This window comes from Lygodium microphyllum, chromosome 2 (genome assembly GCF_053477565.2).
Source record: "Lygodium microphyllum isolate KBCC chromosome 2, Lygodium_microphyllum_v1.1.10, whole genome shotgun sequence".
In the NCBI taxonomy this organism is placed as follows: Eukaryota; Viridiplantae; Streptophyta; class Polypodiopsida; order Schizaeales; family Lygodiaceae; genus Lygodium; species Lygodium microphyllum.
The window spans coordinates 171,391,018-171,463,106 of NC_141136.1; the positions used below are offsets into that span (position 1 = coordinate 171,391,018).

At 40.9% G+C, this 72,089-nt stretch overlaps 1 protein-coding gene and 3 pseudogenes across 1 annotated transcript; 2 read left to right on the top strand and 2 right to left on the bottom strand.

The window, feature by feature from the left end:
- Positions 1–15,767: 15,767 nt before the first annotated feature.
- LOC148040610 (autophagy-related protein 8C-like pseudogene) lies at positions 15,768–16,127 on the bottom strand (annotated as a pseudogene).
- An 8,443-nt stretch (positions 16,128–24,570) lies between these two features.
- Positions 24,571–24,957, bottom strand: LOC148040611 (autophagy-related protein 8C-like pseudogene; annotated as a pseudogene).
- Positions 24,958–32,403: 7,446 nt separating this feature from the next.
- Positions 32,404–33,194, top strand: LOC148040612 (ADP/ATP translocase, mitochondrial pseudogene; annotated as a pseudogene).
- A 14,907-nt stretch (positions 33,195–48,101) lies between these two features.
- On the top strand, positions 48,102–49,557 carry LOC148040613 (uncharacterized). Its single transcript, XM_087664375.1, has 2 exons — positions 48,102–48,721; positions 48,977–49,557. The coding sequence occupies exons 1-2, from the start codon at positions 48,319–48,321 to the stop codon at positions 49,555–49,557; spliced, it is 984 nt and encodes a 327-aa protein (XP_087520501.1). The 5' UTR covers positions 48,102–48,318.
- Positions 49,558–72,089: the final 22,532 nt, after the last annotated feature.

Genomic DNA, 72,089 nt, shown 5'->3' on the forward strand with positions numbered 1-72,089 from the left:
AGAGGAAGCGGGATCTGAATTTTGACGTAGTACGTGCTATCGACCAATTCGATATCTCGAGGGCATGGAGGAGATGTCATGGTTTATGTCAACGCGATGATTGCATGGAGTTTTGACCACAGCGTCTCGCGAAGGGACGGAGGTCTCAATCGAGTAGTGAGAATTCTCGAGGGGATATAGTCCAAAGGTGATGACGTGTTTAGGATCTGTCATATATATATATTATATGCGACAACTAATTGAGCATTTCAATGTACAATATAAAATATATAGTGCAGCGTGGTCGCGTGGATGGCATTTCTACGTGGAGCATATTGACAAAATGCGCTCCACAACAGATCGTGGTATCATGGCAAGGTTCAAGCACGAGAGCCGATGACGAGCAACAAATCCAAACACGGTTATAGATGAGATGGAGTATTTTGAAAACTTGCAAAGTATTGTCACAATGGATTACTGTAGCTTCTCCATGATCCTATTCGATGTACAGTGATTCAAAGTGGTACTTGAAGAAGATGGAGCAACAGTTTGATGAGGTCCATATGGATTTCTCAAAATAGATTCTGAAAAAAATGAACGGATTTGCGCAACACATTTGTATTGCCAGTCCATTGTGAACATGTGCATGAACTCATGTGTTTTTTAATTGTATTACGATATGGTACATATCACAACAGTTAAAACTCTCTTGTACGTGATTGTGAACATGTAATTTTTTATCCAAACCCCCGACAACCTCGATGGTGGTATGTTATACCTTCAACTCTCCGAAGTGCGAGAGTATATGATCAAAGTGATGTTCGGGAGCATAGATGAGGAAAATATGCAAATAGAGGGATCGATATTGCAAAGGGTGGAGGCCACCAAAAACTTGGAGCATGTAGAGGAGCCAACATCGGGTAACAATGATGGAAATACAAGAGTTGAAGAATTCTTTGAGAACGAGGTGGACTCATCTTTTTGTGATGACATGTCTATCAGCCTTTTAGTGTATACGGAGTTGTGTCAGGAGATTGACATGGGACCATATGATACTTCATACTTGGAGCATCCACCTACTCAATTCGTTGACACTTATAAGGATACATAAGATATGCATTTTAAGTAAGATCATTTTTTAAAGATTTATATTACCGTGCTTTGTATGATTTATATTGATTATGCTAACATCATTATTTGTTTGTGCAGGTGACCTTTGTGGATATTTAAATCATCAGGATGAGTTGAGGGATGACCGATGAGGAGCTGCAGGAGATCTTCACGCATATGTCTCCAGATCGGATGGCCAGATTCAAAGACATGGTAGACCAAGAGCTGTCTCGAACATCATCAGGCTGCCCTATTATATCTACTTCGGCGTGATCTGATGCTTCAGTTTCTAGCAGACGAGGTCAATGCTCTAGACTTGGGCCAGACGGAGGAAGTGGTTCAGGGGGATGCTTCAGAGATTTAGATGCAGTGAGCCCGTGGTCGGCTCGTGATACAGGTGCTACTCCTCACTCTCGTGGCAGTTGGAGAGAGCATGGCTCAGATGGTTGTTGTGGAGGCACGGATGTGGTTTCTTTGTCTCATCGTGCTTCTGGAGTTGCGTCACCTCTGGGATTTGTCACACCTTTGGGGATGTCTACTCCACTCACTCTGGCTTTTTCTCAATCGTCCGCAGGTGACACCCCTATGGGTGCTACTCCGATAGTTACTACCCCGGTATATACACCAGATGTAGAGGGGTCTCCTGGATATGCCTAGGAGAGTGGTTGCAGGTGGGAGAGGATCCATCTTACGCATATCCCAGAGGGGTATGCTTACCTTGCAGATGATAGGTCAGGAGCCATCATCATGAATGATGAGGGGAGGAGGGTGATGGCTTGCATGAGAGAGTTGTGCCAATAAGTTTTGCGGCACAACATCTTGGATCATTGGAAGAACATATCGGATAATCGGAGGGGAGAAAAGACTATATAGTAGCATGCTTGTATGAGGAGTTTTCGGTATACCAGCCGCAATAGATATGTTTTCTACGGGCTGGATGATAGAGTGCATGGGTGCATATATGTCACACAGACAATCAAACACACACAAGGCACTCAAGAGTGGGGCTTCAAAGCCCAAGTGGCTAGATGCAAACGACTGGTGCCGAGTCAAGGAGGAGGCTACAGATTCTCCAGGGCATTGGAGATAGTAGCGCAAGGTGGCAAGGGCACGACTAGAGGCCAGAGTGGTCCATCATCTTGGGAGTGGCGGCCATAGGACATATTTGGAGGACTTTGTAAGTTTTTCTTTTGTTTTGCTTGTTATTTTTTTGCAATATCCTTTGTACTAACGATCGTGTTTCTAACAGTTGTATTTTGTTCGCTTTGCAGCACTCCATTACAAATCGCGATCCCACCGGCCTTGAGACTCGATATGTAGAGAGGCACGGTCTCACTGCATTGATCGACCGATTGTATGGATGCGGCGGCCCTATAAGTCACTCATCTATCTTGTCCATAGTTACCATGTTTAATTAAAATGCATTATTGTATGGTGGACTGATGTGTAGTTGTTTCTTTTTTTGCAGAGTCCGTTCGATGCTCCTTTGCGGCGAGACAAGGTTTCAAATGGTGATCTATAGCTCGCCCTTGGATCCCTGGAGCTCACACACCTTTCTTTTTTGGTCATGTGATCTGTGTAGACATTTCACTACAACAAAAAGGCTCCATAGACGCGCTTGCAGACGCAATATTTGAATTGTGAAAAAAAATACCGGACACGTTTATTAACGCATCTATTTCCGCGTCTACAAAATCGCATCTAAAAGCGCGCTTATGATCAGAGTTACACATACACTTAGATGCGCCTATAGACGCGCGTATAAATGCGCTACGTAAATATATAATCATATTTATAAAAAAGTGGACATATTCATATTGTGCGTCTATACAAGCATGTATCTACGCGTCTAAAACCACGTTTACTCTGAAAGTTTTTGACGAGAATAGACGCGCATTTATCCTGCAATTTAGACGCGCTGATAGATGCGCAAAATAGAGGTATGAGAAAAAAACCAGAGAGCATGTGGCTTTGCAAGCCACATGCTCTCTGGTTTTTTCCCCCCCATCAACATCAAATTATATGTTTAGAAAAAACAGAGAAAGATTATTTTATAAATACCCTTACAAACAATAAATTAGAGTTATCTATCATTTTCATGTAAAAAATAAAACATACCTCTTTTGGTGGTGGAATCCTCATGGCGCGATTATATTGCTCCTTCGTGATGAATCCCTCCTCGTAGAAATGCTGCCAAGTGGACGCCCGGTTATGACCTCGATGGTAGCCTACCTCTCTAGGAGTAGGCATCCTACCAACGATATGATACTACAAAACAATTTGAACATACAACGTATTAAAATACACTACATAATGAAGTGAAACAAATTACAAATTTAATTTACAAAAAGAAATCAAATAATACTTATAAACTCAGCCTCCCATGACTCCCGGCCACCCGATCCATAATGCGACGATCCCATGGTTGCCATCTGGATACGTCGCGCCTCTGCATGCTAGCGACTTGTCATTTTCTCCGATGCTCTCTTCTTGGCCTCCTTCCACTCCTTGCAGTGGCAATTGGGTGGTTGGCCATATCTAGGGCGCCCCTGCTCTTGTCTCCCCAATGACTCCTTGGCGCACGTCAGAAGGTGAGACCTCTTGTTATAAAGCGCGTCTCTCACCTTTGACCATCCCCAATCTTCTGCGAATCGTGAATTCTCGGGATTAGGGTACCTTTTATGTACTTCCCATAGCAGCTCTTGCCACAAACCATTTTTTTGGTGCTTGAAGGGAATCATACAATTCTTGTATGTGGCATACACGACACTCCTCAAGTATGCTCTCACTTCCCTCCCCTCAAAGTCATGCAAGATACCACCAACATCAGTGATAGAGTAGTACATTTGTGGAGGCTCATCTCTCTCATTTTCCGGTGAGGGTGATCGACAGCCACCACCTAGGCAACTCCCACAAAGCCCTTGACCTCCTTGTCCTCCCGCATCACTCTCCCTCCTCCCTCGACGTGCACTACCCTCTACCTCACTTGATACACGTGCTTCTGCAGATACACGTGCTTCAGCCGATCCATGCATCTCAACTGATCCCTGTGTAGGCAAAGATGTGATAGGTGTCCCAGACATCACACTAAAAACCTCCTCTACAGTGGGAGGGCGACCAAGATAATTGGTCATCTCCCCCATGAATTGCTCCTTGTTGAATGGGGTGCTGGAGGATCTAGGATTCCACATCTACACAAGAAAAATCATATTACCCTGTGCAGATAAAACATATTACATACAGCGTCTATACCTGCGTCTCTGTGCGTGTCTACACCTGCGTCTCTGTGAGCATCTATCAGCGCGTCTCCATGGGCGTTTGTCAACGTATCTATTTCCACATCTATAGCTGCGTCTACACTGTCATCTGGACGCGCTGACAGACGTGCACAGTCGCACCATTTCTTCTCAAACTTGCTTAAAAAACAAAGCTAAAAAACCTCAAAGATGACAAGATCCAGCATGTGAAGAGAGAGACAAACAAACAGAGAAAGCAAACAAGATTGAGAGAGAGAAGAAGAACTCACCTTCTTTGCTTGTTCCAATGGGTGGCGGCGGCTAGGTTGCAAGCTCCTTGTCCTCCTTCTCCCTTCCCTTGGTAAGTTGCTTCAATCTTGTTCTCTTCCTTGCTGTTTGGCTCTTGTTCTTTACTCTTTGGCTCTTCTTTCCTCTTGTCCTCTTTTTACTCTTATTTCCTTACCTCATTGTCTTCATGAAGTGATAGATAGACACGAGTAGTGATGTCGAGCTCGAAATGCAGAAAACATGCAAAAAATGCAGGAAAGCACAGGTTTGAAAAGAAAGCCACAACTTTTTTTAAATTTTTCTATACTTGCGTGGTGCGTCTGTCAACGCGTGTAATGGCGCATGTATATGCACATATAATTCCTATTACACGCGCTTACAGATGCGCAGGAACAATTTAAGGAATCAATGCATTCATTTAGGGAATCAATTGACCTATGTGGTGACATATATAACAAAGCTTGAGGATAAGAGATAACACATTGGCAAGTCAATTGGCACATATGTAGTGACTTACTAGACCATCCCACTTACAATTGCATGCAAGTATCAATAGGTGGATAAAGTACGAATGGTTTTTAGCTAGAGAAAGATAATGCAATGAAGGTGTACACGAAAGAGATAGAGAAAGGCATATTATCCATCAATCAATCAAAGATATGTACATGAAGTGACTTGATATAGTAATTAAAGTATCGTCATTTTTAGGATGCTCCATTGACTTCTGCAAGTTCCTATAACCTTGAAGTAGAATATAGACAACCACATTGTCCATGGAAGGAAAAATTGGCCTCATTAAATTAACCAAGTTAATTTACTTATACATTTCATAGATAAGAGATTTGTAGTTGGCTTGTTGGTATTAATCACCAACAAGTGGACACACTGGGCTAAAGATGATGAAAAGAGGACATGTGCACATTGGTTATATGTGGTCCACCTTATCTAAAATTATATGTGAGCTATAAGTGCACCTTGACATGATTGGAATAGCTTGCATATACACAACCCAACTGATTTACATCAATCTACTCATGCTATGAATTGGCATGCATGGCTAGGTTAAGTGCACAACATTAAATGAGACATGTGAGTGTATTGATCAGTTCTCTCTCTCTCTCTCTCTCTATATATGCACCTTGACATGATTGGAATAGCTTGCATATACACAACCCAACTGATTTACATCAATCTACTCATGCTATGAATTGGCATGCATGGCTAGGTTAAGTGCACAACATTAAATGAGACATGTGAGTGTATTGATCAGTTCTCTCTCTCTCTCTCTCTCTATATATATATATATATATATATATATATATATATATTACAAATACACAAGTCAACCTTTGATTTATATATACATCCAATCATCATGCCCTATCCAATCACATTTGTATAGGGCATGATTGGATGTATATAGGGCATGAAATCACATATATGTAATTAGCTTTGAATAATTGGATGTATATTTGTAATACTCAGAAAGAAGTAAAGTTGGTAATGTATATCATGTCCTATGCATGTATATGCCCTATACATATATATCATGTCGTATATACATGTATATCATGTCCGTATGATCCTATACATGTATATCATGTCCTAGCGTATGAGCCAGGTGTAATTATGACGTATATACATCCAATCATGCCCTATTCAAAAAAATACTAGCTCTTAAGAGGTTTGGTCATATTCAGGGACTTTATGAGAAATGAAAAATATGTGCATGTATTTTCGCAGCTATAAGTGCGTTTATCAGGCGGATATATAGACGTGTTTTTTATACTAGTGTGAATAGACGCGCTGATATATGCGCTTATAAACGCGTCCGCTTTTTCACATGTACAGTGCGCGTCTATAGGGCCTTTCTCTTGTAGTGTTTTCTATCTAGTAGTAGTATCTTGCCATGATTGTACCGGTCGCTTTTATTATGCGATCATGTATTTATTTTATGTATCAGTGTTATGATTTAAGTACACTTTGCCTTTATTTACACGAGCATTGGACACATTTTTGAAACTATTTTGTATGGCCCAAATAAAGCACATAGTGCTATATGTGGCAGGGCAGCAAGCTGCCTTGCCATTAATTTTTTTTTCCTATTACCGTCGCTATTAGCGTCGCAAATTTACTACACATGTTGCTATTAGCATCGCAACATTTTTCACAAAGCGTCGTTATCAGCGTCGTTATTTGCATCGGTATCAGTATCAACGAAAATAGCGACGCTGATAATGATGTTGATATCGATTGTTCTATGGCGTCGCCAATAACGACGCTTTTTGCGATGACGAGGGCAAATTTCTTTATGAACATTTTTGTCACTTTTAATGTTGGTATAAGGCCTATATCTTGTAGTGGTTGAAGGAGGCCGTGCTGGATCCAAGGCTAGATAATCTTAGGATGACTTTACACAACCAACTAAAGTAATATATGTAATATCTAGATAGTGTAGTTAAGGATAAGAAATAGAATCAATTACTAAAGTTTATATTTGCTTGATCTAGGTGAGATAAGTACCTTGCATAAAGGGATAACAAAAACCTCATGTGCTATTGAAAGACCATTTGTGTGCAGTGTGCAAGCACACTCAAAGAAGAATAATGTATTTTTCTTTCTTCTCATAGCATTTTTAGAAATATTATTTTTATGCATTTTGAATTTTCTTTTTCTTCCCATCCTTCTTCTTCTTGTCATCCTCACAGCCAAGAAATAACCAAGATATTCTTTTTCGTTTTCTTTTCTCCCTTCATAGTTCAAGAGAGAAGCTCAAAGGAGGGACAACGAAGGACCATTCCATGGGTGTATAGCCAAGCTAGAAGAAGGAAAAGAGTTTTGTTCCTCTTTTTAAAGGTAAATGTGGGTATTTTTTTTTACTAGATTACTATGTTAGTGTTTCTTCAGATTATATCTTTTGTTGATTTGCTTCTTTTGTAATATTTTGTTCGATCTAATAGACTATAGAATCATGTCTTGTACATGTTTAACAATATACACAAATACGAGCTGAATAAGACCCTTTGAGATTCGACTAAATGGGTTTCATAGAAGAGGAGAAATGAATTGTTGCAAGATGAAAGGTCACAATAAATTCTATAGATGCAAGAGTGCCCACATGATCGTGTTCGCCTTTCAGCTTGAGTGTGCTTCTAGTTAACACAAATGATGTGTATTTGAGGAATTGGAGACTGCCCTGTGAAAGCAATTCTATGAACTTTTTTGTTGTGAAGGAGAGCCAATTAGGAGACAAGTAGTCACACAATTGCGAGTTTATATGTATGCCAATCAATTAGGGAAGCAGCTGGCAGTCGAGGCACCTTGACCAGCACGGCGGTTGATGGCATGGAGGAAGGGGCGGGGGAAGGCGAAATATCTTGTTGCTCAGGTGGAGATTGCCGCACTCTCTAGACTATACATACATCGACAAGAAAATCGACCAAGGGAATCTCTGACAAATCACCACATCTAGATTACATGTACAAGCAGTCCCAGTTGCACGCTGACCTATACAACCAATGTCCTTTGCTCTGTGGTGGTGGGTAAATGGACTCGAATGCAGCTCCAAACCTCTCGATCGTTTGTGAGAGGGAGAGGGGGACTCGGCTGGGAGGCACACATAAAATATGGAGGCATAGGGATTGCGAGAGAATAGAGAGGGAGGGAAATGTGCGGATGAAAGGGAGGGACGCAGAGAGATGGAATATGGAGATTGTGGAATATGCAAAGGGAAATGGCAGATGAGAGAGAGAGAGGAGGGACGTGCATTCAATGAGCTAACGGAATACTCAGACGGAGCAGGAATGGGGCAAGCTCGGACCAGCATCATTGCGTCTCGAGGAGGTAAAACGGTGATGAGAGGGTGAAATGCCTAGGCCCTTCGGAAGGAGAAAAGATGGTGGGCCTCCTTGCCACTTAGGCAAGGAGGCCGATTCTTTACGTGAGCCTGATGCATGTAATTCTAATGTATTGGAAAACGCTACGTAACTCACTTGGGAGAGAAGGGTCATAATGGGGAACATCACATGATACTCTATTGAACCCTTTATTGGCCTATATATCCAACGTGTTGACAAGCTTCATCCTAAGTATTATTAGGATCATCGTGGATTTCATTTGGAATGTGAAATTGAGTGTTGCTAGAAATTTCCCTCTAAGAGATGCTATGTCATCTTTTCCATTGAAAATCGAGAAGCATGATAAATCCAATCAAACTTGCATGTTTAATGCCTTATCACGATGAGATGTCTCAATCTAGTGCCCATAGATTCGGGGGATTTTCGTTCACTTGTGACACACAGTAAGACTTAGTTTACACTTAGGCTTGGGCATCGTTGTAAGAAAAGGATGATAAGTATTATCAACATTAGATAATCTACTCATCTCAACATTACATCATGTCTTATCTAACAAGGCAGGAAATGAAGATCAAGATTGCAAGATAGGAGGTGGGGCATCCCTTGAGCAACCTTTGGAAGAAGACATGACTCAATTGATATTGGATAGCTCAAAAAGAGAATACCTTATCTTTCAAATGTGTAAAAATTTTCTCATCCATATGATTATGGTGACAACTATTCTTTTTATCTCATCTTAAACCCTACGATACATAGAATTGGTATTAACACCTTATGATACTTTTGCAAGTAGCCACCAACCAATTTTACTGGGCCCCAATATTCAAAAAGTGCATATTTTCATCAATACTTTGATCCCTATTTATGTGGATTCTTTTGCTTGTAAAAATTTTAATGTAAACATTGATGCTCTCAACTATAAATTTCTAACACTCATAACGATACATCTACACAAGAAGAAACTGCAGTGGCTCACAAGTGACCACCACTTGCAAAACCATATTGCCACCAGCATTTTGACAAGGGCGTGGCTTCAAAATAAATTATACAATAACCAATGTTCATTGTTCAAAGTATGCTCATTGAGATACATACAGCCATAAGTTGTTAATCTTTTGCTAATATTTATTGGTTCTTTGGTATTAGTGCTTCAATGTACCTTACTTCATGTAATAAGTTGTTTACTAATTGGGGAGATATTCCTCATGTTGGGATGGTCACTTGTGTAGTTCATGATGTATCTTATGACATAAAAGTATTTGGCAATTTAGATTTGGCATCATGCAATGGGAGGTTAAAGAAATACTATGTTCCCAACGACTTATTTTCTTTGGCCTCTCTCTCCCTTAACCTATGTTGGTACCTTTTCTCTACCCACTAGTCCAATCATTAACTCATGCTACAATGCTACAATTGGTGAATAAGGTCACTAGATGCTTTAGAATGGTTGCGTCTTGATGTTCTCTACCATATCATCCCTCCAAATGTTCTTTTGATCCCTTCTTCCATATCCAACATTGTCAACCCTTGCTCCAATGTTTTTCTCTATTCCTTCTCCTTTCTCTTAGCTTTGAATTATGGCAACATGATAACTTGTAGCATAGGTTCTTGAAATTGAGATTTCTTGAAATATAGACAATGTAGAGGAGATGATCAAAGAATATTGGCATTTATAGCTTCCACAAGTCTTGAGAAAAGATATGGATTGCAAACACAATATCCCCTAGTGTTGATCTTTAGTGATTGGCAAGTCTAAATTCAAACCCTACAAGGCGTGTCATGTCCAAAGTATAGTCTTTGTGTGCTCTTTGCATAGAGGCTTGTGCTCACAGATACATGAGAAACTCTATCAATGTCAACCAGACACATGATTTTTTCCACCATGCAAAGTCTCTATCACTAGATAAATAAGGGAAATTCTCCATGCCATGTGTATGCATTATCCCTATTCAGTTCCTCATCTGATTTAATAACCTCCTTTAGAAGTTTATAACTTAGGATAATTAAATTCCATGAGTTGATCATATGTTGCATGCACCTTCTTGCCAAGTAGATCCCTCTTTAGGTCACAAATTGATCAGCTCTCTCGTAACGGAAAATGACATGTATACTAGCATCAGTTACTACCTCGAACTCTTTATTGAGGTCTGAAAGTTTTAGAATAGGTGTTGATACCAAACTTTGCTTCAATCTGTCGAATCTATTTTGTTTGGGAGTTGACCATGCAATGGAAGTTTGCTTCTTCAGTAAGTTCGTCAGAGGTGCTACAATCAAAGCATAGTTTTTGATGAAGAGCCTATGCCATCTTGTCAATCCCAGAAAGCTATGTATTTCTTTGATAGATGTTGATATTGGCCATTCAAGCACATCTCTGACCTTGGCTAGGTCCACTAGATTCCTTCTGCTGATACTATGAATCCTAAATATTCAATCTGACGCTTGAAGAATGCACACTTCTTCATCTTAGCATACAGCTTATGCACCCTCATTGTCTCAAGGACAATCCGAAGTTGGGATTCATGATCTTCTTTCCGTTTGGAATAGACTAAAGTGTCGTCGAAGAAGACAAGCATGAAATCATCAAGATATGGCCTAAAGATATTCTACATTAATCTGTTGAAGGTGGCAGGTGTATTCATAAGTCCGAATGACATAACTAGGAACTCAAAGTGCCCATATCTTGTATTGAAGGCCGTCTTTGGGATATCTTCTTCCTTGATCCTTATCTGATAGTAACCTAACCTGAGATCAATTTTGGAGAAGATCTTTGTACCCTGAAGACGATCAAGAAGCTCATCTATTCTAGGAATAGGGTACTTGTTCTTGACCGTTGATTGATTCAATCCTCGGTAGTCAATACATTGTCGAAGTGTCCTATCTTTCTTTTTTTGGAATAGTACTGGAGCTCCCCATGGTGAACTGCTAGGCCAGATGTAGCCTTGATCTAGCAGTTGGTTGAGTTGTTCCTTCAGCTCAATTGCTTCTAGTATGGACATTCTATAAGGTCTCTTTGCAATTGGCACAGCTCCTGGTACTAACTTGATCTCATGATCCACTTCTCTTTGAGGTGGGAGTTCTGTCAACTCTTCAGGGAATACATCTGCATATTCCTTTAGCCAAGAAGGTCCTTCATTAGACTCTTGTTTCTGATCTAGCTTGTTGAGTTTGATCAAGTAGACAGGTAATCCTTTTCTGACTCCTTTTATGATCCGAGATACTTTGGCCAATTGGATTCTTGGCATTCCAGCCTCACCTTGAGTTGTGACTAATTCCCTTTCAGATTTTTGAAAGAAAACTTGACCCTTTCCACAATGAATGTGGGCGTCATTAGGCTTAAGCCAATCCATTCCGAGTAGGCACTCATGGATACCTAAATTCATGACTTTGAATTTGACCAAAGTCTTCTTTCCTCCCAGAAAGAATTCCACCTTAGCAGTTTGCCTGGTACAAGTAACCTCACGACCATTTGCCAATTTCACAAGCAAGGTAGGTACTTCTACTGTGGCTATTCCTAATCTTTTTGCACATGCTGGTGAGATAAAGGAATGTGTGCTGCCACAATCAATCAAGGTCTTGAAACTTTTACCTTGATAGTACGACGGTGTTTGAATCATCGAGAACTGACGATTCAGGCCTTTCTTGTGTAGAGTGGCATGGACTGTCGCCCTTTCAAACTCTGCTTCCATGGTCGGATCTTCTTTTTCTTCTTCTTCGTGCATTTGCCTATTGGCAATACAGGCGGTTCTTCCTCTGCCTCAGGTAGCGGCTCCTTGACCATGGCCCGTTCCTTGGAAAGGTGCTTGGCGATGTCCTCCACCAATCTTGGGACATTGCCTCTTGAAGTGACCGGGTTCGTTGCACTGGAAACAACGGAGGTTTCAGCCATTGCCTTGAGTAGGAACAAAGTTGTTGACATTGTTAGTCCTTGCTTTCTTTCTTTGTCCCTGATTATGACCTTGAACTCTCTTTATCTGAGGTCTGAAAGCTCCTCTGTTCGGGTCATCATAGGACCAAGCTTTGTTACCCTTGGTCTAGACTGTACCTCCTGAATTCTAGGTGCCGCTCGAATGAGTGCGTCCTGAAGATCTGATGGACGCATAGATTCGAGACGGGTATTTACTAGTGGATTTAAATCCGCACAAAATTTGGACACCTGCTGTGTCATGTCCATCTATGGTGCATACTTAAGAAGTGAGACAAATTTAGAGTAGTATGCATCAAGAGTGAACCCCAGCTGTTTTAGCTCGTAGAACTCATTCATTTTCTGCGTGTGATATGCAGGTGGCAAGTATCTTCCCTACACGGCTTTCTTTAACTTCTCCCAAGTAGCAGATCCCTCCGCGATCCCTTGATCCCTGCACCATTGCTTCCACCAAAGCCTGGCTTCGCCGGTGAGTTTTAGCTTGGCGATCATAGCCTGATTGGTGGGTGCAATACCGACTGCTTCGAAGTAATCCTCCATGGATTCAATCCAAATTTCAGCATAAGCTTGGATGGATCTGCCTCTCCCATCAAACTCGAGCGGCTTGATCTGTTTGAGAAGAAACTTCTTCTCCTGGATTACAGGAGTACTTGATGTAGGAGGCGAACTAGGAACCTGTACCTAGGGTTGTGCCTGGATAAAGGTTTCTTAACGTTATTATACAATAATCGTTATTGATTTATATTACATCTTCAATTCCGCTATCACGTAAGCAATGTAGCTACTTAACTTTTTATCAATTCTCATGCACAATCAGACATTGATAAAAAGAAGTATTATTTGTATTTATATGGGCATAGCCCTTTCGGGATACAACATTTCTTGCGATGATAAGCCAGCTGTTACATTTAGTTTGGGGAGAACAATGTTGTATTACATTTATCTATAGGAGCTGTATAATAGTATAGTTTCGGGTCATGGATCTTCAGGAATCGGTAAGTCATTGGAAGTTTAGGGTATCCTTTCCCTTCACTTTAATCCTGTCGGCGAGTATTATACGGATTACTTCTTCATACACATATGAGTTCATCTCAACCCTCCAACCTCGAATATGTAAAGTTGAGTTTACGTGAGCTTCCACAAAAATGAACAGCTTTACCACTTTCAGGTCTTCCAACCACTTGATCCTCTTTCGGTTGGTTTGTAGATAAGCAAATCAATGGGCGGCTATATAGTAGATTCCTGAAGCACCCATCCATCTTCATTACATGTACAAAGGTGATGGATTATAGATTTTCTCTAGGATGTTCATCATCTCAACCCTTTGTCTATAATGCGGAGAATGCATTGCAGTCATAAACATGACTCGAAATACCTAGAACTTGTTCCACGCTTCGTAATTCTGCAAGACAGTATTGAAGGTAAGGAAATGTTTGGAACATCAACATTTACTTTACTTCTTCTTATTAAGATTTCATAAAAACAATTCCGTTGTTGGTTGGCTTTGATACCAACTGTAACGTGTCCACTTGTATCTTCAGGACACGTCTTAGCAGTCCATCGGAAAGGGTGACTAGAAAGCTCTGCCCGGCACTCCCATGGAATGTTACGGGGTTTGCGATCTAGGGCTTTCCGCGTCTGCCACGTAGCGGAAGTATTCCGGCCGTTTCCACTTAGGATCGACCTGAAGTAGGGTTTTCCTTATTGGTCATTTCCTAACGGCAACTAGCGTCGGACCCAAGTGAACTACTTTACGCAGAAACGCCAGGTTCGAAGCGGATTCACGCTGCACTTGGTTCAAGGAGAATGGGAAACGAGAGGGATGCAAAGCTCAACCTCTTTGCCATAAGGCATAGTCCCATTCCGTTCCCCTAAAACAGCATAAATCGAGTTTAATCATAACTCTAGGTCAAGGCTTTTGTTATTCGTATTCTTGACGATCTTCCTACTATCCATCGTGATTTGAGAAAAGTTCCCGGCCAACCGGGACCACCCATCCATAGGACGGATCTATGGCCCATCCTCTTCTCTTTCCTCGGTTTGTTTTAGTTATTTAATTACCTAATACATTAGTTGGACATGTAGCAATTAGCTTATTTAATTAGTCCATTAGGCACTGGTTCCTTCACGTAATCTTATCACTTGACATAGAAAAAGAATATCAGATAAGTTCCTTATTAACAGGTTATCATATTTATCTTTGAAATACAAAGAGTCCAGCCCGTAGGCTTATCCACAATCCGCCCGAAGGCTATCCAACAATCCACAAGGATCACTAATCCAAGTTTTCGCTCGTAGACTAGTATGTCGGCCTCGAGATCCAATCCCGAGTCACATTAGCCTCTTGTGCAGGGCCCGGAAGGCGAGGGATTTACAGCCAGAGCCCCCCTGGCACCCAAGCATTCTCCTGCTCCAAGTAGTGCTTAACGGAGAGACCTCTCGCAGTGGGTTCGGTCAAGTTGCTCGCGTGCTTAACAACCCCCTTGGTTAGGGTCGAGGCAGTCTGGGGTAACTGAAGCTGCCTCTCCCTTCAGGCCTTCAACTTGAAATATAGATATCCATTTACCCTTTAATTCATTGATCAAACAAAGCCAAACAATACTCTAGAATCTATAGCAAGCACAAACATTTCCATTGATTGTTTTTGTTGGCAAACTATTAAGGAATGAATCCTTCCTTTCGAATGCAAACAGTACTTGATCCGGGATGACTTGCAACATGGCAAGATCCCCTATATCTTGGGTTAGGGTGTACCCTATTAACCCGACTTGGTCAAACCTTAAGTTCATCAATTATTTTAGTTTATCGGCTGGTCTTTAGTTTCCAATCAATCTTCTTTACTCAAGAAAGATACTAAATTAGGATGATTATTCATCCTCTTGCAAGACAACTTGCGTAAGGATTTGCCAACCTCGTTGCGAGAATTTGGCCATTTCCTTGTGATCCAATCACAAGATCATATGACTCCACACTTGTTGCACAAGTGTCGCATTGAATGGAATCACGATGTCGAAGGGTTTCGAAAGCAATGTCACAACTTCAGAAGTCCTTCATAAATTTCAGGATAGAAGATCCATCATGCAAGTAAGCAAGATGAGAAAATGATGCCAAGTCTTTGTTTAATTTCTGTTAATAACAAAACAAGGGTTGAAGATGAAGAAATCGGTTCATTCAGTTCATCCTCCCCGAAGCCAGGAAAGAAAATAGAAAATCCATTAACTCTTTATCTTCCATCGTTGTTCTAGCCTTTGCAATTTTCCCTTGATAAGTTTTGGACTTATGGGTGATGATAAGAATTCAAGAATATGATGTTATGTTATGACTCCAATGTCCTGCGAACACCCTCATCATTGTATGTTCTTCATATGAACGGTTTCAGCACAACCCAAAGGTGTTCTCTCCACTGTATGTAACATAAAGAAAGCCATCCTCATCTTTGTGCTCCTCATAGATAGCCGACATAATTACAGCAGTAGGCGGAAGAACATTGTCTACAAGAATGAAGATTGCTTTCTCTGCATTTAATTTGATCCTCTTCCGAATAACATAGACAAATTGATCAACAGTAAGGTCAACTGGTACAAGGTACTTCTTCTTATCTATGTCCGGAATGTCACTTCTTTCAGCTTTCTCAACTATTACAGGAATCCTGTAAGGATACTTCTCACGAATCCTAGAGGCTTCAGCTTTCCTCTTCTCTAGATCATGTTCCTCTTCAAAAGAGCTCTTGGCCATTTCACTTCTCCATTGATGAAATTGGCGATTCACAAACGTGAAGGAATCTATAAATGATAACCGAAAAAGTCTACGAACGGCCACTTCTTAGCACAGATAATCTGATGACAACACAATGGCAAAAAGAGAAGGTGTGAATCCAGCGATCGCAGGAACCTGGACGGAGACCTCGATTCCCTTTGAACACTTCTGAAAGAAGCCGAACAGGACGGAAATTCCTTCCGCAGCTCGTCTCATATAACATAGTCCAGTGCCTCATCTACAGATTGCATCAAAATCATGGCAGATGTTTGAGTTACTCTCCCTTCCTCCAGCATTGTCCAATAGGCAGCTTGTACACCAATGAATTCTCGCAGCTGGTGTCTTGCAATTCTATGTGCTCGCATAAAGTGCAGCAGAGAGCTTTGATTGACATCGTCCACGGCATGCTTATCCTGTCGTCACAGCAATGAAGTAGCTTCCTTAATCTCCGTTTTTTTTTTTACTTCCCATCCTCTGAACTACAGTAAAACCACGCATATCGGAAGCCTGCAAAACAAAAAAAATGTCTGTGTGTGTTTCACCCCCCCCGTCTTCCTGTCCAACAACGATTCTCTGATTGACAAAAAAATCTCCTCTTTTCTTTCGTCCTGCTCCTTTGTTCTTCCTTGTCCTCAATTTCCTTTCCTTCCTTTCTGTAAAAAAAAAAACCCTCGAAGTTGCAGAGTGCCCCCTATTTTCCTCCTTGTCCAGCGCAGAGTATCCTCTATTTTCCTCCTCGTCCAGCGCAGAGTATCCTCTATTTTCCTCCTGATTCCCCTGCGTTTTTTTCTTCTTTCCCCCAATTCGATCTCTCATCCTTTTCGAATCTGCTTTTTCCCTCCCAAAATTAGCCTTTTGCTTTTCTTCCCTTTTTAGACCCTGTTCCTCCTCCGAAATATAGGTTGAAGGATAAACAAAAACAAGCACTGTCATATGAGCATGGTCCGAACCAAATCTTTTTGGATTGTCATTATATCACAAGATGGTGACCAAAGGGCCAGTCGTCAACCAAATCATTATCCTTTGCATCAAAGCAATTTCTTAGTCACAATAGCATATACCAATGAACTTTGACAAGAAACAGCAGAACCACGATATGACCAATTGGGTCACAAGTGAGGTTTTCTTCTATATCTTCCTCGGACTACCAACCAGCCCATTGGAAATGGTGGAGTCTGGCTCAAATACAGTCCATCCAAACAGCACAAGCTTGCATAGTTCCCTCTCCATCCAATTAGGGGGCGCACCATGACAAGTAGGGAGGAAGAGATATAGGGATAATGTCCCAACTTCATCAAGTTTACCTACATGTATGGCATTCAAACCAAACTGGCATCGTTCCCTTGTTCTGAAAGTTTGTCAAATACTTGATAAGCTTCATCCAGTTGTAGATATAGGAAACATCCTCACAAAGCCCATAATCAGCATATCTTGAAATAAGTGTAGCCCATGAGATTGCATCTCGAGTTACCAGTCTACCAAAATTCCTTATTCTTCTCCGTCTTCGGCATAGAATGAAAGAGCAAAAAAAACAACTAAGTATGTACAAAGTATCAAATCACACACACGACTTTTGGGTGGTTTACACACCTCGAATGCGCAGCAATACGACATCCACCCCCTCTAATCCTGCGCATCCTCCGGATGGGCCAACTACCCATGATCATTATCATCAAGATCCACAAATAGATCAATCTCTTCATTATGCATTTCCGGTGTCATATCATCTGTTTCTTCCATTGGAATTTCTTCTTGTTGTTCTTCTCTTGAAAATTCTTCCAATGCATATTCCTCATCATCTCTTTTCTTGAAAATCTTGATTCTTTTTCGAGCAATAGGCACTCTGAGCACTCTCCCATCCAATTCTGTCAGCTCATATGTTGCATTATCAAAGACATGTTTAACTATGTACGGCCCAAACCATCTTTTCACCATCTTCCGAAGTGCAGTATGCTGATTTTCAAGGCTGCTATGAAAGACCAATACCCAATCTCCCTCTTCTATTGCTCTAGGCCACAAACGATGCCTGCTGTCAAACCTGTCCTTATTCCTTAGTCTAGCAACCTTCAACCTGTCAATAGCTAGCTGAATATCCTCAGGTCTCCTCTCCAACTGTCGAATCCGAAGAGCTAAGAGCTCTTCTCTTGTCAAATCCTCCTGCCAAGGTAAAACTGACCAAGTCAAAGCACAAGTCTCAATTGGCATAACAGGTTTCTGACCATACATCAACTCTGCAGGCATATATCCTGTGGTAACACTATGAGTCGTACGATCAGCCCACAAAGCAAATGGTAGAAGTCTTGGCCATTCTCCAATCCGTCCTCTGCATGCTTTGGCTAATGCTTTCACTATCGGCGGATGCCCTCTTTCACTCTTTCCATTTCCCTCTGGATTGTATGCTGTTGTTAGAGCCAACTTGATTCCTAGCTGAGAGAAAAACTCCCTAGCTTCATCTGCATCTAATTCACCACGATCTGCAGTGATCTTACCTACACAACCATACCTGCAGAAAATTTTCTCCAATAAGAACTTACACACTGCACTAGTGGTCTTCGTTCTCAAAGATCTGCCCTCAACATGATTGGTAAGATCCTCTCTAGCCAAAACAATGTATCTCATCTGCCATAGACCCATAGGCATGGTAACCAAGTCAACTACCCACTTATAATGAATGCATAGCGAATAGGTCGGATGAAGCTCATCTCGATGACGCACTACTGAATACATCTGGCAATCTCTGCAAGTCTCAACAAAGTGAGAAACATCTCTATACATGCCTTTCCACCAATATTTCTCCTTGATTTTCTCATAAGTAGCCCACACTCCTCTACGACTAGCCCAAGGACCCTCATGAAACTCCCTCATCACCTGTAACTGTGTCTCTCTATCACAGACAACCCGCAAAGGTAATCCGCCTCTTTTCTTCGGATGCTTCCAAAGAAATCTGTCCTTGAGAAAATAACCATAAGCTTTCCTTCTGATCTTCTTGAACTCTTCATCTGTCCATTCATCTCTTTTACTTAGTGTACTAAGGTACCTGCCAATCTGCAACCAATCTCCCACATAGAGTTCTTCTATGAAAGCCAAAATATCATAGACATGACAAACATGATCAACCATAGTGGCTGAAATTTCTGCATCATCCTCTTCTGCAGGTAGAGTCTCCTCATCATCATATCTGGCTCTAGACAACATATCTGCCACTGGATTATCCTTTCCTGCTATGTGTTTAAATTCTGAATTTAATGACTTGATGTATGCAATCCATCTCAACATGGCTATATCCGGAGTAGAGCAACTCGTAATCATACCAATCAATGGCAAGCAATCTGTCTCTACCACAACTAAAGCTCCAATAAAGTACTCCTTGTCACATTTGAGAGCCATGACAATCCCCAATAACTCCCTCTTGATTTGCGGATATCTCCTCTGTCGCTCATTTAGGACTTTCGCCCCAAACCGAATAGCATACCTATTTCCATCTGCATCATCTTGACCCACAGCCCAACCTATGCCAATTGGACTAGTGTCAACTGTCAATACAATAGGCCTATCACAATTATAATATGCTTTCCTGAGAGTAGGAGCATTCTGCAATAACTTCTTCAATTTCCGCATAGCTCTAGTATGGCTCTCATCCCAATAGAATTTCTGCCCCTTTCAAAGCAGCTGATACAAACAATCTGCTATGTGTGCAAAATGAGGTATCCAAATCAAATAAAACACACAAGCACCAATGAATCTCTGTACCTCTGAAGTAGTAGAACAATACTCTGCAATCTTGCCTATAGCATTCACCTTATCAGGTGAGGGTTTTCTGCCATAATATCCACACATATGCCCAACAATGACAACCTCATTCACTCCAAAAACAGATTTTTGCCCTGAAAGTGTCAAGTTTACTTCTTCTAACCTAGCCAAAATCTTCTCACATGCTGAAATATGATCAGCCACAAAGGATCTACATCCCTGCTCATTTAGACTCTCATTCTTCTCTTCTTCTGCACACCCCTTAATGGGCGCATCATCCAAGAAAGGTATAGTAAGCTGAGGTATGTAATCACGAAGGACCTTATGCATGGCATTCATCATATGTGCAACAGAATTAGTGGCACCTTGAGGCAAGGTACACATCCTGACAAGCCCAATAGGAGTTCTCATGGTGGTTATGTCCCTGCTTTCCAAAGCCAGCTGAAACTGATCATATCCTGAATACAAATCACCCAAAGAATAGATGGCACGTCCAGCAAATGCCTCTACAAACTCATCCACAACTGGACCTATACCAACATTCCTGATAGTAACTCTGTTCACTGGCTGCATGTCCTGAATAAATCAGAGAGTACCATTCTTCTTTGGAACTGTAAACCACTTGTTTGAGTATGGTGCAGATGAAGGTTCAAGGATTCCCATCCTGATTTTCTCATTCAATAAATCAATCAGCTTTGGCAAGTGTGCTTTAGACACTGGAATAGGTCGGAGATTCCATGGGATATGAGGAATAGTAAAAATGACCATAGGAGCAACAATATCAGGATTCACACATCCAATCTCATGTGGGAAAAAAGCAAATCCCTTTCCATGTCGCTCAAGCATATCCTGAAAGCATTGCTTCTCTATGGGTAGCAAGAATTCACCATTTCCAATTTTCAATTCAGCAAGAGTCTCTGCTGAAAATTTATGACCAATATGCTCCGGATTCCTCAAAATTTGTTGTTTAGTAGCCCTCTCTATTTGCTGATCACTGTCAGGTGGAAGCGGTACAGCAACCGGCTTCACCTTCTTATCCACAGTTTTGTATTTCGTGTCAACCCTGGCTTCATTATGCTCTTCTGCATTACATAAACCTTGCTGTAAATTAGCAATTCTGCACTCCAATGGCTGAATATTCTCAGCCCTCTGTTCTATGGACTGCATAGAAACAGCCCCAAACTCTGAATGCTGAAATATTTCAGCAGTAAACTCTGTTGGCTAAAAATTTTCAGCCCTCTGTCTCTCTGAAAGCTGATCATAACCAGCTGGAAACTCTGTTTGCTGAATTTCTTCAGCACTCAACACTCTTTGCTGAGTTACCTCAGCCTCTGATTCAATCTGTGACATAAAATCTGCAATTTCATGAAACATGTCCAGGGACTGCACTAATACATTACTGTGACAATTCAGCATATCAGTTTTCAGCATATCTCCCATCTCTGTCATCGTATCTGCACAAATCACACTGTCATACATCCCATCTATGTGCTCATCATCCTCCAAAATTCTTGCATTTTTCAAAATTTTCTTCTTCTTGCATATATACTGCTTGGCAGCTCTAGGAAACCTAGAAGTCTTCTGATAACTCATCGAACTGTTTGCTGAAATCCCAACAAAACCGGAGGAGAAAACACTACTGCCAGGAGGCGAGAACTCCAATCTCCTCTCCTCTGTACCACTGTTGTCTCGCGAAACGGCGGTACCTAATGAAAACCCGAATCCCTCACAGTGGGCAAAGGTGCATCTCTGAGAGTATCTCTATTTCTAACATGGTTCACACAAACAGTCATAAACTGAACTGCTCTCATACCATCTTTACTGCGAATCCATGCATAAGCAGATCCATCATCCATGACCTTTGTTTCCATGCGCATCTCTGTGATGAATGGCTGACCAAGAATTATGGGATAAGAGCATGAATCCTGCACAAAGAAATGAAAATCCTCCTCTACATCACCAATAGAAACCCTGACACTAGGACAAGCAGCATATAAATCACCTGCAGTGTTATTGGCGGCTCTCATACGCCACCCATGATCTACATCCATAGGCCATCTGTTACTCTCATAAACTCCACGAACTATGAGATTAATCTCTGAACCATGATCAACCAATGCAACATAAGGCACCTGTTTCTCTCCAATCTTTACCATCGTCTCTGTAGTTGCCCTAGCCCAATGGCTCCGCGAAAAGTGACTACGCGGTATCATGACACGCTCATCAATTTCAGCATAATGCATAGGCTAAACCCTCTTCTCAACCTGCGGAAAAACAGAAGCATTATCAACCATAACCTCATCCTCATCCTCATCCAACTCCCCAATCAAAACTCCCTGTGTATCAATGGTAGACAATGCATGCCTTTTCCTCTTCAGGACCTCCTGCAACTGATCCTGAAACTCTCTTTTTGAGATGCCCAAAATCTCAGAAATAGTGAAAGTCACCTCACTGCCAAGTATCTTATCATTAAAATTTTTCTTCATGTCTGTAGATGTCTCAATATCGGACATCAATCTGAATCCTGGCTGGTTTCTCTCTCTAGGCTCTTGCCTCTTTTCTCTCTTTTGAGCATCCTCCATCTGTCAATCTGGCCCTGGTCTTGAAGACGGTCTTGCTGTAGGTGGAGTAACAAACTCACCCCCTCTATTCTTCTTAGCTGCACTTGGATTTTCTTCATCCCTCTTATGCTTCTCCTCAACAAATACATCTGCACCATGAGACTTAGCCAAATAAGCATAAATAGAATACCTGTCAACGGGCGAGTCCCAACCTGTCTCTGATTTGATGCTAGAGCCTGCACTAGTCAAAACAGTTTGCTGAATTTTCCCATTGTTTGTAGTCTCCATAGCATAAGTCCATAGTGCGGACTGAGTCTCTGATCCCTTCTCAATCTATACTCCATATGCAGAAGCATCACCTCTAGCTGTCACATAAGAAGTACGCGTAGCCATGTCATCCACTAACTTCTTCATTCCACCTTTACCAAAGTTGGTAGCAAGTGGAGCTCCTGTCTCAGTCAACCAAATCTTACCATCTTGTCCCCAATATACCACATTCTTCCTCCTTGCATCTTGAAAAGAATCACAATCCCTGCAATGCTGATGGTCCGTACTATCACACCAAATACATCTCCGATCTCTCCTAGGTGCATTAGGAGCACTCCTAGGTGCAGTAGGAGTGCTAGAAGAAGTAGTAGGCGCAGTCGAAGCAAACTGCTCCTTCAACTTACCCACCAACTCCGCTTTGACTGACTCCAGTATCAAATCTGTGATGCCTTTAATTATGTCATCAAGAGAAGTAGGTACCGATGGAGCGGATGGTTTTGGAGCAGAAGGTGTAGGCATCGGTCGTGGAACAGGAGGAATAGGTGGAGTGGCAACAGTAGGCACTGGCATAGGCCAAGAAACTGGCTGAGGAGGAGAAAAAATAATAGGGATAGAAGTAGGCATAGGAGCTGATGATGGTGTAGGTGTCATGGAACCATTCTGTAGGCGAGTCTTCCATATCCTCCTCTTGGTCAAAGTCAAGACTGCATCCTGAGCATCCTGCCAATCAGTTTTAAGACCCATAGGCTTCCTGCGATCTTCAAGAAGCTCACCCAATTCTTCTTGAAGAGTAGGATCTGCAGCTTGCAAGAAAAGCTCAACTTTTTCAACATCCAATGCTCTTTGTTCAATGGCATCAAGCTGACTATACCTCTCTTCGAATTCTCGAATCAACTCCGAAGCAGCGAGATCTTTGTTTGGCATGTAGACCCACTCTCGGAATGACCGCCGAGTAGCCATACCAAAGTCCTCAAGGAAGTATTCTTCTTTCAGGGCCTTTTTAAAATCTTGCCAATGTGTATTTTGAATAAAAAGATCAGTCACTTTTGTTCTCAAAGCAGGTGTGACAAGACGAAGGAAGTACTTACTCATAAGTCCAGCAGGAACTCCAGAAAACCCCATCTTGATCTCATATGTCTTCAAATATGCTAAAACATTACGCCCGTCAAATAGCTTCTTCTCATTCTCAACTGCTTCAATAGCCTTAGTCGCGCTGTTTGCATTCTCCTGCTCCGAATAGAGTTGCCTTTGCTGAGACAACTGCTGTTGATGCAATTGTTGCTGCTGCTGCATATACATTTGTGTTTGCTGATTTTGGAGCTGCATATACATGGACATATTCTGCAAAATCTGCTTTAGATCCTCTGTTGAAGTACTTGACGCAGCAGTCATTGATGGAGCTGAAGTAGACGCAGCTGGAACGGTAGAATAAGCTGAAATAGAGGCTGAAGTATCTCCCATCCTGAAATTTCTGCGATGCTTTCACGTCGAGTTCACCAAAGATGTCGAAGGGTTTCGAAAGCAATGTCACAACTTCAGAAGTCCTTCATAAATTTCAGGATAGAAGATCCATCATGCAAGTAAGTAAGATGAGAAAATGATGCCAAGTCTTTGTTTAATTTCTGTTAATAACAAAACAAGGGTTGAAGATGAAGAGATTGGTTCATTCAGTTCATCCTCCCCGAAGCCAGGAAAGAAAATAGAAAATCCATTAACTCTTTATCTTCCATCATTGTTCTAGCCTTTGCAATTTTCCCTTGATAAGTTTTGGACTTATGGGTGATGATAAGAATTCAAGAATATGCTGTTATGTTATGACTCCAATGTCCTGCGAACACCCTCATCATTGTATGTTCTTCATATGAACGGTTTCAGCACAACCCAAAGGTGTTCTCTCCACTGTATGTAACATAAAGAAAGCCATCCTCATCTTTGTGCTCCTCATAGATAGCCGACATAATTGCAGCAGTAGGCGGAAGAACATTGTCTACAAGGATGAAGATTGCTTTCTCTGCATTTAATTTGATCCTCTTCCGAATAACATAGACAAATTGATCAACAGTAAGGTCAACTGGTACAAGGTACTTCTTCTTATCTATGTCCGGAATGTCACTTCTTTCAGCTTTCTCAACTATTACAGGAATCCTGTAAGGATACTTCTCACGAATCCTAGAGGCTTCAGCTTTCCTCTTCTCTAGATCATGTTCCTCTTCAAAAGAGCTCTTGGCCATTTCACTTTTGCATTGATGAAATTGGTGATTCACGAACGAAATTACAGACAACAACGTGAAGGAATCTATAAATTATAACCGAAAAAGTCTACGAACGGCCACTTCTTAGCGCAGATAATCTGATGACAACACAATGGCAAAAAGAGAAGGTGCGAATCCAGCGATCGCAGGAACCTGGACGGAGACCTCGATTCCCTTTGAACACTTCTGAAAGAAGCCGAATAGGACGGAAATTCCTTCTGCAGCTCGTCTCACATAACATAATCCAGTGCCTCATCTACAGATTGCATCAAAATCATGGCAGATGTTTGAGTTACTCTCCCTTCCTCCAGCATTGTCCAATAGGCAGCTTGTACACCAATGAATTCTCGCAGCTGGCGTCTTGCAATTCTGTGTGCTCGCATAAAGTGCAGCAGAGAGGTTTGATTGACAGCGTCCACGGCATGCTTATCCTGTCGTCACAGCAATGAAGTAGCTTTCTTAATCTCCGTTTTTTTTTTTAAAACTTCCCATCCTCTGAGCTACAGTAAAACAACGCGTGTCGGAAGCCTTCAAAACAAAAAAAATGTCTGTGTGTGTTTCACCCCCCCGTCTTCCTGTCCAACAACGATTCTCTGATTGACAAAAAAATCTCCTCTTTTCTTTCGTCCCGCTCCTCTGTTCTTCCTTGTCCTCAATTTTCTTTCCTTCCTTTCTGTAAAAAAAAATCCCCTCGAAGTTGCAGAGTGCCCCCTATTTTCCTCCTCGTCCAGCGCAGAGTATCCTCTATTTTCCTCCTGATTCCCGTGCGTTTTTTTCTTCTTTCCCCCAATTCGCTCTCTCATCCTTTTCGAATCTGCTTTTTCCCTCCCAAAATTAGCCTTTTGCTTTTCTTCCCTTTTTAGACCTTGTTCCTCCTCCGAAATATAGGTTGAAGGATAAACAAAAACAAGCACTGTCATATGAGCATGGTCCGAACCAAATCTTTTTGGATTGTCATTATATCACAAGATGGTGACCAAAGGGCCAGTCGTCAACCAAATCATTATCCTTTGCATCAAAGCAATTTCTTAGTCACAATAGCATATACCAATGAACTTTGACAAGAAGCAGCAGAACCACGATATGACCAATTGGGTCACAAATGAGGTTTTCTTCTATATCTTCCTCGGACTACTAGACAGCCCATTGGAAACGGTGGAGTCTGGCTCAAATACAGTCCATCCAAACAGCACAAGCTTGCATAGTTCCCTCTCCATCCAATTAGGGGGCGCACCATGACAAGTAGGGAGGAACAGATACAGGGATAATGTCCCAACTTCATTAAGTTTACCTACATGTATGGCATTCAAACCAGACTGGCATCGTTCCCTTGTTTTGAAAGTCTCTCAAATACTTGATAAGCTTCATCCAGTTGTAGATATAGGAAACATCCTCACAAAGCCCATAATCGGCATATCTTGAAATAAGTGTAGCCCATGAGATTGCATCTTGAGTTACCAGTCTACCAAAATTCCTTATTCTTCTCCGTCTTCGGCATAGAATGAAAGAGCAAACAAAACAACTAAGTATGTACAAAGTATCAAATCACACACACGACTTTTGGGTGGTTTACACACCTCGAATGCGCAGCAATACGACAACGAAACAATCTGTTCCTGATTACATTAGGCTAACGTCGTTAGACCTAGGGTTTCCAAGCTTCATCTTGTAAGATTATTATGGACAAATCCTAGCTCACTTTACGATTACATTTCATTGTCCCTACATTCGATGAGTGTGGGCAAGTATTTAAGGTATAGGCGTTTCTTGGATTTTAACTCATTCCAAACGAGTACTCCGGGGTTTTTAGGTTTATGCCAATTTGTTTAACTCTAGAAAATAGCTACGTTATCATTTCATAAACACATGACTCCTTGTCTACATGTAAATTGCTCTTTCAACCCTAACTTGTCAATTTAAGGTGAGGCATAGATTAGGTTAATTCCAACTAATCTTTCCATAACTTGTGAATAAAATTCATGCTAAACAAGCAATCTTTTTCTTGATAGTTTATGAAGTTGACAACAATAATTTGCTTGGAGTTATGCATCGTAAGAATCATTTCATGACTTGCACTTTCCATGATGATTCATTGCGAAGAGGATATGGGTTAATAGTGCGATATGCAGTTTATACTTCTAGGCTTAAATGAAGTATACTATTTTAATGGACAATAATCTAGTTTATAATTCATTTCAATTCATAAAGCTATTTGCTAGAAATGCATTTATGCTTTCTTTATTTTGCATGTTTTATTGGAAGTATTAATGACTAAGTTCCTTCGTTGTGAGCATTTAGGACAAAATTTATATCCTATTTCTAACAATTAACCTTGCATGATTGAATTATAACAATATCAAACAAAAATTAGGAAGGAGAACCTGGGCTTGGGGTGAGATATCCACGTGGATGCTGGGAGACGACCCTCCCGCTGCGCCTGGGACTTTCTTAGGAGGCATTTCTGCTGTGGAAGCAGCTTTACAACTCCTTTTTTATATTCCACCGTGGCTCTCTTTTGTAATAACTTGCATTGTCCGTCGAAAATAGTTTTAGAAGGCTTCCTCCTTGGAGTCGGGAATTCGAAAGGGGTGTTTCAGAATCTTTCACAGCTAAGACCCATTAAGCCATGGGGAAGGCTTAATGGCCTTTTGTAAGGACTCGCATGAACGGGGAATAACAAGGTGTGGAATCCCTTACGAGGCTTTTGAGTGGGAAAGGAAGGTGTCAAATGACCCTCAATCACTCTATTTTCTTTTTGTCGAGTGGGGAAAAAACAAGGCTCCAAGGGTATTTTTCATGGGAAAGGAAAGGGCTAAGGTGAAATTTTCTTGGGGAGAAAATGGGCCCTATAGAATCTTAAGAGATAGCTTCTAAGGAAAAAAAGTAGCCTTTAAAGGCTACACCTTTTGGAATGAGGGAAAGGGCCTATAAAGCTTTAAACACAGGGGGGGAAGGGGTTTTAAATCCCATGGGAAAGGGGCTTAAAGGTTAAGACACGGGGGGGGGGGGGATGATTCTGAAGCCAAGAGAAAGGGGACTAAAGGAAAATTTAAAAAACACGGGGGGATGGGTTCCAACTATGGGAAGGGGGCTTAAGGGGGGGAAAGGGGGGCTTATGAAGCTCCTTTCTAGAAGCTTCTACGTGTATAGGGGAGAGAGTACAGTCAATGGAGGGCGAAGAGGAGCCGCCGAATTCATCCTCGGGCCTTTGCGGTGAGTGCATTGTTCCTTCTTGCTTTGTTTTTGTTTTTTCTCCTTTTCTTTTACTTGTTTTTGTTAAAAATCATGTGTATTCAGAGAGAAAGAGAGGAAATGAGAGAGGGAAAGGAAGAGAAAAAAGGAAAGATGGAACGAGAGAGAGGGGGAGAAACATTGAACATAATAGGGAAAGAGAGAAAGAGAGGGAGAGGGAGGAAGGGAGGGAGAGAGGGAGGGAGGGAGAGGTTGTTGTTATTGTTGTTGTTATTTTATTTCTTCTTTTCTTTTTTTATTGTTTGTTGTTGTTGTGGTAGTCGTAGTCGTAATAGTAGTAATAGTAGTGGTGGTAGTGGTAGTGGTAGTGGTAGCGGTAGCGGTAGTGGTAGTTGTTGTTTGTTGTTTTTCTTATTTTCTTGTTTGTTGTTGTTGTGGTAGTCATAGTTGTTGGAAACTGCGAGGAAGACGAGAGACAAGAGACAAGAGGAAAATCCGAGAAAAGAGAGATATGAGACACCGGAAGTGGAACCCTAGAAGTGGGTCAACTAAGCACACATGATAGGAATATATAGAGGGGACCTGGGGCGCTATATATAGACAGACTATATATAGCTAACAACCCCGCTCAAATAAATGTCCCTTACTATGGATGGAAAAACCCTTGGGGGCTCAAGGGAAAAACCCACATCTCTATATAGGCCTACCGTTATATTAATATTCAAAATATAAAATTACAAAGTTGAACTTACAAGAGCCTATTCATAGGCATTAAAGGAATCATCAAAGGCCGTGACTTGCGATTCAAGAAACTGCCTTTCGAGAGCAGCCACACGCTCATCGATGGAAACGTTGAAGGCATCTACAAGCAAAGCCACTGGGGCCTCATCTTGCACATGGTAAGGCATGGAAGCACGCTCATTGATGGCAACATTGAAGGCATCTACAAGGAAAGCCATTGGGGCCTCATCTTGCACATGGTAAGGCATGGACATGAAGGCAAGCTACTGTTGTTGCTACTACTCAGCTGTTTGATCGTGGGGGAAGGAAGTCGCAGGATCACGGGCACTCTGTTCTCAGCGCCCTTGCGTCAACCTGGGAGCCCACTTGTTATCTTGTCTGTACTTGGCAGTGCCTTCCCTGTGGCCATGCTTGCCCCCTGGCCCTATCCCTGTGCCTGCCAACTGTGACGTTAGATCTACCAGCTGCAACATCCGTGCAGCTTCCTGCCCTGTGTCACGCCGCCAGCTACCAAGCAGAGGGGGAGGAGTCCCAAGCGTATTTGTGCACTCTGATACCATGTTGGAAACTATGAGGAAGACGAGAGACGAGAGACGAGAGGAAAAGAGGAGAAAAGAGAGATATAAGACATTGGAAGTGGAACCCCAGACGTGTATCAACTGAGCACACATGATATGAATATATAGAGGGGACTTGGGGCACTATATATAGACAGGCTATTTTGTAACGTTCGCAAAAAAACATAATTCTTTTTTAAAAAAAGGGGATAATATGAAAATTTTTTATTCCCCTCCCCAGCCGACTGATGTGCTGGAAGGGGAGGGGAATAGCAAGAGGTGGAAGCTCCTCGCTGGGAGCTTGCGGGAGTAGGAGGCCATGCCTCTTGCGACATCGGGAGGGCGGTTCCTCCTCCCCTCCCCTTTTTAAATCAAGGGGGGGCTACTGCCAGAAAAAAGGAGAAGGGTAGGCTAAGGGTATAGTGCAGAGGGTCGCCGTTGAATGAGAGGGGGAGGGAATCCTGAGACTGCCGTGAAGGGGTGCCGTCACCCAGTGCGCCAAGCTTGAGGGAGAGGTTGGACGTGAGAGGGAGGAGCTGCCTCCACCAAAGCCAGCACCGCCGCCTTCAATCGCACGCCCTCATCGCCTCCCAGGATATGCTAGTTCGTGGACGCCAATGCGGCACCAAATCCTTTCCCCCCTGCCATGTAGAAGCCGTGGAAGCTTCTAAAGAGAAACTTCTAAGGGGGGGGCCAGTTAAGCCCCTTTCACCCCTTGTGTTCCCTTTTTGTCTTTCCCCCCTCTCCCCCCAGGTTTTAAAAACCCCCTAAGCCCTTTTCACCCCCGTGTCCACACACCCCTCCCCCGTGTCCTAAAATCCCTCCAAGACCCCCCTTCCTATACCTTTCACTCTCGTATCCAAAAATCTCCCAAGGCCCTTCTTATGCCTTTTGGAACCACACACCCACACCCTTCCACCCCCGTGTTTTAAGCCCCCTCATCCCATGGGTGTTGGAACCCCGTAATTTAAACCTTTCTTCCCCCGTATTTAATCCTTAAGGCCCTTTCTTTTGGTTTTGTTACTTACCCCCCCATGTGTAAACCCCTATAGGGCCTTTTCCTTGGGCTTTGTAAGCCTTTCCCTCCCAAAAGAACTAAGACCTTAAAGGTCTTATTACCCCCTCCTCGTGGTTAAACCCTTAAATGTTCCTTGCCTTTCCAAAATACCCTTGGGACTTGGTTTTTTTTTCCCTACTCGAAAAAGAGAAGAAGAGTATTGACGCGCAAGGGAGCGACGGTGGAATTCTGAAAAAGAGTGTAAAGCTGCTTGCACGTTCGAAGGACTACAATTGCAATGCCTCCTAAGAAAGTCCAAGGAGTAGCTACGGGAGGGTCATCTCCCGGTATCCATGTGGATATCTCACCCCAAACCCAGTTTTTTTTTCTTAATTTTATATCGTTGTAATTCAATCATGCAAGATGAATTGTTAGGGATAGGATATATTTTGTCCTAGTTGTTCATGACGAAGGAATTTAGTTTAATGGAACATGCAAAATAGATAAAGCATAAGCGTAATTTTTTTTTAAAAAATAGCTTTATGCATGGAAAATGCAAATCATGAAAGGACTCTTACGATGCATAAACTCTATGAAAGTATCATTGTTAACTACATAACTTAGCAAGGAAAAGGTTTCTTATTTAGCATGAGTTTGTTCGCAAAGAAAAGGGAAGATTAGTTGGATTTAACCTAACCTCAAATCGATGAAGTATAAGATTGAAAAGTCAATTGTCACGTAGATAACAAATCATATGGAAGTAATCTTGAAATTACCTTCTAGTGTTAACCAAATTAAAATGCAGCGAAATATTCATTGGGAATGAGTTAAAATTCCAAGAAACGTCTATACCTTAAATACTTGTTCACATTCCCTGAATGTAGGGTCAGTAAATTGTAACCGAAAAAGGAACTAGGGTTTGTCCCTAAGATTCTTACAAGAATGAAGCTAGGAAACCCTAGGTCTAACAACATCAGCTTAAAGAACCCGAAACAGATTGATTTGTGATTCCATTATCGCATAGTACAATGCGACACTTGCACAACAAGTACGAAGTCATATGGTCTTGTGATTGGATCACAAGAAGGAAGGCCAAATTCTCGCAACGAGTATGGTGGATCCTTATGCAAAGTTATCTTGCAAGAGGATGTGTACTTTGATATCCTTCTGAGTAAGGAAGATTAATTGGAGATTAAAAACCAAAAACTGAAGTATCCAATGAACTTTAAGGTTTGACCAAGTTGGGTTAATTTGGTACACCCTAACCCAGAATATATGGGATCTTGCCGAGTTGCAAGACACCCAAAATCGAGTGCTCGATGCATTCGAAAGGAAGGAATCATTCCTTAGCAGTTTGCCAACAACAAAATCGATCAATGGAAATGTTTGTGCTTGCTAGAGATTTTAGAGCACTGTTTGACTTGTTTGACCAATGAATTACAAAATAAATAAGTATCTATACTTTAGGTTGAAGGCCTGATGGTGAGAGGCAGCTTTAGTTACCCCCGACTGCCTGCTTGACCCTAACCAAGGGGGTTGTTGACTGCACCGGTGTCATGCTGCTGCGCATCTGAGCCATAAACACCTCCATTTTTGTTGTGCATCTCTGTTATCTTTTCACGTGTGTTTCATTATGTTTGATTGCTGCATTATCTTTCCGTCCTTCTCAGTACCCGCATCCAATGCACATACTCCACTTGTGTGTTTGTTTTTGTGTGTGTTTCTGTTTGTGTGCATATTGTATGTGTGTCAGAAAAATATGAAAATTTGATTCCAAAGAATATTATCAAGTTGTTAATTTCAATGATGAACTCCAAGAAAAGTGCAGGATACCGTGGAATCAAAGGAAGCTTACATTTAAGCTATGAAGATAAAGGTTGCATGTGAACAAGGCCAACGTAACATGCGGGATAAAGCATTTTTGAAGAAGATACATTAGCATTACATGCCATGGAGAAGAAGGATCCATATGCCTTTGCCATAGACTTTTTGATGGGAGGAGTCTCTGCAATTGTCTCAAAGACTGCAGCTGCCCCCATAGAACATGTCAAGCTTCTTATCCAAAATCAAGATGAGATGATCAAGGCAGGAAGGCTTCACGAACCTTACAAGGGGATTGCGAACTGTTTTTTAAGAACCATCCAAGAGGAAGGTTTTATATCCTTGTGGCGTGGAAACACTGCTAATGTTATCAGATACCTCCCTACCCAGGCTCTCAACTTTGTGTTTAAGGACTACTTTAAGAAGCTCTTTAACTTTAAGAAGGACAAGGATGGCTATTGGGCCTAGTTTGCTGGTAACCTTGATTCCGGTGGAGCGACCGGTGCTTCTTCCCTCCTTTTGTGTATTCCCTTGATTATGCTAGGACTCGCCTTGCCAATGATGCCAAGGCTGCAAAGAAAGGAGAGGAACGTCGGTTCAATGGACTCTTGGATGTCTACAAGAAGACTCTGAAGTCTGACGGTCTTCCGGGGCTTTACCGTGGATTCAACATTTCTTGCGTTGGAATCATTGTATACCGTGGTCTATACTTCGGAATGTACGACTCTTTGAAGCGAGTTGTGCTTATTGGCAGTCTTCAGGATAACTTTTTGGCAAGCTTTTTGCTTGGCTGGAGTATCACTACTGGTGTTGGCCTAGCCTATTATTGTCAAAAAGGAGATTTTTCGCTCTTTACCAAGCAATTAAGGAAGGAATCAGCTGGAAAGGGGGGGGGGAATCTTCATTAGTGTGGCGCCATCGTTGAGGGCCACAGTTTTCGAATGGGAGGACACCTAGTGCTATGAGAGAGAAAGGCGCTTAGCTGCGATGGTGGATGTTATGAGACGAAAAACTAGAGTTGATCGAGGGCTGGAGATGGTGGCTTTTGGATGCCAAGGGACAGGTGTGACGCCTTCGCTTTGAGGACTCTATCTCTCTTCCGAATTCTGCCGTCAGCACTAGTGGACAAAGGGAGCAGCGGTGATCTCGCCTCTCCTTCGGATCGATTCTTTCTCGTCCATCAGTCTAAAGTCTCTCGTATAGGCACCTCACCTTCGATTGCATCCCCTTCGATGTCGAGATTGCAATCCCCTTCAAGGCCCACAAGATTGACCCGTCTCTGCAGATCGTGGACACCTCCGCTAAAAAGCTAGTCGGATTCTTCACTAACATGGTGCGCATGTAACGCATGGAGATTGTTGCAGACCAGCTGTACAAATAAAAAATGATCAGAGGATTTTTCCACCTATATGATGGCTAGAATGCTATCTGTATTGGCATGGAGGCTGACGCCACCAGGCACAAAAAGCGAGTCTAAATCCATATCCATAAGAGTTGCAGAACCAAGGCGGATCGGAGAAGTTTGAATTCTAGGCTGAAATTAGACAAAGGTCGATATGGGCGCATTGCAACCAGTCTGAATATGATGACAGGCAACACCATGATCTCCATGGTTTTCATGAATTACACCTTCTATTCTGCAAATTCCTGAACTATGTTATCGAGCTTTTCCTGGAGCAAATGGTTTTGAGACAAAACAGGCAGCCCTTCTGGAGAACCATGATTACAGGGGTGATGTCCTTGCCCAGCTGGATAGACAACTGACTGTGAATGACTTTATGTGGCATTGTGAAAGATCATTTTCTGTGAGCCGCATCAGCTACTCTGTTTATTCAGCATGTCTGCAGAGGTTGTCATGCTGCTTGCAAAGCTGCAGACAACTTTTATGATGAGTGGGATGCATATTTGACAAAAGACTGAAAAGTGCTTGAAGAAAGGGAGCCTATGCAAGCATTTATCAGATGTTTTATCCTTTGGACCTGGATATTGATCAAGCTATCTATAACTAAGTCCTGAATCTCAATGAATTACTTGGTGCCCTGAAAAGCAAGCTCTTACGCTTTATTGTAAAGCAGTGGACAGATTGTAATGCTTTGTCATTTATTTTCTCTCTATACCCATAAGTCTTCAACACTGGTCTATGAAAAGAGCTTTATCAAAACATTGCAGCCGAGAGACGCTTAGCCTATGCAAATTCCTGCACAAGTTGGATGTTCAGAATGAGCACTCATGGATCTCTTGTAATTTACTTGACAAGCAATTTAGTGATCTTTGGCATCAAAAATTGAGATCTTCTTGTTAGCCTCTTTCCTTGTTGTATCTTGAAACCCGTGTTCTACAGCTCTTGCATGAACTCTACGACACCGGGAACGTGGACCGAACCTGGCGCAAGAGGTCTCTCCGTAGAGCGCTACTTGGAGCAGGAGGACGCTTGAGTGCAAGGGGGGCTCTGGTCGTAAATCCCTCGCCTTCCGGGTCTTGCACAAGAGGCTAACGTGACTTGGGATTGGATTTCGAGGCCCGCATACTAGTCTACGGGCAGAAACTTGGAGTAGTGATCCCTGTGGATTGTTGGATAGCCTTCGGGCGGATTGTGGATAAGCCTACGGTCAGAACTCTTGTATTTCAAAGTTAAATATGATGACCTGTTTAATAAAGAACTTGTCTGATATTGTTTTTCTATGTCAAGTGATAAGATTACGTGAAGGAACCAGTGCTTAATGGGTTAATTAAAGAAGTTAGTTATTACATGTCCAACTAATGTGTTAGATAATTACATAACTAAAACAACCTGAGAAAAGTGCGGAGGATGGGCCATGGGTCCGTCCTACGGATGGGTGGTCTCGGTTGGCTGGGAACTTTTATCAAATCACGAGGAATAGTGGGATGATCGTCAAAGGACACAAACAACAAAAGCGTTGACTTAGAGTTATGTCTTAACCCGATTTACGCTATTTTAGGAGAACGGAATGGGACTATGCCTTATGGCAGAGAGGTTGAGCTTTGCATCCCTCTCATTTCCCATTCTCCTTGAACCAAGTGTGCAGCGTGAATCCGCTTCGGACTTGGTGTTTTTTCATACAGTAGTTCATTTGGGTTCGACGCTAGTTACTGTTAGGAAATGACCAATCATGAAAACCCTAATTCAGGTCGATCCTAAGTGGGAATAGCCGAAATACTTCCGCTACGTGGCAGATGCGAAAAGCCCTAGATCGCAAATCCCGTAACACTCCATGGGAGTGCCGGGCGGAGCTTTCTAGACATCCTTTCCGATGGACTGCTAAGACGTGTCTTGGATGATACTAGTGGACACGTTATATATATATAGCTAACAGTAGTAGTAGTAGTAGTAGTGGTAGTGGTAGTGATAGTAGTAGTTATTGTTGTTTAATTTCTTATTTTCTTGTTTGTTGTTGTTGTAGTCGTAATTGTGGTTGTAGTAGTAGTAGTAGTAGTAGTAGTAGTAGTAGTTTTCTTGTTCGTTGTTGTTATAGTAGTAGTAGTAGTTTTTTTTTTTCTTCTTTTCTTATTTATTGTAGTGGTAGTGGTAGTGGTTTGTTGTTGTGGTAGTCGTAATCATAGTCATAGTCATAGTCGTAGTCGTAGTCGTAGTCGTAGTCATAGTAGTAGTAGTAGTAGTAGTGGTAGTAGTAGTAGTAGTAGTAGTAGTTGTTGTTGTTGTTGTTGTTGTTGTAGTAGTAGTAGTTTTCTTGTTTTTTGTTGTTGTTGTTGTTCTACTTCTTCTTCTTCTTCTTCTTCTTTTTCTTTTCTTGTTTATTATTGTTTAGTTTTCTTGTTTGTTGTTGTTGTTATTATAGTAGTAGTAGTAGTAGTTTTTTCTTCTTTTCTTATTTATTGTTGTTGTAGTAGTAGTAGTAGTTGTTGTTGTTGTTTTTTTTTCTTTTCTTGGTTAGTGATAGTGGTAGTGGTAGAGAGAGAGATATGTTTTGTTAAAGGAATGAGAGAGAGAAAGAAGGAACGAGAGAGAGGCTTTGTACTGACAATCGTGTTTCTAACAGTTGTATTTTGTTTTCTTTGCAGCACTCCATTACAAACCGCGATCCCACCGGCCTTGAGACTCAAGAAATAAATACTTAAGATCTACAAAAACTAATAAAAAGCCTTATATTTATTTTTGCTTTAAGTTACATTTGCCAACATGTAGCTCAAACCATGTCCTAAGAAGAAATCATATTTACATTATGAGCATCCACTCATTACCTTGATCATCCTGACACACATAAGTGCTTCTCTTTATCTTTCAGTTTGCATTATACAAATATCAAGAGCTCATTTTTTAGTTCAAGTATAAGTACCTAGACAATATCCTTAGGTTTTTTTTCATCATAAAGCTTCACACTTAAATTCTTGATCAATCAAAACCTTCATCCCATGATATTGGAGAGTTGCTACGAAGGAAAAATATTAATGTGGACATATACAAAGGGTAAAGAGTGCCTTGATGAGTTTTTGAGATTCACTCTCTTCATTTTCTTATGCTTCCTTTGAGTTGAGTCGTTTCTTGATTTACCGAGACTATAGTCATTGATGACAACTGGTGAGCAGAGATCAAATGATGTATGTGTATGTAGTGAATGTCAGAAGGTCACCAAGAAAGAAAAACTTACAAACCTTCATAATTTCAAGTAGAAAGCAAAACAAAATTTGCATGACATGAGACAAAAAGACAAATTGGATGCAATCTCCTCCCATGCCTTGTGTGAGCACTTCACAAGGCATGTATTTATAGATTTATTTATTTTCAATGCTCAAAAATAGCCCACTTTACAAATAGCATGCTTTTTCTTTTTCGTTTGCATTTGCCCAAATATAAAGTAAGGCGTTTGCGCATCCAAAAGTTGGGTTGTGCCCAAATAAAAATATCAAATAATGAAATATTTAACCGAGTGTCTATCTGCATACAAGATAATAAATATTTTGTCAAGTGTTTCAATAAATAAGTGCGCTTAAATAAATATCGATGCTATACCACCAAGGCGCGCATCTATAAAAAATAGTAATTCTTCTAGGCATTTGGATTCACGCCATTGCCCATGCTACCCAACGTTACCGCCGCCTACTCTACACATCAAATCAAGCATTCAAAATTGTTAGAAAATAATTAAATAAAACCCAAAAAAAGTGAATACCTAGTAGTCTTCAGCTACAAAATAATTAAATAGGTTGGAACTCTTTCCTAACCTTAATTTCATTTGAGTGCGCACTCTAAACTCGTAAACGTCTACTAATTTAATTGTATTTTATGAAATCACCCATTTTGGAACCACCCATGTGCACATTAAATTAATCTGATGCCCAAAAAGCACAGGCGTCCCTGTCAACTTCTCGCACAAGGAATCCTCGTTATGTAGGAGCCTCAAATAAATAAATAGTTTTATGGAATCCACCGTAGAATATGCCTCCTAGCATCATATCCCCGGGGTGGGATAGCAATTGTTCTCAATTGCTGTTAGCTCAATGTGGAGTCACTAGTGAGGGGTAATGACATAGGTCATGGGCATGCATCCATTGGGCCTCTTCCAAATGATGATTTTTAAACTTAACCAAATATCTAGAATATCTAGGCCAGTTCTAGTGGTCATAAAGTCAATGTCTAGAATAGTTTCAAGTTCAGGGATTTCAGTTTCTTGTTCTAACAAAGGAGGGTTTTCATAGACACGGTGGACAAGTAATTGGCCTCTAAAAGGCCGTAACAAACTGATATGAAAAGTATTATGGATCTTCCAATGTTTGGGTAGTTCTAATTTAAATGCATTATCATTGATCCTGTGAATTATTTTGAAAGGTCCATAAAACCTAGGTGCTAATTTAACAACAAGGTATTTCTCAACACTTTTCAATCTTCTATTTTCAATGCGTAACCAAACATAATCACCAACATTGAAACTCATGGCTTGTATTTTCTTATTAGCTTGTTTAGTGTATGATTGCTAGGCTTTCACAATCATATCTTTAACTTAAGCAAAAATAGTAGCATGCATATTGGCAATATCATCAGCAATTTTAACTTTATTCGACAATGATGTGACAAAAGTGTAGGTATTCTATGTCCATAAATGATTTCAAAAGTTACTTTATGAGCAGTTATGTGTGGTGTATTATTGTATGCAAATTGAAGTAGATGCAAATGTGTGTCCCATGTTTGTGGTTTTGAAATTGTCTTTGCAAGTAAAAGATCTAGAATTATACTATTAGTAGCTTCTGTTTGCCCATTAGTTTCAAGATGGAATGCAAATGAGAAATCAATCTTAGTATCTAAATTAGAAAACAACAGTCCAAAAATTATTACAAAATCCAGAATCACGATAAAAAATAATAACTTTTAACAAACCATGATTAGTGAAAATAGGCTTAAAAAACAATTGTGTTGGTTGAGATATAGTTATTGTTTTCTTGCATGGTAGAAAATATGCTTGTTTACTAAATCGATCTACTATAGTCCAAATCATATCATGATTAGCTTGTGTATTAAGCAAACCAGTTATAAAATCCATTGAACTATATTTCCATGGATGGTCAGGAATTGGTGCAACAAAAATTATCAAAATTGAACAATAACACACAATATTTTCTCATAAAACAAAAACCCATCAGAATAAGACAAAGAATCAATTGGAATCCAATTATTAGCAACTAGTTTATTCCAATAAGCTTGAAAACTGGGATCTTTATTCCAATAAGATTGAAAACTGGGATCATGGTTACAGGTATCCTTCATAGGAGTAAGGGAATCAAAGGATAGAATGAAAATATTATGGTGTAGAGGTAATCAACCGCCAAGACCCATAGACCGCTTATTATTTCAAGTGTTCCAAGCCAAGTACTAATGGCTATCTCTCACATAGCCGATGTGCTATCCATCTCTACAGGTGTAGTGAGCTTACCTCCATGCCCGATCGAGTTGCCTCCTCTCTCGAGTACTCCGATAGCTCCATGATCCAAGTGCAAGCTTTAAGCAAGCTCCATCCTCAAGTTCCTTACTTTAACCTCCATTTTCGCGAGCAAGAGAAGAGAAGAGAAGAGAAGAGAATAAGAGAGGAGAAGATGGAGAGATTTTCCACCATGGTCCCTCACCCTCACACACTCACTCCCTCACACTCTCACTCCCTCTCTTAAGCACAAGCTCAAGCAAGCAAGCAAGAAGAAGAAGAACAAGAAGAAGAGAGATACTTTTGGCTACACACAAGAATGAGCTTCTCATTCACTTTTCAACTTTATATACAAATCCCTAAATCCCTTTTGGGTAGTCATCCCCTTATCCCCTTTTTTACATGGTTGACCCTTTTTCCCATTGTCCTCCTATCTTCCTAGCTTCCTTCCTCCTGCCCATCTACCTTTACAAATTGCAAATCTGACACTCTTGAAATAAATCATGGTGCGCCTCTTGGGCTCTTTTACAAGAGTGTTGATATGTGCTTTTTCATGTGCACCTTTTTCCTTGGTTTAGGACTTTTCTACACTTCTTATGTTTCCAGATTCTTCTTGGCATGCCTTCGTCTTTCATTTCACTTTTTCCTTGGCCTTGTCTTTTACTTTAAATTTTTTGGATTTTCTACCTTGTTCGTCTGAGGGTTAACATTATCCCCCTCCCAGATGAGTGTCAGTCCCATGGCACTCTCCATTGTAGATAGCAGGCTTTGGCATGCACCGAAGACGTGATTGGAAGGGACGGTTTTGGTTGCCTTGGAGGAGTTCTAGTAGTAGCGGATGAAGGTCATTGGGGCCACGTTGTTGGCATGGGTGGTTGGTGGTAGGGTTGTTGGATTTGGGGATAGGGATGTTCATTGTTGGGAATTTCTTTAGTGGCTAGCACATGTGGGGGTTCCACACAGGACGATTCTTTGGTGGGCTTACATGATGGGAACGGACAAGAGTTCAGAGTTGAGTGTTGATGAAGAGCTGACAGTGCTTTCATTGGAGTCTTCAATACCTGCAATTGAGAACCTCACAGATGTGGTCTCTCCCTTGGGGTAGTGCTAGTCTTCTTATCGTGCGTGAGACATAGTTTGATTAGTTTGGGAGACAAGTCGAACTCTAGGCAAGCTAAGAGTAATGTCCTACACTTGAGGACCTAAACTGTTTATAGATTGTGGTGTAAATATTATGTGAGTGCACATACATACTTAGATATTACGTAGTTAGAAGACTGATGTTCTATTTCCTCATAGCAATGTGTGGATGAAGCAAGGGTTCAATGGCATGGAAAATGTTGTCGATATTAAGGAGAAGTACACGCAAAGGCTTCTTGAGATATCAATTGTGATTTTGACAACACAATGTAGCATAATTGAGCTCATTGACACTGAGCTTTTGGTAGCTAGTGGCTACATTTATTGTTTGAACAGTACGGTGTACTTTCCATGGTCTTTCGTGCCTTGCTCACCATTATTGATTGCAATGGTGCTGAGATGGAGTGCAAGAAAGGATTGTGCAAATGGTTTAGGGTGACAAGTCTAATCATAGGCAAGACAAGCTCCCTAGGTATGTCCTACCCTTGATGTGCCCTGAACAATTGTGGGGGATGTGTAAAGGGCTAGGGACTAGGGACAGAGCTAGCCGACCAAGGTCACTAGACGTACCTAATTTGAGGACCCCTAAGTGATGTGATGTAATCGTGAGTGCTCTTTTTTTTTCTTTTCTTTTCTTTTCTATCTTTTTTTAGATCCTTTTCTCTCTCTCTCTCTCTCTCTCTCTCTCTCTCTCTCTCTCTCGGGATAAAATAAATACAACCAATGCAATATATTGAGGCTATCAGCCTTTCATTTGGATTGAGAAATGTCGAGATCCAAAGGCTGTGAAAAATGGATATGGCAAAAATAATTGTGCTACTAGCCTCGATGCTAGAGAAACAATTGTTGAGATGGAGAGATACACTTGAGATTTTGCAAACCTCTTTGTCACATGTAAGACATCGATACAATTGAGGTAGCAATTGGAGTGAGCCCGATGTAGAATTTTGCCAAGAAAGGGAGAGTAGCCATGACTATGCTTTGGGCCATGCTCAAATGCAATGTGTGCTTTCTATAGGGGTGAGTTTCTCTTCCAACAGCAGAGCTTTCGTCATGACTCTTTGTTCTTAGCATTTATGTTCCTTTCTCCATAATGGTGGTCTTGAGATGACTTGGACATTGAATGCTATCGTACAGAGGCCTGTGTCATCATGCATTCATGTGGAAACTTGTGAGAGTACATGCAAGTCATATGCTTCAACCATAATGAACAGGTGCAGCTCAAAGAGACATCACTTATCTAAATCCCATGGTATTGACTTCAAAGCATATCACCTGCACTTGATTATCATTGCTTATGTATGTGTTGGGTTTGCTTTTTTTGTATTATCTATACACAATCACAAAACTCATTGTTTATTATGTATACATTTATGAATCCATTGTCACTTCGTAAGGATAAAAACCAATTGTAAAACTCAGGATTTTACTGGAGTGTGGCGTATGTACCTAGTACTCGTGGCAGCCTACTCAATAACAACAGATATTTTGCAACATCAAGTAGCATGGTACCTTGTCTAAGTCTATTGGCAACATGTAGCTCCTCCGCAGTAAGAATTTTATCAACCGGTGAGTTCTCTTGGCTAGTTCCGGCTAAGTCCATACCCCGAATGGTAGTTAGTACTCGAAAGGAAGTTGGTACCACATACGTTGGGTCTCTTTGCATTAACATAAGCCTTGAACTACAGCTAACAATTCTTTATCATTGGTGGAATACTTAAACTGAAAAGGTTTAAGTTTGAAACTAGAATAGGCTATGTGATGTGAATCTTGCATGAGGACACCTCCTATTCCTGATCCACTAGCATCAGTGGCTACTAGGAAGAATGGTCGACTAAAATCAGGTAAATGCAAGACAGGTGCATGTGTTAAAGCATGTTTCAACAAATCAAAAGACATTTGCTAATTATCAGGCCATTGATAAACAACACCTTGCTTTAACAATTTCATTAAAGGCAATGCAAGCAATCAAAACTTTCTCACAAATTTTCTATAAAATTTATCAAAGCCTAAGAAATAACGTAACTTATGCACATTTTTAGGGATTGGCCAATTCGAAATTGCCTCTATCTTTTTAGGATCAATGCAAATACGATCAAAAGAAACAATGTGACCTAAGTATTCAATTTGGGTTTGGAAAATTTCACTCTTGTCAAGGTTAGCTTATAATTGATTCTCTTTCAACAATTTGAAAACTAAAGATAGATGTTCACAATACTCATTCTCATCCTTACTGAAAGCCAAAATATCATCAATGAAAACAATCGCACAATTCTGATACTTCAAAAATATATGATTTATCATACGACTGAATGTAGCTAGTGCATTGGTCAAACTGAAAGGCATAACAAGAAATTCATAATGACCAAACTAAGCTCTAAATGCAGACTTAAAAATGTTAGGTGTATCCAAGCGTACTTGATGATATCCAGACTTGAGATCTATCTTACTAAAAAGAGTGGCCCCTTGTAGTTTATCCATGAGGTCGCCTACCTTAGGGATAAGATATCTATTCTTAACAATGATTTTGTTTAGGGCATGATAGTCAATGCACATCCTATAGGTATTATTTTTCTTCTTAACTAATAGGACACGTGCACCAAAAAGAGAACTACTAGGCCTAATGAGTCCTTGGTTCAACACTTTCTCAACTAGTGTTTGGATTTCTTTTTGTTTAATTTGATTGTGTCTATAAGGTGCTTTACATGGTGGTTGAGAACCTAGGATTAAATCTATTTTATGGTCTTCAAGATGTATAGGTGTTAAATCAACAACAAAATAATCTTTAAATTGTGAAAAAAATTGTGCATGCTTAGGATGCATCTTATTTTCCTTAGCTTCAATTTCATTCGCCCATACTAAATATGATTTACTACATTTTCTCAATGCACTTTAGCATGTGTGTGACTAAGTAGGGAAATTTTATCAAAGATGTGCAATCCATGTAATGTGATTTGGATTCCTTTAAAATGAATTTTCATGGAATGTGTGAAATAATCTATGTCAGGGTTATATTTATGACGCCAAGGCATTCCTAAAATAATATTACTAGCTTGCAAAGGCACAATCAAGAAATTTCTACACTCAACATAATCACTGATTTTAATATCTAAATCATGCACTTCTTGTGTACCATTATATCTAGTTCCTAAGAACGCATCCTTTATGTGATAATGAGTTGGAACAGTAGATAAATTCAATTCTTTTACCAACTTTGCGAAAATAAAATCATGTGTGCTTCCATCATTATGCAAAACAATCTTTTCTTGACCATACACAAAATATTTCATTGTTAATAATGAATGAGGATTCGGCATACCTGGTAAAGTATCTGAAGCATTGCCGATATTATCATCATCTTTAGTGAAGTCTGGCATATCTTTATGATCCTCGTCATCACTTGCTTCCACGTGATTGATTTGAACAGCTTGCTTCTTTGACTGATAGTTCGCTGCTAAGTGTCTAGGCTGATGACACTTGTAGCAAATCATATTCTTGCCGTGAATTCTTTGAGAATGAAGTGAACTTCTCCTTCTGTGGTGACCTATCTATACACATTTTAGTGCATGCAGAGTTGTGTCAGGAGATTGGTGTGGGACCATAGGCTAGGTCGTACTTAGTGCATCCGCCTACTCAATTCATTTGATGAATCGCTTTTAAGAGTACTTTAGAATATGCATTTTAATTAGCATCATTTTTTCAGAGTTATATTATCGTGCTTTACTTAATATTTATATTGATAATGCTAACATCATTTTTTGTTTCTGCAGATTACCTTTGACAATACTCAGAGAGCAGGATGAGTCGAGGTATGAGCGATGAGGAGTTATAGGAGATATTCACATGTATATCTCTAGATTAGATGGCCCGATTTGGAGATATGGTGGACCAGGAACTGTCTCGGACACCATCGGGCTATTCCGTGAGATCTACTTTGGCACGCTCTAATGCTTTGATTTCTAGTAGATGGTGATGCTCTAGACTGGGCATGGACGGGGGGAGGGATTCTGGGGGGTGCTGCAGAGATATGGATGTTGTGAGCCCGCAATCGGTTCGAGATAGGGATGCTACTCCTCACTCGCATACAGGTTCCAAAGAGGGTGGCTTAGGTGGGTGTTGCGGAGACACTAATGCAATGTCTCTGTCTCATCATTCTCGTTGATACTTGTCACCTGCAAGATTTGTCACACATGTGGGTACATCTACTCTAGAAACTCTAGGTTTTGATGAGCCATCCACGGGCAGATGAAACTCCTATGGTGCTACTTCAAGAGATACTACCCCCTGGGTACGTGCGATATATAGGGGTCTCTTATTTATGCCCAGGGTGGAAGAGGACATACCTTAGACGTACCCCAGAGGGGTATAGATACCTCATAGATGATAGGATAGGTGTTGTGATATTGAATGATGAGGAGAAGAGGGTGATGTCTCACAAGAGAGAGTTGTGTAAACAAGTTTTTAGGCAAGTCTTGGACCATTGGAGGAATATACCCAAGGAAAACAAGGCGTATATAGTGGCATCCTTGCACGAGGAGTTTCTGGTACCTACCGCAGCAGAGAGGTTTTCCACTAGGTGGATGATGAAGTGTATGCCTGCATATATATCACTTAAACTAACGAATGTACGCAAGGCACTCAAGAGTGGCGCCTCAAAGCCCGAGTGGCTAGACCCATATGATTGGCGGAGAATCAGAGAGGAGACTACAAATTCTCTAGGATGTTGGTGATAGTAGTGCAGGAAGGGCACGATTAGAGGCAAGGGTCATGCATCATTTTGGGAGTGATAGCCACAAGACTTATCTAGAGGACTCTGTAAGTTTTTTTTGTTATTCTCGTTTTCTTGTTTGTAATATCGCTTATACTAACAATCATGTTTCTAACAATTATATTTTATTTTCTTTGCAACACTCCATCACAAACCGCGATCCCACTAGTTGGAGACTCGATATGCAGAGAGACATGGTCTCACTGTACTCATCGATAGACTATACAGGCATGTTAGCCTAGTAAGTCAATCATCTTTCTTGTCCGTAGTCACTATTTTCTTTAAATGCATTATACATGGTGGAATGATAATATATAGTTGTTCATTTTGTAGAGTCCATTCGATGCTCCTTTGCATCAAGATGAGCTTCTTGATGGCGAGGATGTGTAGCTTGCACTTGTATTCGTGGAGGCACACACCCTCTTCTTTTTTGGTCATGGGACTTGTGTAGACATCTTCCATGTACTATTCCTTAGATGTACTTATCATCCTTTGTAAAAAACCATATCTTGTGATAATTATAGATAGAATTTCATATTTGTTTTAGCTCTTCTCTCCATGGTTCCATGTAATGTCATGAGTTTTTGTCACCAGTCTTGTACTTATTTTATGAATTATCATTCTTGTGGGTTCAAGTAGTTTTGTGCTCGTCTTAACGACCATTGCGTACCCAATATGTAATTTCTTTGTAGTATTTATTTTTTTATGCATCACTATTGACGTCAATATGCACGTCATGGATTGTCGTTATTTGTGTCCCTAAATAGCGACACATATAGCGATGATTTTGTAGAGACGTTTATATTAACACTTTTAGCGAAGATGGGGGAAATTTTTTTAATATACATTTGTGTCACTTTGAACGTTGGTATGAGGTATGTATCTTGTAGTGTTTGCAGATACTGTCAGTGTAGTAATACATATGCGACTAGGCATAGACACTTTATTCCTAATAGAAGCTATATCCTTGAGGTGGCAATATGGTTTTGCAAGTGGTGGCCGCTTGTGAGCCATTGCAAGTTTCTTCTTGAGTAGATGTATCATTATAAGTATAAAAAATTTACTCTTGAGAGCATTAATATTTACATTAAAATTTTTACAAGGAAAAGCATGTACATAAATAGGGATCAAAGTATTGATACAAATATATATAGATTCATGTCCATGTCTGATAATGATCCTCTTTTGAATGGTGAGGCCCAATAAAATTGGTTGGTGGCTACTTGCAAAAGCATCACAAGGTGTGAACACTAATTCTACATATGGTGGGGTTCAAGATGAGATAAAAAGAATAGTCATCACTGTAATCATATGGATTAGAAGTTTATTACACATTTGAAAGACAAAGTATTCTCTTATCAAGTTATCCAATACCAATTGAGTCATGTATAATTCCAAAGGTTACTCAAGGGACACCCTGCCTTCCATCTTGTCTTGATCTTCATTTTCAACCTTAGATAAGACATGATGTCATGTTCATGAATAGATTATCTAATATTGATAATACTTATCATCATTTTCTTGCAACAATGATTCAATGTAAGTTTTAAAAAAGCCTTACAAGCCACATGTTAAAAACATTCCCCCACATGTATGTGCACTAGATTGGGACATCTCATCATGTGATAAGGCATTGAATATGCAAGTTTGATAAGATTTATCATGCTTCTTGATTTTCAACAAAAATGATGACGTAGCATCTCTTAGAGGGAAATTTCTAGGAATGCTCAATTTTACATGCCAAATGAAATCCACGATGATCCTAATAATAGACATGATGAAGCCTACTAACATGTTGAATATGTAGGTGAGTAAATGGTTCAATAGAGTATCATTTGATGGTCCCCATAGTATCCCTTTTCTCCCAAGTGAGTTGGATAGCTTTTTTCAATAGTTCAAAATTCCGTACATCATATGGCATCGAAATAAAAATGTTTGGGGAGTTTTCATATTTTTATTGAGTAGACCTACCTACAAAAGGGAGGATTCATTTAAGAATGGCAATGCAAGGGGCTAATGCAACAACACTTAAGTATACATTGTTTTTACAGGTGCAACCATGTGACCTTTTGTAACTATCTTTTTTGTTTATTTTTTGGGTTAAAGAAGGAAAACATAAGCGTACACCCAGAATTGAAGAAAATGTGAACATTCAAAATCACGATCAATGACTTGAAATATATATGCATAGATATTCTCCTTTCGACATCCTCCATGTATTTTTTTAAAAAAAAACTTATCTACAAACGAACTTTGCTTCAAAACATGACGCATGTCTAAATACCATCAGTAAAACTGCTACATAACAAACATGCAAGAATTGCATATAGAACTTCAAACTCCTTTAATAAGCTCCACATGTCATCCTAGTAATACTTTAAAATTCAACATATACAAAAGTTTACGTGGCTCAATTGTTTGGCTTGACATGTTACAAAATACATACGGATTGGCATCGTCGCTTTAAGTGGCTATGAAAACTGCATGCAAGACTATGGTACGGGTGGGGTGGGGTGCGATTTACTTTTTTGGGGGAGGGCCGAATTTACTGATCCACGCTTGAGGACGAGGACTAGGTGACATGATGATCGTCAGTCTTCTAGAACGATTGGAAGATAATCTGTCAGTCTTTTGGAAAAAAGCTTGCACAACCAATTAAGGCATTGCATTCAGGATGGAGGTTTAAGGTCTTGATTATAAGCTATTCGCGAAGGTGCCAAAACCGCGACATTGATAAGAAGTCTCAGCTCCTTCCATCGGACGACAAGAATTTAAGGCATGTTGCTGATTCTAACTCTTCCATAGACGTGAAGGAAACGCAACAGCATATACCTTGCTCGGTTCTATTTCGTATGACTCGAAGGAGAGCAGCCGTTATGGGACAACTTGCTGGCTCGCTGGGCTTGCTGGTTTAATATCCAACCGGAAGCTGATCGCTTCACTATTATACGTCGATGGACGTCGCTGGCATGACCTGCTATTTGAAGCCGCTTTAAACATGCGGAATAAAACGAACATTTGCACGCCGATGGCGACGACGCGGCAAACTAGAGATTTAAGGTGCTGATGATAATGAGACAATGAACGCCTGTATATATAGGTATTGCACGGAGCCAGGGGGAGATGTATTGCAGCTGCGAGCTAGCTTGTGCAAAGGCATTAATTTCCCGCGACCAGTTTGCTGCTCCTGCTAGGCGCTAGACTACGGCTATAGTTGCTGCTTCCGGGCGGATCATGGGTTCTGATGAATGCTGCCCATCCTTTAAACGAATGCGGATGCCGGTGAGCAAGGTGGTGGAGGAGTTCCCTCTGTCGGCGTGCTCACAGACGCATGGGATGGCGCAGGTAGGGGAGGAGATGCTGCTGGTGTCGCAGCAGCCCAACAGCTGCGTGGTGAAGGTGAAGCTGGAGGCCGGGACGGGCCAGCCGCTGGAAGCCAAGAAGTTCCAGCTGGGGAGCAGCCACTGGGCGGGGCTGCACGGCCTCTACGCTTCCAAGAGACAACGGGGCCTCGTGTCGACCCAGTCCCGGCGGACGTCCAGGAGCCGCCACGTGTGGTCAAGCGGATTGAGCTGCCCGAGAAAGTCCGCTGGGGCCTGCACAGGACTTGTGGGTGGCATGCAAGGGCAGCAGCTACGTGCTGCCGGCTGAAGATACATATCAGTATGGGTCCCGCTTTTACGGGGACGTGCGGGACGTGTCGGTAACTGGTTGGTTGCCGGTTACGCAACCTTTTTGTTTTTTTAAAATTTAACTAAAACGAGATTGCATACATTCATCAAAGTCATTCGTGGGCATGTGGAATTGGGGGTTTAATTCCAAGGTTTGATTCTGTAGGTGAGACCAATTTGTGGGCCCCACAGTCAAAAACCGTGGGGCCCTTGCTAATATATATCCACAGCCGGGCGGGTGGTGCGCGTCAACCCCGACCAGCCTTCCGACTACACGACCTACCCATGCAGCCCCTACCCCATCTTCATGGCCGTCCACCCCACCAGCGGCGACGTGTACGGCAGTCTCCACCTCAGCAACAAGATATTCCGCCTGCCCCGACCCTTCCTGCACGCAGTCGACACTACGTCATCAACCGCAGTGGTAGTCAAGCCGCCTCCGGCCTCGATCTCCAGCTTCTTCCCGTCCCCGCCCCCGCAAGAGATTGACATCCCTCCCAGCATGGGCAACACCCCCGTCGGCCTGCTCGCCGGCCCCGATGGCAACGTCTGGTTCGTGCTCCTCGGGAACAGCACCGGCGGAACCGGCCGCTTCGCTCGCATCGCCGCGGACGGGAGCATCACGTGGTTTCAGCTTCCCTCAACCCCGGCCGGTGCTGATTCTCGTGCAGGTCTCATCCACCTCGCCTTCGAGGCAGACACCTACCCCAACAACATCACTACGGCTCTACTGAATAATCCGCCGCTCCGCCTGTGGATCCTTGGATCCAGCTGGCGCCCTGTGGAGCAAGGAGATTCCTAGTGAGACCAGGGATTCCTACGCGCTCTGGGGCTGCGGCTGCGACGCCGACTACATCCAATACGTCCTGCCCTCCAGTACTAACCAAGATGAGGATGACCAGCTCAACGCGCAGCAGGAGAGTGCCATCATGTTGGGCGCTGGTGCTCTCGCCAGCAAGAAACGGAGAACAACCGCCATCACTAAGTAATAACAAATGCTACAGACAGATATATACGTTGTGTGCTGTCACATAGAATCTAGAATCGTCAGGTTTCGACCCTAGATAATAGTAATATTAAAGCTGGGCATGCAGCATAACTATCCCGTCCACTTCTTAGACAAAACTACAACCCTCTAGACTCGACCCTAGATAACAGTAATATTAAAGCTGGGCATGCAAAATAACTATCCCGTCCACTTCTTAGACATAACTACATAGTTACCTACGTATACTGGCTTTGTGTGATCTTGCCTTCGTCCACATATAAAACGATGTAAGAGGCTTTTGCACCTCTCTAAATAGGCTTTCGTATTTTGCCAATATGTTTGATGTGTGAAGAATCTTGGATTGGTCTGCACATAACCTCGCAATTGACATATGTGATCTAGTGCTCCTTTGGTTGGCAGGCACATTACCTCACATTTGTGTGACTACTTGTCTCCTAATTGGCTCTACTTAGACCCCCATCAGAATAGAAAAGTGTTTTAAATATCCTTGTGCTTCCAAAAATAGAGAAGACTACTCCAATTAAAAACAAGCATTGTCAAAGGCATGTTCAAGATTAGGGAGTGTCACTGCACAATTACTACAACCCCTTTAGTCAAATCTCAAACGGTCTTATTTAGCTCATATAATATGATTTTGTTGTGCCAACTCCTCACTCCTTTGAACCTAACCTATGCATAAATTGTGACATCTAGGCACCCATATGACGCATCTATGCTTGCATCACATTTGTAGGTTAGATGCTCAAATAGAAGCACTAATACACACCTCATTTTCTGGCATTAAAAAAACCAAGGTGTTGCTTGCAAAATTGGAGTTTCATTTTGGGTCCTTTTCCTCCATGAACAATATTTACATATACCATGAATGAAACATAACAACAAAGTGCATAACTTCAATATCATTTAACAAAAAGGATTTGGCCCAAAAAACCTTTTTTTGAACTATATATGAGTAAGGGTTCATTCAGTGTAAGTAAATAAAGAGTAATGAATCTTGAAGCTATTAAAAAGAGAGATGCTATATTTTTATTATGAAAGGGAGAGAGGCTACATTTTTTATTGCAACTAAATTAATGTAGCGCGCACTTATATAGTGCCTAATCTATGATGTATATGAATAGATGCACTAGTGAGATTGTATGTATTATGTATTGGTAACAAATTATAAAGAGTCCCTTACTTATGAGAAGGTTGTGTGCAAAACTAATAGTCACCCTTGGCAAAGGGCCATGCAATCACATTTCGATTCACTACAAAAAAATTACACGTGGGACTTGGTTTCCTTGTTAAATGCCATACAAGTGGGTGTATGAGTTGAAGAGCATTGTTGGTCACCTTAAGCCATTATACAAGGCTTGTTTTGTTGCAAGGGTTTTATACAAGGACAAGGAGCTGAATTTGATGAGATATTCTATCCTATAGTCAAGATGACTACCCTGTGATTAGTTTTGGCCTTGGATGTATAGTTAGATCTGGAGCTTTATTAAATGGATGTAAAACAAATTTCTTACATGTGGACCTACATGAGGACATTTATATACATCAGCCCAAGGACTTTGTAGAGAAGGAAAGGGAATACCTAATATGCAAGTTGAGAAAGAGTCTCGATGGTCTTAAGTAAGAACCTAGGGAATGGTACCACAAGTTTGATAGTTTTATGCATTCATAGGGTCATTCTTGCAGTGATATGGATCCTTGTATTTATACAAAGAAGGCCCATGATGGTAGCTTTATCATTTTGGTGCTATAGGTTGATCACATGTTGATTGCTAGTAGTACTCATTATGAGCTAGATGCTTTGAAGATTTTCTCAAGAAGATCTTTGAGATGAAGAACATTGAGTATGCCTCTCACATCCTTGGTATGTGCATCACTTGCATTCGCTCTAAGAGACTCCTCTACTTGTCACAAAAGGATTATATTCATAAAGTCCTTAAGTGGTTTCACATGGAAGGTGGTAGACCTATTGGCTACTTGTTACCCTCTGATGTGAAGGTCAGTCAGGCATATTGTCCCTAATTGGATGATGAGATGATATATTACATGATAGCCACTAGATCTAACATAGTATCTGTAGTGGGAAATGTTGTTCATTATATGGTAATACACCTAGCTAGCAACATTGGGATGCTAGGAAGGATATCATAAGATACTTCAAAGGGACTACAGATATGTGCATTTTTTATGATGGCCACCAAGACAAGGAGTTGTGGGCCTACACAGACTCTGATTATATAGGATATGTAGATAATAGGAAGTCTATCTATGGTTATACCTTCACCTTTCTTGGAGATGTTGTTTCTTAGATGTCCAAGTGTAAAAATGCATGGCCTTGTCTACTACTAAGGCCAAGTACATTGTAGCCATGCTAAGGCTTGCAAGGAGACCCTATGGTTATGACATGTGGTTGCAAAAGTTGGTATAGCTATGACTCCTATGTTGTATTCAGACTCTATGAGAACAATCTTGTTGGCATGTAATCTGGTCTTTCAAGCACATTGAGGTTTGTTATAACTTCATCAAAAAGGTGATTGACAATAACAAAATAGAGCTTGTCAATATCTTGAAATATGAGAATCTTATAGATCTACTCATTGAAAGTCTCCTAGTGGAATGCTATAGCTTCCTTCAGAAGTTGATGGGTGTTGGATGAGATGACATATATTCCTCATGTTGTTGTACTTATTTGTACACTTTGTACTTTCTCATTTTTTTCTTATTTTCTCCATACCCAAGTACATTTTCTTTTAAGTGGGAGATTGTTGGGAGTCAAATGTCACCTATGCCTAGGTTCATACAATTACTTTGGGCAGACTCAAGTGCTTTACTCAAGGTTGAGTGCCTATAGTAGCAGAGTGTGTTTGGCACTACTCTTGCTAGCATTAAAATCACATGATGAGATGCATGGCTATACTTGCATCTATTCAATGAATGACAAGTATAAGTTTTAATGAATTCTTGAAGGTGTTCATGAGTGCAATTTTAATATAAATTTAAATGCTCTTTTACATTCACTTTGTTTATAATTTTTATGCACTAACAATATTGGAAAATAGAGTGTGAGACTATAATAGTGAAAGTGACTGTGATACAATAATGGAGAATTTCTCTAATAAAATGTTAGAAAATAGAATGCATGAATGTTACTTACTCTACTCTATTGCACTACTCCTTGAGTAGTTACCACTGAGTTGAAATGTGAGTGGTAGATTAAAGCACAAGTTGAAGCAATAGAGAAGGAGAGGGAGACACCATATGTAGGAACTTCAATAGTCACAATGTGTGACTAACCTTCCCTTATTCAATAGTCATTGAAACAATCAAGAATGAAGTGAGTAGTAATAGATACCCAACACCTGCACTATATAGGGGTGTGGCTATAGTGTATAGTGAGTAAATGTGGGAGACTAAGCATAAGCACTTTTGGCCCCAACAATCTTTTAGTTAAAGGAAAATATGCCTTAGTGATCAGAAGTAAAAGAACAAAAAGAAAAGTACAACCTATATATAGAGTACAACAAGATAAGGAAAGAAATCATCTCATCCTACGCCCATCAAGATTCTAAGAAAGGCATATCATTCCATCAGGATACTTTTAGGGAGGAGATTTATAGGATTCATATTTATAAGTATCTTGACAAGTTGGCCATCTCAATGGTACTCATTGAATTGAATGTAATGTAGGAGTCACAGTCGTACCAAGATTTGCAATTAGATAGCTTAATTATAGGGCCTCTTTTTTTATATACTCATCCTTGATAGTAGAGAAGGCCATGCATTTATGCACCTTGGACATTGAAGAAATAGCACCTCTAGCGCAGATAAAGACATACCGTTGATTTTCTATTGTCTACATGTCTTGCATAACCCGAGTTTGTGTAATTAGGAACCCCTATATCTTATCCATCATAGCAAATGAACATATTTGGTGTGTCTTTCATGTATCACATGATACCCTTCGTGGCATCCCAATAGCTGCTACCAAGTATAGTTAGATAGTGTGCCATAACTCTCACTACAAATGCTATGTCAAGACAAGTGGCTATCATGGTATATATCAAATTGTCCACTATGGATGCATATGAAACCTTGGAGGATGACTCTCTATATGTACTCATTTTGAAATTAGTAGAGAAGAATCTTAGAGTGATTGCGTGTAATACGTATACAAAGTATATGGTGAGACCTGTCCGATGTCCTTCATCTCAAAGTTCTTCTTGAGGTGTGATTTTAAAGCATCTAGCTTACCATGAGCACTCTTAGCTATAAGCACATCATCAATATAAAGCACCAAGATAATAATACTACCATCATGTTCTATCTCTTGTATAATCACGGATCCATATCACTATGTGAATATCCCTATGAATGCATAAAAGAATCAAACTTATGATACCACTCTTTTAGTGCTTCTTTAAGCCCATAAAGACCCTTCTTCAATTTATAAATCTCATCATGCAAGTCTCCATGTAGGAAAGTTGTCTTAACATCCCTTTGATAAAGATCCAAATCCAATTGAGCAAGCAAGGCAAAGATCAAGCATAGGGTAATCATCTTGACCACAAGAAGAGAAAAGACTTCATCAAAGTCAATGTTGGGGGTAAAGGCGCCTTTGCCTAGCCACCCATGTATTACTATACTGATAGTACCCACCATTGCACATTGCAGGTGGTGGCAAGCGCCCATCATCGTCACTTTATTATTTATTCTTTTAGTGACAGTTTGAATAAAGGAAGCCTCGGTCACACATTGTGACTGTTGGAGTTCCCATTTGGACTCTCTCTCTTTCTTGCTCTTGCTCTCCTGCCATAGCTTTTCTAAGCAATATTTGATCCTTCTCTCCTTTCAATTGGTATGAGAGAATGGTTACTCAAAAATTTTGACTTGGTTCCTGACTCCTTTAGCTTCCTATCGATTACTTACACTCATTGGGTCTCCTTCCTGGCAGCCATAGCTGCTTGTCCCGAGCTCCTGTCACTCCCCGTGGCTTCCCGAGCACCTACCCAACCCATTTGGGCACCATTAAGGAATTCCTTCAGAGGTATTGGAGCTCTCATTTGTTATTTTACTTCATTATGTAGGTTTTGTGAGCAGGGCAATCATGCCCTCTTGCTTCAGCTTGTTATGCCTATTCTCTACCACCCTTCAAGAGGGATCTCCTAGGGGGTCCTTGAGTACTTCCCCAACCTTGCCTTGACCTTTCCCAGCTCTTCCACAGGCCCTAGATCATTATGGGTTAGCTTGAGAACCTACAAAACATTTGTTTTTTACTTCAGCCCTTCCTTGGCACTCATTGGTAGCTTGAAAACACTTCATTTGGCACTTGGAAATACACCCTTGATACTCGACATTGGTGGTTATCATTGGAATTGATTTATGGACTGATTTACCTCAGTTCAAGATTGTTTTCCATAGTCCACATACAACCACAAACAATGTTACATCAGCACTTTATGTGTATGCTTGGTTGGCATGAACATTGGTTGCTCGGTTGACACATCCCTGAATGCTAGGGGAATGTATGCCTATGATGTGAGATGCTTTTAGGGCTGAATTTTCTCAGTCATTGACTATTTTACATAGTCCACAAGCAGCCCAAAACAAAGCAGCCCCCTGTCATTACACTTTATACTCATGCTACATGGTCATTTGATGCCCGATTACGCCCGGTTGGTACCTATACTTATGGGGAAGTATGCCTATGGTCTGTATATGGCTTTGAGCTTAGATTGAGCCACTATTTATTAAGTTTTGGACATTCATTTGCTACTGGAATATTCAGGGTTGAAGCTTTTTTTCATATGTTTGGATATGTCTATTGCATTCGGGCTATGCCTTGGATGTATACATTGATGTAGTGACTCTCGGGGATCGACATAGAGCTTGGATTTACTCTCGATTCATTGGTTGAGATTGAGCTCTCTTTGCATCGCATTTGGATCTTCATCCCTATTGTACTTATGGCATATACTTTGCTTATGTCTGACCGGTCTTGACATGCTTGGCCTATGCCACTACTACATGCCCGTTACATTGTTTGGAGTTTGATGCTACTGAGCCTTGCTTTGTCTTGACATTTGATTTCCCGAAGCTTAATTTGGCTATTTATTGGCTTGGCAGAGTTATAGTTTGGATGTACTTGATGTCTATGGATGCTATATAGCCTATATGCTCATGAGGTCTGATTGATGACCTTGGATCTTCTAGCATTGGTGTTATCATATGCCCTTGTTGAGCTTCTTTGCTTGATATTTACAGATTTTGTGCCAATGGGAGCATCTTGATATGCTTGACAAACATTGAGTAGGTGGTTTATGCTACTTGAGCATTTGGATACTTAAGATTGGGATCTTCACTTGGATGTTGCAAGGTTGATATCCCATGGTTCTCGCAGATGTATTTGGACTGATTTGGGCTTTGCACTCCCTGAGCATACATCTCTTTGTGTCATGTGTTTCCAATGTTACGTACACTTTTCCTTATTACACAAGGGGTGTGCCGGCTTGTTGATGGATTTATTTGACATGCTTGGGTGTTTGCTTGATGTCCATATGACTGTCACATGCTGATTTATGCTTGCTTGATGCTGGTTATGCTTTGGCAGTCAGTGGTTGACTTGGTGCATTCATTTTCCCTACAGTTTTCTTTCATTGTACTTGGCTCTAATTTATTATAGCAAGCAGTTATGTATGGATTGACGTGGAATTTTCATGCTGAAGCATCCTGATTTTATGTACTTTTGATAGTACTTGGTAGGAGCATCATTAGCTATCAGTTTGTGGTCATTTTGCCCTGGTTTTGGTGGCATTTTGGCTGTTTACAACAGAAAATAACAAGCAGTTTTGAACTATTTGTACCATTTTGGACTGCAATATGGCATCTTCTTCTACTGATAGTACTATCTTCAACATCACTAGGCTTGATGGTACGAATTATGCCTATTGAAAGAGCCAAGTTTTGTAGGTATTGGTGTAGAAATTGTAGATAAAGCCACTAAGGATGCATGGTGAGAAGCCTGGAACTATGATTGATGAGTAACCAATGGGATGTACTTGATGAGTTATGTAAGTCCACCCTCATCTTGTATCTCACTGAACAGGTGCATTACAATGTGGTTGAGGAAGCACAGAGTGCTTAGCAGATTTAGGATAAAATTAAGAACCTCTATGATAAGAAAAGTCTAGCTGGTTAGATGTATTGGCTAAAGCAGCTTATGGACCTACGCATGAAGAAGAACACGACAATGTCTGCTTATTTGAGCTAGTTCCATGCTATTCTCAAGAACTTGACTTTGCAGGGCATTACCTTTAATGATGAGGTTACTCCATCATTTTTTCTTGGGACTCTGAGTGAGTCATGGGATATATTCTGCACTAACTTATGTGCTCCTGCTACTATTTTGAACTTGCATGATGTAGAGAGTACTCTTTTGCACCAAGAGATCAATCGTAAGAACTTGGATGCCTCTCGTGTGTTGCATGCTTGGATTGTTAGCGGCAGAGATGGTAATGAAAATAATGAATGTGGGTATGGACATGGCAGAGACTTGCAAAAGTGTAGGTCTAAGTCGCATGGTAAGTCACGTAGCAAGCCTCATGGAAGAAATGCTAATGTGACATATCATCATTACAGCAAGAAGGGTCATATACACCCACAATGTCATGAATTGTGTCATGAGAAAGTGCAAAGAGAATGGGAAAGACAAAGTACAAGAAAATTCCCCTGATTGCAATATTATGTCTGCGAAATCTAGTGTAAAATCGAGGAGGTAAATGTCATGCATACTGATGACTATGATGGGGAGTACATACTTGTAGCTAGTTCTTGTGACGCTACGTCGTTGACCGAGGTTCACTCTATGTATGCGCAGTACTGGATTTTGGATACTAGTGCTTCATTTCATGTTACACAATGCCGTGTGTGGTTCCATTCCTACCACACTGTCTCTGGTTCAATTTGCTTGGGTGATGACAGGTCACTTGTATTGTTGGCATTGGGGATGTACGACTATAGTTCTCTACTGGTAGTGCTTTTTTGTTACAGGATGTATGTCATGTATGTCATGTATCTACGCTTACAGGTGCCAAGGTTAACAGCCTCTATCCTCTTGTAGTTGATGGGTCCTTTATTGACTATGTTTTGTCAATTAGTTCCATCCCACATGTATTTCTTTGGCATGCCCGTTTGGGCCATATGTCCTTGAAGGGAATGAAAATGATTTTTGGTTTTTGCAGTACTTACGGCCCCTTGACTATGCATGTTTTGATTCATGCGAGCATTGTCTTTATGGCAGATAGACGAGGAATACACATAGGAAGTCTGGTAGGACATGCATGAGTGAACCCCTAGAATTGGTACATTCAGATGTCTGTGGGCCCATGGCCTGTGAGTCTATGGGTGGTGCAAAGTATTTTGTGACATTCATTGATGATTTTTTGGATAAAGTATAGGCTTACCCCATTAAGATTAAGTCAGATGTCTTGGATGTATTTCAAAGATGGCTTGCATTGATTGAGAACCAGATTGAGCATAGGCTGAAATTCCTTAGGACTCATAATGGGGGAGAATATGTGTCACATGCCTTTGAGCAGCTATGTGACGAGAGGGGTATTAATGGTCAATTGACTGTCCTCCCTACCCCACCCCAAAATGGTTTGGTTTACCAGATGAATAGAACCATCCTGGAGTGTGTACGCAGTATGCTTAGCCATGTAGGCCTACCACAAAGATTTTGAGCTAAGGCAATCAGTACAGTTGTGCATGTCATCAATAGATCACATTCTAATGATTTGTTTGAATTTCTAGGTTGCAGAGGAAGTATGGACTGGGAAACTACTGTCTTATATGCATCTACCTATCTTTGGATGTGAGGCATTTTGACGTGTTTCCAAGGACAAATGGACTGAGTTGGATCCTAAGAGTGTCAAATGCATTTTCCTTGGCTATGAAGATATAGTTGAGATGGGTTATCGCCTCTGGGATCCGCATATGCGGAATGTCATCTGCAGCCATAATGTAGTCTTCCATGAAGACAAGATGCATAGGCAGCTTGAGAAGATGGTAGAGATACATAGGGTTGTATTCCAAGAGGAGCCACATGCTCTTGCACAGCCAATTGGATAGCCTGCAGCAACAGTTGGTACACATGGCTAGGGTATTGGAAAGGATGCTAAACGTGCAACATAGCTTGCAGTGAGACGATCTACTAGAGCTAAAGGTCCACCTGATAGATTTGAGCCCTCCATGTATTATGTCTTGGTTATAGATGTAGGAGAGCCTCTCATCTATGATGAGGCTATGCGCAGGGGTGACAGTCACTCCTGGGAGAGGGCTATGCAGTCTAAGATGGACTCCGTGCATAAGAATATGTCTTGGGATTTGGTTGCATTGCCTAATGGCAAGAAGGATTTGCCTTGAAAATGGGTGTACAAGCTGAAAAAGTACCCTTGGGCACCCCAAGCCGGCTTATAAGGCAAGACTTGTTGCTAAGGGTTTTAAGCAGGAGCTTGGAGTTGACTTTGATGAAGTCTTTTCTCCTGTGGTCAAGTTGACCACCCTACACTTGGTTTTACCTTAGTCGCGCAGTTTGACTTGGACATGTATCAGATAGATATCAAGACTGCATTCTTGCATGGGGATTTGCCTGATGAGATTTACATGGAGCAGCCCAAGGGCTTTGCAGAACCTGGCAAGGAGCACCTAGTGTGCAAGTTGAAGAAAATTCTTTATAGCTTGAAACACATACCTAGGGAGTGGTATCATAAGTTTGATGCCTTTATGTGGTGACAAGGCTACAGTAGGAGTGCAATGGATCCGTGTCTTTACATGAAGATAGCCCGTGATGTCTCATTGCTTATTTCGATACTTTATGTGGATGATATGCTAATAGCAAGGAAAGCTCATGATGAGTTGGATGCTCCTAAATCTTAGCTGAAGAAGAGCTTTGAGATGAAGGATTTGGGATACGCCTCTCACATTCTTGGTATGTGCATTAAGCATGGCATGCATCAAGGACTACTCTACCTCTCATAGAGTGAGTACATTCATAAAGTTCTTGAGCGTTTCTGCATGCAAGACGTTGTCGTGATGCTGCATATTCACCACTACAAATTTGAGGGTGAAGTTTTCCGCCAAGATTTGATCACATTAGTCAGCGTCATTAGAAGATTAATTTTTATCGTGTGTATCTTTTGTGTTTGCATTTGCATGACGCATGAGCACCTGTACTTAGGCAAGGCACACTTGTTGGTGCGAGCATAGATCGGGTGACATGTAAAAGGATGTGCAATAGAGAATCAATGCTAATGATATAGATCTTGAGCAAAGAATCTAGGAGTTTGGACCCAACAAAAATGATAAGCCTTCCCAAGGGTTTTGGATGTTTGTGTTCAAAGCATTCCATGATGTAACTCTTCTTTGATATGCACTATAATATCCTTGGTTGTTGGTATTCGTACTGAGGGTATTAGCCAAGTTTTAGGACCTAGAGAGAGAAAAGAAGAAAACCAAAGTGCAAGTACTACATTTTGGTGAAAGAAAGACTATATAGATCTATAATCTTGTAGTGGGAGATGTTGTAGTCTTGTCACTTGGTGATCAAATCCTTGCTGATGGCATTCTTTTATCTGGAAACTCTTTGACAATTGTTCACTCAAGTTCGATAAGGGAAAATAAACCTGTTTATCCTAGTAATGAGAAACCTTTTCTTTTATCCAGTACCATGATTCAATATGAGTCAGGTAAGATGCTCGTGACTGTTGTTGGCAGAGTGGGGAAAATTGATGTCCAAGCTCAATGAATATGGAAATCTGGAGACATAGTTACAGGTTCAACTCAATGTGGTTGCAACTACCATAGGGAAAATTTGACTAGCTTTTCCTCTTCTTACTTTTATAGGCCTTTTAGTATGATTTTTGATAGCAATGTTCCAATGGAGATCTAAGTATTTTCTGGAAATTTTGAAATACTTTTCAATTACAGTTACAATCTTGGTCATTGTGGTTCTCGAGGGGCTCCCTCTTTTTGTAACTCTTAGCCTTTCTTATGCCATGAAGCACATGATGAATGACAAAGCTTTTGTTCGCAATCTAGTAGCCTGTGAGATCGTGGGCTCAGCAACATGCATTTGCAGTGATAAGATAGGAACTCTAACAACAAATCATATGACCGTTGTGAAAGTATGTTGTGCTGAAGTTGTGGGAAATGGAAAGAAATAAGATCTTGATGTGAGATACTAAAGGTTGAACCCTTCAGTTCAAAGAAAAAGAGGATGACGGTATTATTGAAATTGGTAAACATAAGGTGGCATATGTAGAAGATGGCCAATGTAGGAAGACTCGACAGCATTATAGGCAAGTTGATGACGAAAGCCTTGATGCGGCAAGGCTTACAGGAAAAGCGGCAGCACTATCACGAAAGCCTTGATATCAGATATAGAGAAATATCAAATGCTTTTCATAAGTGACATGATTAACATAAGTATTGATATCAAAGATCAAAAGCTTTTTTGAAGCTTTTCTGAGAAAAAGCTCCAAGCTTTGTGACTAAAACAAGCACAGCCAACAAGCATAAAAAGGGGCCAAAGACAACGAGAGAATGGGAGGAATAACAACGTTCGGAAGTGAGCTGAAGGTGGCACAGAAGCGGGAGAGGAGAAGGACAATGAGATGGGGACGAAGGTGCAGTGATAGAATGAAGACCAAAGGTGACGACAAGGAAGGAAGCGTAACGACGGACACAGAGTGATGAAGAAGAGGCTCTCTGTGCATCGGTGTGTCCATCTCCAATGGCTCTTTATCTCTCCCTGCCTACTTGTAGCACCTTTGTTTCCATTCTTAGCTCCTGCTCCCAATCCGCCACTCATCAAGCATAGCACACAAGCTCTAGAGTCCGTACAGTAGTGGGCCTTCGATCGATATTCCCCGTTGCTTTCTTCCTTGTCTTTGTTGTGGTCGTAGGAATTTTGCACTAACAGTCATCGTGTTGTGCCGCCATGCCATGTGGTGCCTCATCTCCATATTCAGTCGCTTCTCCCTGCCCAACAATGAACCAGATTATCGAGTTTACTCCAAACTCGCAATGCGGCACCGATGAGTTGACATTTCCAAGGATTTGTGATGATTGAAGCCCCAAGACTACTACTTCATATTGAAGGAACCTTCGCATGTATAATTTTGAAGGTGACTAACTATTCATGCTATCAGACAGCCCTATCTCATATCTCAATTGCAAGTGAAGGGTGGAAAAACTGGAAGAAGGAGGTAAAGGATGTGGAGGCTTCGAGGGAGGAGAGCTCAATCGAATTGAAGAGGAGATTGGAGATATTCAAGAAGAGGCACTTCGGCTGTGGAGAGAGACTCACTCTATGGAGTTGCGATGGACCTATCACAAATTTTCATGAGTCATATTCCAAGGTGGTGACAATGATAGCCTTATCTCGGAAGAAGGTATTCTAAAGAAATAATGTGATGGTATCAAATTGTCTTCTTGGAAAAGGCTTTCTCATCCTAAATACTTGGAAGCTCCATATCATTGTAACTTCAATTTACCTCTCTTTCATGCTAGAACCATGGAAAAATTACATTCTCTTATAAGCAAGGAGCCTTGAATATCTTTGAGAAAGATTCATGCAATTTATTATTGAGTGCATCAGAACAAGAATTGGGTGAATTGGATTTTGTGATTCTTATTTTCAATTTCACCTTATTATGTCCTTGCTTGTATTCCATCAAATGTGAATTCTAGCTTTTCTTTTACTTCAAATATTCATCATCTTTTTCTCTCATCTTGCTAAGCGTCCCTATGGTCAGTGACTTTTACGAAATCCCCATGCAAATTTCGTACGACACATGGTAAACCCGACATGAAAGCGTCACTTATGATCCGTCGAGATGGGAGACTCTTCGAATACTCCACCCACTTCATCATCGATTGCTTCTTCCTTTTCGACCGATGAAATGAAGACATTATTACAAACTCTTTATTCAGTCATTACGATGCAGAACCAGCAGATGTAGTTGTTTCTGTAGCAGTAGCAACAGTTACATCAGCAACACTTGGATCAACAACAAATGATGTATCAAGAACAAGAGCATATGCATGGTGCAACCAAAGCAATCGAGGCTGTGGTTAGCGAGTGCAAATTATTTGATGGCCAAAACATTTTAGCCTATCTTAAAGCCTTTGAAAGCTAGATGCGCTTCTTCAAAGTTCCTACCAGCTAGAGCAACTATTTCCTATAGCTTGTTACCCCTGCTTTGCGGGTTAAAGTGACTGATTTATTTGTGCAAGACTCAAATTGGAATGTTTTCAAGAAAGCACCCAAAGATGAATATTTTCTAGAGGATTATTCAAAGAGTGAGTCTATCAGCCCAACAAAGGACTTGTTGCTTCTAAATTGTTGCGGGAGTTTGAAGAGCGATATAACTAGTTGGATGCACTAAAGCAAAGAGCTCTAAACTCGGAGAAAGTGGATTTATTCTTGAGTGCAATTGATCCTGCACTTCAAGATGAGTTGGGAGAGCTTATTGAAGACCGTACGTAGTCTATGGGATTGAAGATGGATTGGCAAGATACTGTTGATGCGGTTTCCACATTGACAAAGAGACGAAGATGGAAGGCTTACTTGACCGGCATGTAAACACCTCTACTGATGTCTTCTCCTTCCTCTACTTCTCCTATTGCTCCTTCCACTTTTCCTTTTTCTCATCGTGTGTCTATGCCTACTTCTATGCCTATGCATATTCCTACTACGGTTGTTAGACCATCTACCAAACAAACTATCAAAGACATGGTGGAGAAAATTTCAAAGAGCTTGAAAGATCTTCAAATTAAGATGACCAGAAGAGAACAACAGTCGCTTAACCCAGCCCCAAATTTGGCCCCAACCTCTTCTACTCCTATGAATTCTTCCAAAAATGATTGTGTTCGCCACTACATGTGGTGCGATAGTCCAGACCATGAGCAAAAGGACTGTCAATACTTTAAAGAGGTGAAAAGGCTAAAGTTGGTGGTCTGGAAGAACAAGATGATATGTTTCAAAGATATAGAGCAACATATTAAACCAAATTTGTGTATAAGGAGGTATGAAGAAATTATTGGAGGATTCTCTTTTACGCTCTTCTTATGTGAACTGAGAGGTGGCAAGAGAAGCTGTTTCATATAGTCTTCAATTGGAGCAATTGCCGAAGGATAAATCTCCTTTATGGTCCTATGCAATGCATGCAGAAAAGAAAGGTAAAGCTTCATCATCTGAACTTTCAGCCATAGGAGATACAATCAGAAAAGAGACTAGATGGAAACATCGAGTTGATATCTTTTCTATCTATGCTTTCATTGCAAAATCTCAATAATTTGAAGCGCTTGTTGAAGAAAAGTGGAGAAGAGATAATGATCAACCTGAAAGATCGAAGAGGGTGACTAGAAGGAGTGATCCAATTCTTCAGCCTTCTTCTTCAGGACCGAAGTAGAGTATGGCTAATGTAGAGAAGCCAAAAGTGCAAGAATATCAGAAGGCCTAGAAGACAAAGGATTTGAAGCCAAAAAAGCAACATGGATTCAAGCTGCTATCCGACATTGAGACGACCAGGGACTTGAAAAATGTACTTGAGGATTGGATTCTTAATTGCGAAATTGAATTTACTCTTGGAGAAATCTTAGGGATTACAAAAAGAGAATTTCATAATGTTATCATCAACATCATTAAAAGAAAATATCAGGTTATTGAAGAAGTCTACAAATGGAGCTCTATGTATACAGTCCAAGAAGTCTCTTCATCCTTTACTTTAGCCCGTACAGTATGATGAGAGTGAAGAAGCACCTAGATTGGTGCCTCATAGCCATTTTTCTCATAGTCACTGGGCTCAAGTGACTACAGAGACTATAGTAAAGCTTGGAGAGATAGAGACTCCTTGTGTTGCTCTTTTGGATCTTGGCTCCGAGATTAATGTCATAGTGTGAGCTTTATATGATACTAATAGATGGCCAGTTGATGTGGATCATGGTTGGCGCATGCGTGCGGCCAACAACACTACAAGAGATTTGTAAGTTGCTTGTCTCAACTTGAAGATTTCTATTGGAGATGTGGGTGAGTCTTATCATTTCTTTGTGCAAAACTCCTATTCTTATCCTATTATTTTGGGGTAGCCATTTATTGCTAAGTCTCGGATGGAGACTAAGGTTCTGGATAATGGGTCTGCCTATGCATAAATCCGAAGCAAGGATGGAAAGAGAGATGTTCAATTCATGTTTGCATCAATCATCAACGAAATAAAGATTCTCTAAGGGATTCCCCTCTTCCAGCAGGAGAGCCAGAGTTTTGTTAGGCACCACTATCTTGCAGACGATAGTGATACAAGTCAGGGAAAGCTCTCACCTCTTGGCAGTGGCAGTTTTTCCTCCTGTGTTTATGGTGTATCCACTGAAAATACTTTTTGTTTTCAACATATTTATGATATGCCTAGAGCTTCTAGGTAGTATATAAAAAGAAAAGAAAAGAAATTGATGCTTGCAAATGTTTTGTAGGAAGAAGACTGGATAGATAGTCTCTATGATGGCCTTTCATGCTCAGATACCATGGAAGAACTTTCAGTATTGCTAAATGCTAACAATCAAGAGTTGTCATATGTCTTACAGTCCATTCTCTAGTGATGTATTGCAAAATTGCTGATTTCATGCTCCAAAAGAATTTGGGTGCTGATGATTCTCAGCAAAAGTATTCTTTGCTAAAATATTTCAGTAAAAAGAGTTGGATGTTGCTATTTATATACAAAAAAAATTGTGTTTACCAAGTTATTTTTAACAAGGGTTGAAATTTGTAGATTGTAGTAATGAAACCAGAGTTCAAACAAAATATAAGATAGTTGACAAGAAGGTTACACCAGTTGTAGGACCGCTAACTTTGGACAGTGATGAGATGATTAGGAGAGCTGCTATGCAAACTCCTTTGTGAGATCCTGCAGCAGGTGTCAGGCATAAGTTTTTAGCTAAGACATTGTAAGAGATGAATATTGGGCCCAAAGATTTTCTACTTACTAAGAGGTAAGATGTTTTGAAGAGATGTTGTGCGGACATGAAAAAGATTTTACTTTCTTTCCACATGAGATTGGATGTGTTGATCCTAGGGTTGTGACATCTATGATTATTTTTACCATTCCACATGTCCCTTGGAATCTATGGCCTATTCCTATGCAAAGGGCTCACTTATCCAAATTGGTAGAGCTTTTGAATGAGTGGATCAGGATGGGGATTCTAGAGCCATCTTCAGCTCCATATTCCAATAGATGGTTCACAGTTCCTAAGAAGAATGGGACACTCAGATTCATACAAGACCTATATTCAGTAAACAAGGTTATTATTCTAAATGTTGGTGTTAGACCTATTGTGGATGAGTTTGCTAAAGATTTTGTTGGACGTGCTATCTATTCACTCAGCAATATTTATTTTCGATATGATTAGTTCTAGCTTGCCCCCTTGAGAGCATAGATTTGACTACAATGAAGACACCTTTAGGCCTTGTCCGAATGAGTATGCTTCCACACAGAGCTAGTAATTTGGTTGCCCATATGATGAATGGGATGAACAAGGTTCTACGAGATTTTATTCCTGAGCTTACCATGCCCTTCACTGATAACTTACCTATCAATGGTTGCTTAGAGAAAGAGAGGGATGATTCTTTAGACGACCATGGATGTAGGTTCTTTGTGGCTTCACATATTATAGATGTTGAGAGAGTTCTTTGCTGACTAGAGGAAGTGAATTTGACCTTGTCACGGTTGAAGTCTATTTTTGGAGCCATAGAAGTTTTGATTGTTGGACATATGTATGGATATTATGGTAGGAAGCCTTCTCGTGTGAAGGTTGATGCCATAGAAAAGATTGCAAAGAATTACTCTTTTACTTTAGAGGTTCATAGGTTTCTTGGAGCTTGTGTGTTTTATCTTATTTGGATTCCTCATTTTTCTCATATTGCAAATGATCTCTACTAGCTCTTGAGGAAACGACAACACTTTTCTTGGGAGATAAAACATACTAAAGCCATGTAGAAACTGCAAAAATTATTGAGAGCTGCTTCGACTCTTTGAAAAGCAGATTATGTGTGGGAGACATATTGTTCTTACTATTGATATTAGTCCTATCGGCATTGGATGGGATGTTGGCCAAGACGATGCAGATGGGAATAGGTATGCTATTTGGTTTGGGGTGACAGTCCTAAATGAGCGGCAATGTAGGTATTCATAGGTTAAGAGAGAGCTCTTAGGAGTTTTTATGACTCTCAAGAATGATAAGGAGTACTTCATTGGTGCTACTGTGGTAGTTGAGATTGATTGTTTACCTCTTCTAGGTACGATCACGAGTTGTTCTACTCCATATATTGCCATGCTTAGGTGGATTGGGTACATAAAATCCATGAATCTTGAGTTTAGGCATATAGTAGGTAAAGACAAACCAATAGCTAATATGCTTTCACGAGCGAGGTATAATGGTATGGATTTTTCTTGCATTGATGATGTTGATGATGGGGTTGGTCTTTTAGCCATGCATGCTGATCATATTTTTCATGTGTTTGCTTTGGAAAGCTTTGATGAGTCTTTGTATACAGGAGAGTATTTTCAGATTGGTCGTTATATGAGTACCATGTCTAGACAGGATGGATGGATTGATGCACACTTCAAAAAGATCGGAAGAAAAGCTTATGGTTTCTTCTTGCGAAGTTGGCTACTTTGGAAGCATCCACAAAAGCGAGGACGACATCCATTGAGACTTGTCTATGATAGACTTCACAAGTTCACATCATAAAAGAATTTTATGAAAGTCTTTGGGCTGGACCTCGAGTTGTTTGAGTGACCTATGAGAAGATCAAAGAGCACTATTGGTGGACAGGCATGTCAGAGATATCTCGCAATTTGTTTAGACATGCCCTAATTGTCAGTTGTTCTCTTCAATGAGGCATAGAGATGAGCTTCATCCTATACCCGCTATATATTCATTACAAGTGGGTTCTTAAATTGATTACTATGTATGTTCGTTTATGGCAAATGCGCTATCTTATTTTGGCACAAGAAGATCTCACAAATCAAGTGCAAGGAAGAGCATTATGGACAAAGTCTACTTCAGTGGTTTGTAAGTTTCTATTGGAGGATATTATTTGCAGGTATGGATGTATTGGAAAAGTTACTCCAGATAGAGGTGAGCTGGACGTTGATGAGGCTAGGGAATTTTTCTCTCGCCTTGGAATTAAACTTGCTTTGACTTCTGTATATAATCCAGAAGGCAACAGGAAGAGTGAAAGAGGCCATCCGAATATTGTGAAAGCCTTGGCCAAAGCATGTAGTGGACAGGTCAGGGAGTGGCCTAGGTTGTTGCCTTATGCTTTATGGAATGATCACACTACTCATTGTGTGATTATAGGTCAGGAAGTGGCCTAGGTTGTTGCCTTATGCCTTATGGAATGATCGCACTACTCATTGTATGATTACAGGTTATATGCAGCTGAGTTGATGTATGGGCAGAAGCCAGTTATGCCTACAGAGACTTGCACCCTTACTTAGAGTGCTTTACCATGGTAGCAAGAAGAGATGACTAGAGAAGATCTTTTGGCTCTTCATAATCTTCAATTGGAGAGAAGACCTAAAGATATTGAGAGAGCAATTCAAAAGCTCAAGGAGGTCAGGATTTGCAACAAAGACCACTTTGACAAAAATTGAGGCCTAAAGAGATTAAGGAGATTGGGTGTTGGTCTAGGACCACAGTCTAGACAACCAGTATAGTGCTATTTGCAAGGTTTCCAAAAGATGGTTTGAGCCCTATTTAGTGCAACATGTCCATGAGAATGCTACATATTCCTTAGTAGACCTTGATGGTACGGCCTTGTGGATTTCGATTGCAGGGAAGAGAATCAAACTATTCAAGAGAAGAGTGTAACGTCCCTGCTCATTGCAGCCATAAGACTTGCTCCCCCCCTAATTTTCTAAATATTCAAATTTTCTTTTAAGTATTATCATTTCTCCCCATCCACCGCCAAACATGTGGAAGGAAAGGGAAAGGGAAAGGATAAAGGCAAATGACATCGGAGGGGGGAAGGAAGCCATCATGAACACTACAACAAAAAGGCCTCTTAGACGCACTTTTAGACGCAATTTTTGAATTGAGAGAAAATCTTATGAGCACGTCTACCAACCCGTCTATTTGCGCGTCTACCATTTCACATCTATAGTCGCATGTATGAAGAAATTTACATGCAAAAATAGACGCACGCTAGACACGCATGAATACAAGCGCATAGGAAAACCAAAATTGTTATTTATTTAATTTCTTTTGTGCGTCTACCAACACGTCTACACGGAAAATTAGTGGGCATATAGACACGCCCATAGACGCGCTTTTACACGCGCTAATAGACGCGAATGCAAAACCAAAAATCTCATTTTTTTATAAAGATATATATATATATATATTGAAATTTGAATTATATAGCGCGTGTACTCTGCATTTTAGATGCGAGTATAGACACACGTTTTTTGCAATTTAGACATGCAAATAGACGCAAAGAACAAAACTAGAAAAAAAAACCAGAGAGCACTTTGCAACCACATGCTCTCTGGTTTTTTTTTCCCCTCCTATACATCAAATTGTGCATTTGGGAAAAACACAATGGATCTGAAGGTACGAGAATTGAAAACAAAAATCCATGTATTCATTATAGATAAAATGCATTTGCATGGGGTGTTTAAGTGCTTGCGACTTAAAGCGTGGCCACAAGCAATAGGCTCAAAGATGGATAATAGATATACAAAGAAACAAGGCCATAGAGGAGGTGGTGCTCCTCTACAAATTTGAAGAAGAAATATCTTCGCTAGCACCACCATGGCTACTAGCGTCGCTATCCCCCTCCTCGCTATGCTCCATATCGGGGTTCGCCTACACACACAAAAGATCAAGGTTGCTTACATACAATTGCAAAGAAAAAGTTATAATTAGCTATACTTCTAATAGGAAAGTAAGAAAAATATACCTCCTCTAGCTGTCGAATCCTCATAGCCCGGTTGTATTGCTCCTCAATGATGAGACCCTTCTCATAGAAGTGAAGCCATGTGGCTGCGCGGTTATGGCCTTGATGGTAACCTACCTCTCTAGGAGTAGGTATCCTACCAACGATAGTAGTTTGCAAAACAATTATAATATATACAAACAATTATGAGACACAATGTATTACAACAAATTATATAAAGAATTGAAAGAAATATAAATTTTAAAAAACTAGAAATAAAAATATACTTAAAAACTCTGCCTCCCACGACTCTCTGCCACTCCATCCGTAATGCGACAATCCCATGGTCTCCATTTGGATGCATCGCGCCTCTGCGTGCTGGCGACTGTTCACTTTCTCTGCTGCTTTCTTCTTGGCTTTCTTCCACTCTATGTGGTGGCACATAGGTGGTTGGCTATAGGCTCCACGCCCCTCCTCATATCTTCGCAGTGACTCCCTGGCGTGTGTCATGAGGTGGGATCTTTTGTTGTGAAGCAAATCCCTCACTTTTGTGCGTCCCCAATCATCTGAGAATCACTGACCCTGAGGATTTGGGTATCTCCTATGGACTGCCCTCAACACCTCCTACCACAAGCCACTTTTCTAATTCTTGAAGTAAATGAAATAATATTTATACATTGCATGCACGACGCTCCTCATGTAGCCATTACATCCCTTCCTTCATCATCATGGAAGATGCCACCAATATTTGTAACTCTATAGTACTGGCGTATTGGCTCCTCTACGTGATCTTCTGGTGAGGGTGATTACTTGCCACCTCCTAGGCAATCCCCACACAAGCCTCGTCCTCCCCTTCGACTCTCCCTCCTCCCTCTCTGTCAACTACCCTCTACCTCGCTGGATGCACGTGCTTCTGCAAGTGCACGTGTGTCGACTGACGCTTGTGCTTCAGCTGATGCATGTACAGGTGCTGCACATGGAGTACCTGCAATTGAAGTTTGGACATTTGGTGTTTGGGAAGCAGTGCCAGGCAAAGACGTCAGAGGCGTTCCAGACATGACGTCAGAGGCAAAGACGTCAGAGACGTCAGTGTCTAGTCATCTCTCCCATGAAGTCTTCCTTACTAGGAAAACCTCCAAAAAAAGCATTGACCCCTCTGCCGAACAAGCCCAATGTATCATTCATGTGATCCAAATCTGGGTCATTGCTAGATGAATCAAGATGCGACATCTGCAAACAAAATACAGGAAAAAGACAAATTCATACAATTCCAGAAATAAACAATTATTTTTATCAGAACTAGCTGGCACGTGTATAATCGCATTTGAAATGCATGATAGACGTGCTCTTAGATGCATCCTGAGGTCAAACCCTCTGGTCAGAGCGCGTGTATATCCGCGTCTGTGATGCATCATACACGGGCTCTCAGATGCGATTCTGAAGTCAAAGCTTCTAGGTAGCACACATGTATTCTCCTGTGTGGAATGCACAATACATGCACCTGGAGACGCGACTCTGAAGTCAAAGCTTCTGGGCAGAGCACGTGTATTCTCACGGCTGAGATGTCGAATACACGCGCCTCAAGACCGGACTCTGAAGTCAAAGCTTCATAGCTTCATGTCTATGTCTGCGTCTGTATTGAATTCTATACGCGCTCACTGTCAAGAATCGCGTGGTGGGGGGACTTGCTCAAGATGCTGCACCGAACACACACAGAATACACAAGGAGAAGCTCACTCAAGAGACAAGAAGAGAGATGGAGGCCAAAACGTTTTCTTGCTGGTTTCTTCTTCTTCTTCCACACTCTTTACAATGTACACAAAGTATAGATAAGATACAACATAAAGGAAAGTAGCCTACTAAGTCAAACAATGGATAACTGACTACACTAGTCAACTGACACTATAACTATGCCAGCTTAAATAGGTGTAACAACCTGAATATAATAAGTAATGAGTCAGTGGCTATGTGAGAGTCATAATGACCATCGACGTGCTAAGTGTAGATGTGTGGACCCATCTAACTAGGCGGTCCATCATCAATGTCTGCATGTGTTGAGCTTGTCATCTCAACACTCCCCCTCAAGCTCAATTGTATCTCTGCAACTCCAAGTAAGCTTTGAAACTTTTGAAGCTTCTCTATACCCAATGCCTTTGTGAAGATGTCAGCTATCTGATCCTATGTGCTGACATACACCAAGTCAATCTCACATGCTAGTACCTTCTCTCTCACAAATTGGTAGTATACCTCAATATGTTTTGTCCTAGCATGGAATACAGGATTCCTAGCCAATTGTAAACTGCTCATGTTGTCACAATAAATGACAACTCGACATTCC

What these genes read in the sequence shown, in the direction of transcription:
- LOC148040613 (XM_087664375.1), top strand. Translation starts at nt 48,319, where the DNA reads ATGGGTTCTGATGAATGCTGCCCATCCTTTAAACGAATGCGGATGCCG. An exon ending in CATGCAAGGGCAGCAGCTAC is followed by an intron (nt 48,722 to 48,976) that starts GTGCTGCCGGCT and finishes CTTGCTAATATA; the next exon opens with TATCCACAGCCGGGCGGGTG.